At 48.9% G+C, this 67,257-nt stretch overlaps 9 protein-coding genes, 1 long non-coding RNA gene and 1 pseudogene across 13 annotated transcripts; 5 read left to right on the forward strand and 6 right to left on the reverse strand.

Annotated features, from left to right (window-relative positions):
* Positions 1–7,801: 7,801 nt before the first annotated feature.
* LOC120672002 (gamma-glutamyl peptidase 3-like) lies at positions 7,802–9,120 on the reverse strand. Its single transcript, XM_039952319.1, has one exon. The coding sequence runs from the start codon at positions 8,928–8,930 to the stop codon at positions 7,977–7,979; it is 954 nt and encodes a 317-aa protein (XP_039808253.1). The 5' UTR covers positions 8,931–9,120; the 3' UTR covers positions 7,802–7,976.
* Positions 9,121–10,531: 1,411 nt separating this feature from the next.
* Positions 10,532–12,386, reverse strand: LOC120652005 (annotated as a pseudogene).
* Positions 12,387–12,852: 466 nt separating this feature from the next.
* On the reverse strand, positions 12,853–15,498 carry LOC120651115. The gene is made up of 3 exons (XR_005665929.1): positions 15,139–15,498; positions 14,143–14,281; positions 12,853–13,087 (listed from the first exon to the last, which is right to left on the reverse strand). It is a non-coding gene; the product is annotated as an uncharacterized LOC120651115 (long non-coding RNA).
* A 1,901-nt stretch (positions 15,499–17,399) lies between these two features.
* Positions 17,400–20,801, forward strand: LOC120672314 (ubiquitin receptor RAD23b-like). 3 transcript variants are annotated; one of them, XM_039952742.1, is made up of 11 exons: positions 17,400–17,712; positions 17,807–17,874; positions 17,981–18,037; positions 18,567–18,744; positions 18,835–18,966; positions 19,041–19,094; positions 19,820–19,867; positions 19,950–20,059; positions 20,251–20,332; positions 20,428–20,561; positions 20,653–20,801. In XM_039952742.1, exons 1-10 carry the CDS (start codon positions 17,647–17,649, stop codon positions 20,539–20,541), a joined length of 909 nt encoding a protein of 302 aa, XP_039808676.1. In that variant the 5' UTR covers positions 17,400–17,646; the 3' UTR covers positions 20,542–20,561; positions 20,653–20,801. The 3 variants fall into 3 exon arrangements, with proteins under 3 accessions (XP_039808676.1, XP_039808610.1, XP_039808757.1); XM_039952676.1 differs by having other exon boundaries at positions 20,661–20,760; XM_039952823.1 differs by lacking the exon at positions 20,653–20,801 and having other exon boundaries at positions 17,402–17,712; positions 20,251–20,336; positions 20,428–20,567.
* Positions 20,802–22,019: 1,218 nt separating this feature from the next.
* On the forward strand, positions 22,020–26,916 carry LOC120672091 (ubiquitin receptor RAD23b-like). 2 transcript variants are annotated; one of them, XM_039952474.1, is made up of 13 exons: positions 22,020–22,258; positions 23,194–23,355; positions 23,915–23,953; positions 24,028–24,095; positions 24,202–24,246; positions 24,755–24,932; positions 25,024–25,155; positions 25,230–25,283; positions 25,670–25,717; positions 25,800–25,909; positions 26,103–26,184; positions 26,280–26,413; positions 26,516–26,916. In XM_039952474.1, exons 1-12 carry the CDS (start codon positions 22,193–22,195, stop codon positions 26,391–26,393), a joined length of 1,098 nt encoding a protein of 365 aa, XP_039808408.1. In that variant the 5' UTR covers positions 22,020–22,192; the 3' UTR covers positions 26,394–26,413; positions 26,516–26,916. The 2 variants fall into 2 exon arrangements, with proteins under 2 accessions (XP_039808408.1, XP_039808353.1); XM_039952419.1 differs by having other exon boundaries at positions 22,058–22,258; positions 24,202–24,258; positions 26,516–26,902.
* Positions 26,917–26,951: 35 nt separating this feature from the next.
* LOC120672230 (tubby-like protein 4) lies at positions 26,952–29,514 on the reverse strand. Its single transcript, XM_039952577.1, has 9 exons — positions 28,646–29,514; positions 28,457–28,568; positions 28,196–28,372; positions 28,030–28,085; positions 27,838–27,940; positions 27,664–27,753; positions 27,460–27,555; positions 27,286–27,353; positions 26,952–27,195 (listed from the first exon to the last, which is right to left on the reverse strand). The coding sequence occupies exons 1-9, from the start codon at positions 29,065–29,067 to the stop codon at positions 27,120–27,122; spliced, it is 1,200 nt and encodes a 399-aa protein (XP_039808511.1). The 5' UTR covers positions 29,068–29,514; the 3' UTR covers positions 26,952–27,119.
* A 3,327-nt stretch (positions 29,515–32,841) lies between these two features.
* Positions 32,842–33,960, forward strand: LOC120652011 (protein MAIN-LIKE 1-like). Its single transcript, XM_039929699.1, has 3 exons — positions 32,842–32,895; positions 32,979–33,769; positions 33,920–33,960. The coding sequence occupies exons 2-3, from the start codon at positions 33,091–33,093 to the stop codon at positions 33,958–33,960; spliced, it is 720 nt and encodes a 239-aa protein (XP_039785633.1). The 5' UTR covers positions 32,842–32,895; positions 32,979–33,090.
* A 15,290-nt stretch (positions 33,961–49,250) lies between these two features.
* Positions 49,251–53,535, forward strand: LOC120672480 (heptahelical transmembrane protein ADIPOR2-like). The gene is made up of 4 exons (XM_039952929.1): positions 49,251–49,811; positions 49,942–50,031; positions 51,119–51,164; positions 52,598–53,535. Exons 1-4 carry the CDS (start codon positions 49,561–49,563, stop codon positions 53,261–53,263), a joined length of 1,053 nt encoding a protein of 350 aa, XP_039808863.1. The 5' UTR covers positions 49,251–49,560; the 3' UTR covers positions 53,264–53,535.
* Positions 53,536–54,440: 905 nt separating this feature from the next.
* On the forward strand, positions 54,441–57,661 carry LOC120652022. The gene is made up of 3 exons (XM_039929708.1): positions 54,441–54,462; positions 54,578–55,044; positions 57,177–57,661. Exons 1-3 carry the CDS (start codon positions 54,441–54,443, stop codon positions 57,336–57,338), a joined length of 651 nt encoding a protein of 216 aa, XP_039785642.1. The 3' UTR covers positions 57,339–57,661.
* Positions 57,662–58,869: 1,208 nt separating this feature from the next.
* Positions 58,870–61,194, reverse strand: LOC120672538. Its single transcript, XM_039953043.1, has one exon. It carries the CDS (start codon positions 61,050–61,052, stop codon positions 59,067–59,069), a length of 1,986 nt encoding a protein of 661 aa, XP_039808977.1. The 5' UTR covers positions 61,053–61,194; the 3' UTR covers positions 58,870–59,066.
* A 605-nt stretch (positions 61,195–61,799) lies between these two features.
* Positions 61,800–67,106, reverse strand: LOC120672616 (autophagy-related protein 11-like). The gene is made up of 5 exons (XM_039953150.1): positions 65,444–67,106; positions 63,359–65,003; positions 63,039–63,256; positions 62,700–62,913; positions 61,800–62,438 (listed from the first exon to the last, which is right to left on the reverse strand). Exons 1-5 carry the CDS (start codon positions 66,403–66,405, stop codon positions 62,082–62,084), a joined length of 3,396 nt encoding a protein of 1,131 aa, XP_039809084.1. The 5' UTR covers positions 66,406–67,106; the 3' UTR covers positions 61,800–62,081.
* Positions 67,107–67,257: the final 151 nt, after the last annotated feature.

A 67,257-nucleotide genomic window follows, 5' to 3' on the forward strand; every position in this document is an offset into this window, starting at 1 on the left:
GAACACAGAGACAGATATAAATATCCATTTCTGGACCCTTCGTGCCAGCACACACGAACGGCCCCCATGTGTCCTACGCCACACGGGTAACGCATATGCAGTTTCCCACATATTCACACATACATTACCATCCACTATAGAGATGGCACCCAGACGTTCGACGCTGAATGGGCAGCGCTGCATACGTCATAACAACGTATTCACTTCCCGTACACTCGCCTTACGGGACATCCAATGGTAGACGTGTCCCAAGGGTCACGGTCATGGCCAACCGCATGACAGGTTTACATCTCGTAACATTGCCTTACGAAATGGCCGTGATCACAATCACATGGCATGAAATCCGCACTCCATATCAGGCGGCAGATAGCGACAGGCTCGTTTGAATTGAGCCTTATCACCTCCTCGTATGCTCATCATACGGGACCCGCGCACGTATGAAACACGTGGGCTATTCTAAAGGACTACCAAGAATGCTTACCTTGCTTACCTTAACAGAGGTGCGTCATTACAGAAGTAAGGATTAACAAAAAGTAAAAGCTGGAAGTGCTGGAATAAAATAGATACTTAGTTGCCACCTAACTTATAAAACCTAGATAGGGCATACGAGCTATCTATCTTATTCCTTAGCGCAACTAGAGCCAAACTTTTGAAACCGGACATTTTGCAAGCCAAAAAGTTAGTTTTAAAGTTAATTAAGCATACAAGTAATCATCCCTAGTGTGTTTCGGCTCTGATACCAGCTGAAGCAGCACCGCCCAAATTAAACCGGCTTAAGTGCACTAACTATCATCTTAAGCGTTAATCAAGTAAACACGCACTTAAAACGGTGTAATCCGGCAGCCTGTTGGGTTAAGGATCGAAAACACTGGAAGTCTCGCACGAAGACGAGCACAGATGATTACAAGCAGATAAAAGTTCTCAAATTTAATTTACACAGCGGAGTTTTACAAACAAGACTACGCAAAATATCAGAGTTCAAAATGCAGCGGAAATTAAATAGAAGTTTAGTTTAGAAAAACAACGATTACTACGATGACGTGAGGACGTCACATCGAGCCCACCGATGTGAATCCTGGTTAGCTCCAGTCAGCAGTAGTTACCTGAAAACCAGGGTGACAACAAACCCTGAGTATACTAATACTCAGCAAGACTTACCCGACACGGGTATATTTAGCCCACTATCTAGACATGCACAGCTTTTTGGCTCTGGAGTTGGTTTTGCTGAAAGGCTACTAATAATGGATCCTTACTTTCAATATTTTAGCTCAATTTAAGTTTATCAAGTACCAACTAAATTTGCCTGACATCTAAGCAAGCATGGTTGATCACATTAAACCTCTATTTAAACCATTCAAACGTCTTCAACTCATTCTCATTTCATCCTTTACTATGATGTGACAAAGTGACCAAGGTTCTCTTAACCGAGAGAGATGGCAAATCGCTCCGATTTAACCTTGCAAGGTGGACCTAACTCACACGACACGTGCAGCCACGCCGGACCACATATGTCAACCGTTCCCATCATTACCCCGACGTCTGAATCACGCCTGCCAAAACCCGGGTGAAGGGTCCCTCACAGCTAACTCCCAGAGAACTAGGAGGCGACATACACTCCAACACCCGCCATCATTCCACTCCCAGAGTAGCAGGTCGCGATTCAAAGTATCGTTGCAAATCAGGTAATTAGCTTACCGGTTTCGACTACCTCCTACTTCCGGCATATGGTTAGTACTGTTCAAACTCAGTCAGCACTGCCAACAACGGTACGGTCCTCAATCGACACAGGCGGAGGTCCACTTTCCAAACATGCCATATCCATAATCCAATTCCCCTCCGCCCGGTCTCCATTTTTCTTTCCTCACAGATTCATTCTCAAACCACTTTTCCATAAGTAACAAAAACCTATAGCTCGCGAGTGACAGCAATCACTCGACTTCTACCGGATCCTAGTTAAGCATGGCAATACTAACGACACCTGTATACTAGTATAAACTCATAGGTACCTAGGGAGAAACATGCATACTAGGGTTCTATACAACTCCTAAAACGTAAATGCACAAGATAATTAAATAAACATTGAATACTCAAATTAGGGGTTATGCTCCGGGGCTTGCCTGGGATTAACACTGAATTAGTTAGTGTTGGTTAGATGACATTCACTTGGCGGACATTTTCCTTTGGGTAATGCACATCGGGTCCATCCATCCATCTTTTGGGTGCGTCCGCTGTTACACCATCTTCTGGCTCGGCTGCTGCTTCGGCTTGCGGTGTCTACACGTATGAAAGGATGCCATGCTAGAGTCAGAACCACAGCAGTGCATGGATGCTCATGATGCGACGCATTTCAATACAAAGCAATTGAAAGAACCGACAGATCTGACATGCATCGACTGAGTAACCACTACAAAGAAAGTAACAACTAACGATTTGAGTGCTTAGGTGCGGTTCCGAAGTTCAACTCGTTTTAGCCTGAAGTGCTTCCTTCAAAACAACAGCTACTAAACTACTTAGGACGACTAATCGCCCATCTAAAGCACAAGGAAAACATAAAACTACGGACTTAGAATTTACTAACCACAAGAATCGGGGATAAAAACCGAAACTAAAAATTAAATAAAGATCAACACTTAACATGCCAAAAGGATCTAGCAGCATAACTTTTCTATCATGAAAAGCTACTGATGAGGAGTGCATAAATAAATTACTAACCTTTATTGATATAGAAAAGTATTTACTTAACTCTAGGAAAGAAAATCAAACAACAAATTATCCACAAACATGCACATAGGCCATGCACCTGAAAATTTTTCAGTGGACTACACATACAAAGAGTAATCTACTGAATAAATTTCACAATTTTTAGAGCAACGGAACAACCTGGATTAATTAAACTAGCTTAAACACAACCCTAATATTTAGTAGGGGCAAAAGTAACATTTGACCTGTACAGATATTTTTCTCCTGAAGATCACGATTTTAGAAACCTAACAAAATTTGTTTGGCATTTTTTGCATTTTTTTGCGAATTTCTATGGATTTTTAAAATCTGCAGCCAAAATAAAGAAAAAGAAAAACATTAAGGGGGGGCGCTGACAGCCGGGGCCCACCCGTCAGGGAGCCCGGCCCAGCTCCATTCGCCCCCCTCCCCTGCTCTGCTTCGCCCGCTCGGCCGGCGCACACCGGGGCGCGCCTAGCGCTCGCGGCGGCTTGCGGCGGCGGCTTGCGGCGGCCGCGGGATGGGGCGACGCAAGCTCCAGTGAGGCCGCGCGGCTGCGGAGCGTGCGGCGGTGGCCCGCAAGCGGGCGCAGGGAGGCCCGGCGGTGCGCGCGGGCGGCGCTCAGCGCGTCCGCGGCAGCGCGGCGGCGATTCGGCTGCGGCGGCGCCGAAAACAAGTGGGGAAGGGGTCGGGGAGTAGGAATAGGCCGCGGGGAAGCTCACCACGGACTTGTTTTGCGCGAAGGAGGGCCGGAGGAGCTTCGGGGCGAGGTGGCGAGGAACGGCCGGCTCAGAGCTCGACGGCGGCTCGAGTTCGTGCCCTGCGCAGCGGTAGCTCGTGGAAGGGATAGGCACTGGGAGTGGATAAGATGGCTCACGGGGAACGAGGTTCGCCGACGTCCGACGCGTGGCGTCGCTGGCGCGACGCCGATCGCGGCGTGGCCGCGCACAGTGGTGAAACAGAGAAAGAACAGTGGAGTTTAAACGAATTTTGGACCCAACTTTGACCACTCAAATCTCAAATTTTCATATAGAAACATGAAATTTGGCCAAAATAAAAGTTGTAGAAGAAGAGAAGATCTACAACTTTGTTTTTGGGCGAAAGTTGATTTGAAGCTCGGATCAGAGACAAAAACACGATCGAACCCGACTAAACCGATGTTTAACGTGCGGACTCGGTTAACGCTAATGACGGTGATTAACCCCGATTAGCGATTAAACACGATATTAACGCCAAAACTAACACCGGGGTGTTACACCTTCTCCAACACCTTATGACCCTAGTGTGATGTTGAGAAAAAACAGGAAAATTGCCAAAGATCAACTGAGAAATTTGCAGATTATTGGTTCACTCATGTACTTAGCTAGCGCAACGAGACCCGACATATCTTTTGCTGTGAGCAAATTGAGCAGGTTCATGTCAAACCCGGGTACTGATCATTGGCATGCACTTGAAAGGGTTATGCGCTATCTAGCAGGTACTATGAGTTATGGGATTCACTATTCTGGGCACCCTGCCGTGCTTGAGGGATATAGTGATTCAAACTGGATATCTGACGCTGATGAGCTATATGCCACGAGTGGGTATGTGTTTACCCTTGGAGGTGGTGCGATATCATGGAGGTCTTGCAAACAGACTATTTTGACGCGGTCAACCATGGAAGCAGAACTAACTGCTTTGGACACAGCCACTGTTGAGGCAGAGTAGTTGCGTGAGCTCTTAATGGACTTGCCTGTGGTTGAGAAACCAGTGCCGGCCATCCTTATGAACTGTGACAATCAAACAGTGATAGTCAAAGAGAACAGTGCTAAGGATAATGCAAAGTTATTAAGACATGTTAAAAGACGACTGAAGTCTGTCAGGAAGTTGAGAAACTCCGAAGTGATAAGTGTGACTTATATTCAAATAGACAAAAATCTGGCAGATCCCTTTACAAAAAGATTATCACGGAATGTGATAGATAGTGCATCAAGCGAGATGGGTATGAGACCCGTATAAGTTGCCACAGTGGTAACCCAACCTATGTGATCGGAGATCCCGTGAATTAGGACTTGGGGAGAACAAGCTGGTGGTGAACTGAGGAGAGTAATGGTTAAACCCTCTCTAAGAAAAGATGCAATACTCTCAGTTGCTGTAAGGCAGGTTGGCTATTTGCCTTAATGTGTTTCTGTTGGCTCTAATGAGCAAAGGTGCTGTCCTACAGAGCATTCTTGAAAGAACAAACCTATATGAGTCTGACTGTCTAACGTCGCAGTCTGTGAGATTTGGGTGGTCTCTAATAAACTCATGAAGAGACCAGGGAGTATGACGTATATGCTCCACCCGCGGAGAAGGCTACTTGTAGCCATGTACTGGTTATGAATTTGAGTGAAACTTGTTCGCACCAAACTTGCAATTCAAGGCGTAGTCTATTGTTCAAGTTGTGGATAAGTGTAGCTTGGAGCTCTAGGTGAGAGTTCAATTTAACATTCCTCACTAAAACACTGGTATATCAAACAGTAGTGGGAGCAGGCAAAATCTATAAATGGGTATTTGAGATCTGGTGGGGGATTGTTAGATTTATGGGCTTGGCCCATATAAATAATCCTAATAAATCTCAAAGGCTCATTAGCGTTAAGAGGAGATACACCATCTATTAGTCCCGTATTGCTAATGGACGAGGTTGTAGGGGGTTTTTCTCCCTTTAAATACGGACCACCTCCCTCATGAAAAAAGTGCACCATAGATCGTTATACGTGGAGTCCCCAAAGTTTGGGAATTCATAAGAAGATCTAATCTGAGTTAGGGTTTTGCCTCCTCTCGTTGCACCGGCGAACGGGAGAGCAGGTCTCCGGAACCGCTCGCTCTTGTGATCCTGCACCGGGAGAGGGCGAATAAGGTTTTTGGGAAGCGCTAAGCGCGACTGCTCATCTTCTTCGCCACGGCTCGTCCTCCGTCAAAGTCAGGAGCTGCGGCGTACCGTCGTCTGCAACGCCGGTTGCTGCGCTCCGTTCGAAGGACCGTCTTCGTCTCGTGTGCACCTTTCGTCTTCCCGGCGGCTCCCGCACAGTACGTATTTTGTGATCAGATCTGTTTCATAATCTTGTTTTCTGAGATCATGTTTATGATATATGTACTGTCTAGTATGTTAGAGTCATGCATGATAGGTTTAATTCTCATCATGATAAATCTAGTTCAGAATTTAAACTTACAGTTGTCTATTTTTCCAACAATAATAGTATCAACATGCATATATATCTGGTATCTCAAATTTAACCACTTAGTGTATTGTGTCTCGTAGCGCCACTGCGCCAGCAGCAGCGCGTACCGCCTCCTGCCGCCAGTCCCCGCCACCGGCTTCGCCGCCGCCATCGTCGCAGCCGTCATTGCCCGTCGATCGAGAGGAAGCCGCATGTACAGCTAGCTGATCGTTCCAGAGCACCAGCTAGCTATCTAGCTAGTTGTTAACTGAGCTGTGTGTTTCGATCGAGCTCCCAATTGCTCTGATGATCTGCAGACCAATTCTACCGTGGTGCTCCGATTTATGCCGCGTAGTAGCCGTGGATCGGAGATGGGGCTCGATCGGGTCACGATCATGGCTTGCGAAGCACGTGTGCTTTTGTTTAACATATCGGGGCGCCGCCCCGACGAAGTGGGCCGCGTGCGAATTGCGTCTCGCCGCGGCGCACGGGGACCCGCCGGCCGGCCACGACGCGCGCCGGGATGGAAATGGAATGGAATCGTCGGAGTAGCTAGAGGAGCTAGCCGAACATTTCTGTGCCTTTGGCGCGGCCGGAGATTCGGGGAGTTAATTACGGGAAGGAAATTAGGAGCTGATTCGTTCGTTCAGTATGCTGGCGACCAGTGGTGCAGTTATATTGTCGGTAGAGTAACACGAGACCGTCGCAAAGACATGGTTGGCAACATGGCATTGTTACTTACGCGTGATTAGGAGTTGAGGGCATGTCTGCTTCTCAGTAGGGTCACAATCAGTTGCCACATCATATGATGGTGTCGCCAAAAATAAACAACAAAGAGGTCAGATCAGTGTGAAAGTGAAACCTAAGCTTTTTGGCCTGCTTTTGCCAACGGCCGCGCGTCAAATGTCAAAAACCAGGAGACATGTAGGCACGGCATTCCTATTTTCTAGTAGTACAATATCATTCAATGATTCAAGCATGATTAGGCATTCCGTTTGTGGTTATTTTCATTAGAGCAAGTATTATAAGCGGCGTTGAGCGGGCGGGATCCGACATGGGATCCCATTGGTTCACAGTGCACATGGAGCGTTAAAGACGCCGGGACCCACTACCACCACCTCACCTGTCTAGGCTGGTATGGCATTTCTTATCACCGGCAATAGGCTGAAACATAAGCCTTGCTCTTAGGTACGTATATCAACTATATATGACTGTAACTGTTTTATTATTGGCACTAGTGTGTTGATAGCTTGGTAAAAACGACATGAAAGATACGATCTATCCATATGGTTGGGCATTTGGACTGTCAGTTGTTGTTGGCATGAGATCGAGAAGTAGAACAAGAACATCCATCTTCCAGTGGAGATAAATCATGGAGTTGTCAAGGAATAATTGTGTGCCAGTGGCGCAGCTGTTGATTGGTTATTGATTAGCCTATAGATTTTTTTTTTAGGGCGATCATCCTATATAGAATTAGGAGGTTCAGGACATGTCAGCTTGTGAGTAGGGTCTCAATTAGGTTGCTGAATCACGTCAGGGTTATCAGCAAAATATAATTAAACGACAAACAAATCATCAGTGGAAACTTGTCCTGCTTTAATTTGCCTAGTTAATTAAATCCCTGTCATAGAAGTATAGAACCTCCTATATATATAAGATATACTCCTACTATTAGTGGTATGAAACATCTCCAATGATTCCAGCGAAATGGAGGATTTTTTTAAGCGAGTATTACCTTTGTCAGGGTGTATTGTGATTTTGGTGATCAAATGATAACATAGTTAGTGGAACTGCTACCACATTTTCTCAAATATATATGTTCGTAGGTATCATATTGATAAAATATATGAGCAGTCGTCAAAGCAAAGACCAAAGATAGAATTCAATTGGGCAAGATCCGTCCATGGTGATCGTTAACCAAGATAAATTCAAAATTCAAAACAGTAATAAAATCAAGAAAGAACGATGCATTCGGTAATCGGTATGGTGGAGCAAAGCATGATGAAGTTTGTACACACACCAAAGTATCTTGAATTATATTGAAGTCAACGCCTCGCCTACCATGCGGCGAAAAGGCTGCTACGTACGTGCAACTCCAGCAAAGCTAGCGCTGCGAGCCAACAACTGGACCATTGGAGCGGCGGCGGCGCTACCGAAGCAGCCGGTGACGGCGAGGCTGGTCATCATCGTCACCTCCGGCGCCGTGCCACTCTCACGCACCGCCGCAGCAGACCGCGGGCTGCTTCCTCCACCTCCGAGAAACCTCTTGCAGAGGCCCGTCCAGAACGCGCGGTCAGGGCCGCCGGTCTCCGCCACCGTCCGCCGCGCCTCCTCGCCGACGCTCGCCGGGATGGCGCTCTGGCCGGTGAGGCGGTCGACGAGGTTGTGGAGGATGTCGGCGGTGTACTCCGGGTGGCCCTGGATGCCCAGCGCGTGCTCCCCCACCGCGAACGCCTCCACGCGCGTCTTCTCTGAGTAGGCCAGCACCGTCGCCCCAGGAGGGAGCTCCCACACCTCGTCCTGGTGGACCTCGACGAGGGACGCGCTCGACGGGAGCTCCTCGAGATCCCCCAGTAAGCCGAAGCCGTCTCGCACCAAGGTCACCTTCCTCACCCCGACGTCCCATCCGTTCCGCGCCTTGCCGACCCTGCCGCCCAGCGCGCGGCACAGGACCTGGTGGCCGAAGCAGACGCCGAGGACCCGCTTCCCCATGGCGTGGAGCGTCCGGAGGAGCGCGCAGAGGCGGGCGATCCAGGGGTCGTCGGCGTACGCGTCGTGCGGGCTGCCGCTGACCACGAAGCCGTCGTACGACGCCAGGTCCTCCGGCGCCGGGAACTCGCTGGCGATCACGCGGAAGCAGTCCCACCTCTCGCCCGCGTCCTCCTCCCCGAACGCGGCGACGAAGACGTTGCGGTACCCGCCGTACACCTGCTTCGCGTACTCCGAGTCCCACAGCGCCAGCAGCAGCGCGTACCGCCTGATCCGGCCACTCCCGGCTGCCGCGGGCGTCGTCGTCTTCGCCGCCACCGCCATCGTTGTGCCGGGCTTGTTGCGAACAGAAGACAGAAGCTGCTACGCACAGCGGAGAGGGATCGAGTAGCCGACCAGCTACTACTCGATCAGCTAGTACGTACTAGCAGTAGTAGCAGCAGCTAGCTATTCGAGCTTCGATTCACACACTGAGGTGAGCTGTGTGTTTCGACTTCGAGGTTGTGAACTGTGATGGTGCGAAGCCGTCGGATTCGGAGGTCCAATTTAAGGAGCCGCGATGCGCGTGGCCGTGGAGCTGGGCTTCTCGAATCTCCAGTCACGGTCGCTTGTGAAGCACGTGGAGCTTTATTTTTTTTTCAAAAAAAATAACCAGACTTGAGACTTTCCCGCCAAAGCGAGTGGGGATGCTCGATCACACGGTACGTACGCGCGCGCGTGCAAATTGCGCCGAACAGGAACAGAAAGCGGCGGACACGTCACCAGTAGCATCTCTCGATCGAGCCAGCGTGGATTATCTGACGTCACCGCTGCCTTTTTTCCCCTTGTCGGGTGGGGATATGCCATCCATTTTCCATCGGAAGGCTGCTGGATTCCTCAGTTTTATTTGTAGTGCACAGCCTTAGAGCAACTCCAGTAGAGCTGCTAAATTTGAGTGAGCAAATACTCATTTAAAAGCCCACTTCTAAATTTTACTCACCTAAATATGGACCTCCACTCCAGCAGACTGTGTAAATTGGGTTTTTATTTTTCCAACTAACAACTAGGCTCCACCTGTCATTCTCCACTCCCAGTCACACTCGTCCGTGCGCGTATCCCTGCCCCGCGCCGCCCGCTCTGCCGCGCCCGTCGGCTCCTGGCGCGTACCGCATCCGCTCCGCCAGCCTCCCTTGCCGCTTCCACCTATTGCTGCTGCAGCTCGACGACGATGTCGCCGCGCTGCGCCTTGTTACCAGCCAGCCCCCGACCGCGTCCACGGCGGGCACTGAAAATGGTGCACTAAAAACACCCAAGGTGCAGCACCAGCAAACGAAGAAACGTAATCGCTGGATTGGGAGATTTCTACAATCGCAAGCAGCTCTGAAAATGACACCCAATCTGTATAAACCACAATCTGTATGTTCAGAATTACCTTTGCCTTCAGTTTATCATGTTATATTGTGATCCAAATTCGTTGCACAAGAAAAGGCCGACTTCCGATGGAGCGAAGCGGAGGCCCGTCGCCAGAAGGCTTGGGCCGGAGCGAAGCGGGGGGCGGAGCCCCCCGTGGTACGGTACATATACCCTTTTAGGGTTTGCTCCTCGACAGTCTATTCCTCTTGTAAACCGCCGCTAGGCATTGTAAACACACACTCGATATAGTGAAGATTTGCTGGTTGGCGCCTATGGTTTTTCCCTTTCACATTGGAAGGGTTTTCCACGCTAAATCCTCGTGTCTCCTGTGGTTTGATCTTGTTGTTCTTCGCCGTTTCTTTGCCGTCGTTTATAACACATCACCCTGTCAAGAACTCGAACGCCCCACAATGTTCATCACAATTTTCATGTTCAGCGAACAGCTCCTCCTCCTCCGATCGAATCCTAACCTATGCAATTCGAACCCACAGGCCACCGACGGAATGCGCAGCAAGCAACAGGTCTGCTAGCTCTCAGTCGAGCGTGTCGCAGCAGTGCCTGACAACGCCCTGGCGCCCGGTCTTGACGCCGACGGCGCCGAGCCTCTGCATCACGGCGGCGAAGTCCTCGAAGAAGGCGGTGCACTCGGCGAACACCCGGGTGGGCGAGTACTCCCACAGCGCGGCGTCGGAGACGAGCAGCCAAAGCCCGCGGGGCAGGTTCTTGTAGTAGGCCTCGTCGAAGTGCCGGGGCGTGACGACGTCGTTGAAGATGGAGATGGTGGGGTCGCTCCGGTACCCCGCACAGGAGCGCTGCAGCGCGCGCGTGAACTCCGGGTTGAGCCACGGGTCGTGCCCGCCGGCGCCGCGGTAGCCGTAGATGCGGTGCGCGAACTCGCCAAAGTGGGAGAAGCCCACGGTGTGGGCGCCAGCCAGCGCCACCATCTCCCGGGGCGTTAGGCCCATGCCCTCGAACAGCCGCACCATGGCGCGCGCCGACATGTTGGTGCTGGGCAGGTTCCCCTCGACGTCGCGGGCGTCGGAGGGACGGGCGTCGCGCGGCCCGAGCGCGACGGGGAACCACAGCCCGCCGAGGATGCCCATGAGGTCCCGCGCCGCGAGGGCCAGGATGTCGGCGCAGGAGACCACGCCGGGGCAGGCGGCCTCGAGCGCCGCCTTGGTGGCGGCCCACGGCGTCGAAGGCGTCCGCCGGCGGTATCGGGAGCCTGGCGAATGAACGCAGGGAAGAAGGAAAGGAAAAAAAAAGTGGGACCCACAGTTGGCAGCCCAAATAGAGGGCCACCAAATTGAGAGGGAGAAATTTGGAAGGCCTACCAAAATGGCACCCATTTAGAAGGCCTGCTGGAGATCAATTTTTTACATCCACCGAGCAAATATAGAGATGACAGTCCATTTAGCAGCTCTACTGGAGTTGCTCTTAGTCAACTGAAATTCGGAATGGAAATGGGCTGAGCTCAAAATTGAAACTATAAACAGGCACCGAGCAGTTCACAAACATAAAGCAACACCATGTTTTAGTGTATAATTAAATAAGCATATTTTACTTTAATTTTTTGGACAATTTCATGCACTAAATAACCAAAATAATCTCCACCAAATGCCAATATGGATTTTTACGGGCCACTGAAAGTCATCAGTTAGCACAGCTTAGCACCAAGTTTTCACCAAGTCTCAATTTTAAAAGAGTAAATTGCACTCCAAGTCCCCAAACTTGTCTCAAAGTTTCACCTAGGTCCCTAAACTCTCAAATCGTTCATCTGGATCCACAAACTGTGTAAAGGTGTCCACCGCAGGTCCCCGACACCTTTACACAGTTTAGTGCTGATGTGGCATGCCACGGTGGTAAAAATATACAAATGCTCCCTCAATTTCTATCATCTTCTATTTTCTGTCCACTTTTGCCCTCCTCTCTCTCCTCGCTGCCCCTCGCTGCCTGGCCGCCGCCCCTGTACCTAAAAAAATGCGGCCGGGTGGGAAAAGACCGCCCCACCGGTATTAACTTAAGAAGAAGCCTCGGCTTCTCCGACCGAGAAAATCCCCGAACCCTGGCCCCGCCCTGACACTGGGAGACGTAACCCCTGGGAACTGTGCCTGGGTCATGTAAGGGTCCTCAGGCCGACTTGGGCCGTCTCACACCAGTGCTTTAGCACACGGGGCCAGCGAGGAGATTTTTTTACCCTCAGTCTGAAATTCGCTCCCACGGGGAGTCGAACTCAGGACCTGATAGGTGCCGCCGGAGTGACTAACTAACTGGGCTAGCATCCTTTGGCGCCGCCCCTGTACCTACTGCTGCAAAGGCGGCGGTGGTGGCTCTCGCAGTTGCCGGCTTGGGCGCTGGCTCCACGGGCGAGGGCGCTCCAGCCTCCATCCCCTACGGCTGCGCCGCTGCCCAACATGGCCGTGCCAGTCTTCCTGCCGCCGCGCACAAGCCTTGCCCGCGAGGCCTCTGACGCCCAGGCTGGGGTGCCAGATCCGCAAGGCAGCAGCCGCCCAGGCCCGCGAGCCTTGCCCGTGGGGCCGCCGACGCCCCGGCTGACTGGCGTAGTAGTAGGCGGTGCGCGGCACGATGTTGGGGCGGTGGAGGCAGCCCAGCACGGTCATGTCGTGCTCGAACTCCTTCCTGGACGCACCCGCTGTGACGGAACTGTCAAATTAAAATGCAAAATTAAATGTAATTGCCATCATTTGAACATATCAGGCGCATTAGCTTAATCATTTAATTTGACAGTTTTTTCTCAACCCACGTCCCGATCGAAACAACACCGGTAGTCCCACGCGAAGGTGGGCGCAGATGGTACAACATGACAATACTTAGAAAATACTAGCATAGTACATAGTGCGAAATATTAAGGTTTACAAACCGAGTTCAAATACAAAGATAATTTACATGCCATTTTACAAAAGTTGGATAAACATATAATCCGACAGCTACGATAAAAGATTACACACTTTTCCCAAAGGTGTGTAATCAGAAGTCCATCTAAACATCTGGGCCAGCAACCTCCCAACCTTCCGCGTTATGGAGGATGAACTTGGCGCAGCAAGGGCAGAAATCTACATCTGCGTGGCCTGAAATAAGTATGGCAACAAACTCTGAGCAACTGATACTCAGCAAGATTTACCCGTCTCTGGGTATACTTAGCCCATTATCTAGACATGCAAGACTTTTTGGCTGGTGGTTGGTTTTGCAGAAAAATCAACTACAAGTGAATACTTACTTTCAGTATTTTAACTCAATATTCTATATAGATAGCTCATTGACTAAGGTTTGCATATCTAAATCAAACAAGTTAAACATCAAATATTAATTCATAGTAAATATTTCCATCTATCATTCCTGTTCCATCAAGTCTTACTACGATGCGACAAAGAGATCAAGGCTCTCATAACCACGAGATACGGCGAATCGATCCGATTTAACTTTGCAAGGTGTACCTAACCAACACGGCACGCATAAGTCCCGTCGGACCACACGCACCAACCCTTCCTCTCCTCGCCTCGAACTACAGGAACCAGCCCAACGATATATAGTCAGTCGAGCCCTACGGGAGACCACCAAAAGTAAACATATGCAACCCCTTTCTCCGCGGCCACTCGACTACCCTAGGAGTTGGGTGCGGGTTCATGTACTTTCAAAGCAAGGAAGTACTAGGCTTACTGGTTTCGACTACCTCCTACTCCCGGCATGCGGTTAGTACAATTCAATCCCCGATCAGCACTGCCGACAACGACCGGTCCTTAATCGACATAGATGGAGCTAAGACACCCAGGAACCTTGTCCTGCTGCCATACCTATATTTCATCATTATTCCCCGTCTGGTCTCCATTTTCCTTCATTCCATATTTCATTTCATATCTCATATACTAAAAAAATAAAAACATCATATATCTCGCGAGTACCAGAAGATTACTCGACTTTTATCCTATACCTCGCGAGTGGCAGGAAATCACTCGACTTCTACCGGGACCTATTAAGCATAGCAGTGCTATCGACCTACACATACTAATATAAAACTCAGGGAACCTAGGGATCATGCAACCAGAGTTCCAGACAATTCCTAAAAATGTAATACACAAGTAATAAATATATAATAATTCATAATTTAAAATAGTAGATCATGCACCGGGGCTTGCCTTCGGGCTGTTGCTCAGTGCTAGGCTCAACTGGGCCTTGGGTCGAGTTCTCGCGAATCTCCTACTGGGCTTGCCCGGACTGCTCCTTGGCTCCGCGATTACCTCGAACATGACTTCCTCGGCTACGGGCTCTATATGCATGCATACGAAATAATGAGAATGCAGACATGATTTACAACGCATAAAGCAAACGTTGACTGATTACGTATATATAAAAAAACTAATGATTCAGAACATAAATTAATTCACAACAGACTAGACCTGCAAGGAAACTATTAACATATTTTTCATAATTCTTATAGAATTTTATATGTAAAGATGTTCCTTATTCATTGAAAAAGGCACTGATTTACACATATTATATAATGACATATAAACTATATTTTTTAGACACGAGAGTTTTACAGTGAATTACTCATGCATAAAGTGAGCTACTACTTAAGTTTCATACTTTTTGGACTAGCAGATCTATAGAAATTAAATAAACAAGCTTAGGCACAGTTTACATTCTAGCAGGAGCAAAAAGGATATTGTACATGAATGAACATTTTTCCATTGTAGATCTGGAGCTAATGAATCCAACAAAATTGGTTTCACATTTTTACCATTTTTTGTTGATTTGTTATGTATTTTAGAACATTCAGCTGAATTAATCCAAAAATCAACAAATTCACTACTTAACCTCCCCCTGACCAGCCGGCCCCACTGGTCAGGAAAGGGGCTGGCCTTCTTCCCAGGCCACGCACGCACGCCAGCCATGTCTAGGCAAAGCCAGGGCCGGCAGCGTGGCGCGCCGTTCCCGCCCGGCGGCAAGGCCGCCCGCCCGCAGGGCTAGCACCTACACCATCTACGTGATAAGGAGAATCCCACCATGGTGTGCATGAGAAGGATCGGCCTGCCATGGCCAGCGGCGAGGCTCGGGAACGAACGCAAACAACGCAAACGTGGAAGAACGAGGAGAGCAAGAGCATCACCAGGTCACTTACAATCGATTTGATCTGTTGGGCGACGAAAACGGTGGCCGGAGATGAGAGTTCGACGGCGAGGTGGATCTCAGGCACGAAGAAGACCAGCGGCCGGGGAATCCTCGATTCCCGGCGAGGTGAGGGTCGGGGCTGTGATGGGAGGGGATGGGGAGAAAGCTAGGAAGGCAAGAAAGCTTCGGGCGTAGTGGATTTGGAATCCATGGAGGGGCTCGCGGATTTGGTCGATGAACACGAGCTGCTCAAGCTCTATCCATGGTGGAATGGAGGAAGAAGAAACTAAGCGAGGGAGAGAGAGAGTCAAGGCTCGAGCTGGGTTTGGGGAGCCTGAACGAGGACGTCCAGGATGCCGAGGATGGCCGGAAAAGAAGGGAGGCCTCGCCTCTGGGCGGCCGGCGCGTGGCGACGACCGGACTGGCACTCGGTCTCAGCATGGGCGATGGCGCTCCCCCATTGACTGCGCTGTCCCAAGCTCGCACGGACACTGAGGATGGCCGACGCGTGGCCACGGCACAGCATGCCGGCGAGCAAGCGCTCGCCGCGCATCGCGCGTGTATGGGCTCCGGATGGGAGCAGGAGAGGAGTTTGGGAGATTTTTGACTCGTTTTTGACTCAATTTGAAATTCTAACATTGTTTAGCATATGTTTAAATCGACTAATTAAGTAGCTGTTACACCCACCGCCGCCGTGGCATCGCGCATCCGCTTCACGACCACGAGCTCTGCCACGGCGAAATCCCCAGCCACAATTGCCACCACCGCGGCGCGGCTCATCTTCCCCTTGCCGACGCCTAGCGCCTCCGCGCTCGCAAGCCGCCCCACGGCGAGGATGCCACCATGGCGGCAGCCGGAGGGCATTCCTGAGCCTCCTCCGCGGGGCCACCGACGCCCAGGCCGGCCAGCGTGCCTCCCCCGCAGGGTCTTCAATGCCCAAGCCGGTCGGCGAGCCTCCCCAGTGGGGCCGCCGACGCCCAGGCCGACCGGGGAGCTCCACCGCGGGGCCGCCGACGCCCAGGCCGGCCGGCGAGCCTGTCCTGCGGGGCCGCCGACGCCCAGGCCGGCCGGCGAACCTCCCAGTGGGGCCGCCGACGCCCAGTCCGATCGGGAAGCTCCGCCGCGGGGCCGTCGACGCCCAGGCCGGCCGGCGAGCCTGTCCCGCGGGGCCGCCGACGCACAGTCCGGCCGACGAACCTCCCCAGTGGGCCCGCCGATGCCCAGTCTGACCGGGGAGCTCCGCTGCGGGGCCGCCGACGCCCAGGCCGGCCGGCGAGCCTGTCCCGCGGGGCCGCCGATGCACAGGCCGGCCGGCGAGCCTGTCTCGCGGGGCCGCCGACGCACAGGCCGGCCGGCGAACCTCCTCCTCCGGGGCCTCCGCTACCGTGGAATCTGGATGGTTCTTTGTGCCAAGTTTTGGCGTAGCAGCTATATTTCGATTTATCCTTCTTTTCTTCCAAAGATTTCATAATTGGACGTTGAACCCATTTCATATGATGGGAGTTGCCGGAGTATTAGGCGCAGCGTTTCAATGGGACTCTCTGGCAGTACTGTGCTCTTCAAGTGTGCTTCTTCCCCCTTCTCCCCCTTACCATCCTTGGGAAATAACTCCTATGGGCAGAAAAAGGAAAAAAAAGGACCGCCGTCACATGAGAGATGGAGAGAGAGAGATTGGAGAGGGAGAGGGAGAAGGGAGCCAATAAAAGAAGATATAACTATACGAGGGGTTTTTTAAAAATGTTTGCCACTAAGAAGCCACATGGCATGCCACATCAGCACTAAACGCTTGTGTGGCGTGTCTGGGAGACCGATATTGAGAGTTTAGGGACCAGTATTTCGGGACAAGTTTGGAGACCTAGGGTGCAATTTACTCATTTTAAAAGCTTGCACTTCTGAAATCTTCCTTTTTTTAATAATATCATCAAATGGAAGGTTTGTGGCAGGTGAAGAACATGGTTGTATTCAAAGATCAGATCAAGCACACCATAATTTCCTTCATCTCGATCTAATGTAAGATGCATTTGAACATGACAGCATGTTCTTGTTTGAGCTCGGAGATTCTTTGTGACATGTTATTGCGTGGTCGACGGCTCTCCTTGGAACACACATATCTACATGAAGTTTTTTTTTTTCATTATTCTTACTTTCATTGGTGTATCTTTTTCTGACCTCAAAATCTACATGACCACGATGCTCTGCCCAGACTCCACTAACTCACTCTTAGTCGCCTATTGGCTCATAGCTGGGTCTATTATTTGGTCTGCATTGATGCTTTGTAGTTCTGCTGACCGTCTTTCATTTGGCATAGCTTAATACTATTATAACGTTCTATGTTGCATCTATACTACACACTACTCCTTGTATATCACAGTAAAAGAGTACATGATATATGACAATACGCATTCTGATGCTGGCTGTTCCTTGAATAATATGTGTAATGGAGAATATCTATTGGCTATATTACTACATTATTCATCATTTTCCTGCAATGCTTGTACACTTAGTCTGTTTCATATAAATGCTTGATTATCTGCTATCTTTGCAGAGCAAAATATCTGGTTCAAGTGGAGCCTCATCTGCCCAGGTTACTCCCTTTACGCGGGGGGGGGGGGGGGGGGGGGGGGGGGGCGCGGACACAAACTACCAGCCTACGTACTTACTGCCTGAACCTTTGCTAGCCCTCAAGCAGTTCTGAAACCAGTCAGCCACCTCCTGTAGATCCTCTACGACAAGCTCCACAACCCCCGTGAGTGTCTTGCTGGCGTTTTCTTTTCTTTTTATTTTTACCTCTTCATTCATTTACATGGAGTGTTGCTTCAACTATTGGGATGAATCTATTATTCGTTTTGCAGTGTGGCAGAAGCTACAACTTCTCAGCCTGAAAGATCTCCTGCACAGTATGTAATCCGGTCCGCCACTCATATATCTGTGCTTTTGGCTCTTTTGACCACTTAAATCTCTTCCTCTCCCTCCCTCCCTCCCTCCCTCCCTCTTTTCTCAAATAATTTGCAGCATTGAATCATGCAACCATGGAGAAAAAACTTCCATAGCTGTAGCAACACATAAGCGGCGAAATCAGCTAATATTATCATGTGTAATGGGATAACGTAAAATAAAATCTCCCAACTTCTCCATGGAAATGTAAATATGGCCCAGTAGAAGCTGCAAAAACCTAGTTATCAAAACACATAATAAGTACATGCAATGCTACAGCTTTAGAACATAATTGAATGAAATTTTGGATTGGGAAAAAACTGAAAGCCACTCAAAACAGAAAGCTTAGGTCTCTAGTAGGAAGCTAGGCCCCAAACCCCCTGAAACTTGGAAGACACATATGAAGTGTTCTTATGATTCCAGATCATTCATGTCCATTTATTGCATTTAGTGCTTAACTGATTATGCTGATGTATGCTTGTTTTACTTGTTTCTTTTTGTTAGGGCCCCTTCAAACACATATGACAATGCAGCATCAAATCTACTATCAGGAAGCAATATTGACACAATGATTAACCAGCTAATGGAGATGGGTGGAGGCAGTTGGGACAGAGATAAAGTCCAAAGGGCTCTTCGTGCTGCTTACAACAACCCGGAACGTGCTGTTGAATACCTGTACTCTGTATGTATTTGTTTTTGCCCCTTCATGTTTTTTGGATTGATTCCAATGTTCTGCTTGTAAGGGATGAATTTTGTTTATCTCAAACATTAGGGTATTCCAGTAACAGCTGAAGTTGCTGTTCCAGTTGGTGCTCTAGGAGGAAACACAACTGATCAACCTCTTACAGGGGAAGCCAATCTCGCTGGAATTCCAAACAGTGCTCCATTAAATCTTTTTCCGCAGGTTTACTACATTCTTGGTTCATTTATTATCACTGCGTATTGAAGAATGTGTTAACCAATTGCACAATTCAACAGGGGGGTTCCAATGCTGGAGGTGGGCCACTTGAGTTTCTTAGAAACAACCAACAGGTTCTCATAGTTTAAGTTTTGTCATTTATGGTTTTCGCTATTATTTTCCCTAGCTAAAAAATGTAATATATTAGAAATACAATGCACCCATGGCATGTCCTCTTTTCCTTGAATACCGGGCACGTCCTCTTGTGCTCATGCCTATCAATGTAGGTGATGATCTAACATATTGGAAAGTTGTAACTTGTAACACCGTCATCCCGTCCCTTGTGCAACAACAACAACAACAACAACAACATAGCCTTTTTTTCCCAAGCAAGTTGGGGTAGGCTAGAGATGAAACCCGAAAGAAATAAGTTCAAGGTTCAGGCACATTGATAGCTAGTCTCCAAGCGCTCATATCCAAAGCTATCTCTTTAGAGATATTCCAATCCTTAAGGTCTCTCTTAACCGACTCATCCCACATCAGTTTAGGTCTACCTCTACCCCTCTTTACATTATCGACCCGCTCAAGAACCCCATTATGCACCGGCGCCTCAGGAGGCCTTCGTTGGACATGTCCAAACCATGATCCCGTCCCTTGTGCATCAACACTTATTTCCCTAGTAGTGTTAATGTGCCATCTTGTGCTAGGACAGACCTCCAAATATGGTGTGAGCACGAGCTTTGTTGAACTATTCATTAAACCTTCTGTTGTGGAAAGACTAGTACCTGTTTCCTTGTAAGTAAATAAAAAACTTCATTGTTCTAGTTAGGAATTAATAGCATCTCATTTGTTTTTGCAGTTTCAAGCACTTAGGGAAATGGTCCAAACAAATCCACAAATCTTGCAGGTTTTGCGCTCCTACTTTGAATTGCATTCCATAGTTTCTTATGTAGCACCTGCCTAAATGTTGTGCTGGTATCATTTTATAGCCTATGCTCCAGGAATTGAGCAAGCAGAATCCTCAAATTCTAAGGTTGATTCAGGAGAATCATGCTGAGTTCCTTCAGTTAATAAATGAGCCCTTTGAAGATGGCGAGGGGTAAGCATTCTCTTATTTGCTTGATTATTTTTTCCATTCCTTTCACTTGAGTTCTTTGTCTGCCTCATCACCACTTGCCAACTGGAGTAGATTCCTTGTATTTTGTTGTTGTAAATTCCTATTCAATGATTTTCAATGAATAGATATAGTAATGTCTCATTTCATCGATCCCACTTCCTCAAAATCTCTAGGGACTTCTTAGAACAACCTGAGCAGGATGAAATGCCTCTTACTATCAATGTTACACCAGAGGAGCAGGAGGCCATTGGACGGGCAAGTATAACATAGTCAACTCACTATGTGCTTTACTGCATAGATATCTGAAATTGCATATCATCACACTCTGGCTTCATTTTCATATATTTCAGCTTGAATCCATGGGGTTTGAGAGAGCACGTGTCATTGAGGCATTCTTTGCCTGCGACAGGAATGAGGAGCTAGCTGCAAACTATCTTCTTGAGCATGCTGGTGAGGAAGATTGAGCGGGAATAGTTTGCACTCGGTGAGAACTCGGCCATCCTCAGGCTGATTTTCGTTCTCTAAACTGATATGGCATATAGTTCACATCTTAAAGGATGTTTTCTTCCTTTAAGCTTGACAGCCTTTTCTGGACATCTGACCCAAATTGATCGAGAATGCAACGGTAGTTCTGAATTACTAAGCAAGGTTGAGAATGAGCCGGACACTTCGTATTGATCCCTTGTGCGAGACCCCATATTACATGTCGCCCTGTACATTTAAAGTAAATACACGTAATAGAATGCTTCTGTATTGTATTTCCATTGTTGCCTTCTGTCGTTCTCTAGTCCATTGGTGCAGCTCAGGATGCAAGTGGGTCAGCTTTGGATCGACCAGTGCTCAACCCACTCAACACAATTTGAAGAGTCTAACAAATAGGTTGACCCAAAACAAATAAAAGATTAACCAGAAAAACTAGTGGGTTACCCAGAAAACATGTTTATGAAACCAGCGAAGCGGAACTTCTCCTAGCAGCACCCAGAAGAACTCACTTCCAGGTGCGTTATCTTGGCCACGAGCACAGCTTCCGAGCCGCCGTGGCGCAGCCCACCACTGGCAAGATGCCCAGCCCTCAAGCCACCGCCGCCAAGTGTGCAAAGGACCTTGGCCTGCCGCACGTCGTTGATCCTCTTCGCTGGAACTGCGGACACCAAATTGGGGTCCTGCATCGCTTAAATTGAACCATGGAGCCGCTCTGCTCCATGCGGCTGAGGCACCACAAGTTAATTTGTTTGACCGTGTATTGCTAAGCTAATCTCTACACAGAAACTACAATACCTGTTATTTTGGGTTACCCGGTTAACCCACCGGTAAAACGCAATATGAACCAAAAAAATTATTGGGTCGGCTCTGTAGGGTAGCAACACTATTTTCTAGTTTTTGGGTATTGGGTAGTTGGGTCAACCCAACAAAAGCTTGCATCCTGAAGTAAGATGTAGTATGTTAACAATTGAGAAATGCACTATTGAAACATTTATGATATACTATCGGAATAATTAAAACTCCATTCAAAATAAACAAATATGTCAGTTCAAGAGCTGACAACAGAGAAAAGATGAGCAAAAAATCTGTAAAATATTTAATTAACCAAGAATAGAAAAGAATAAAGAAAAAGAAGAAGTAAAACATATAAAAAGAAAAAGGAAGAAGATAAATAAAAACAAGAACAAGGCAACTTATTATCTCTGAGAGTCGGTCCAAATTCCACTAACTCTTTTTTTTAAAATGGACTCTCTTAGCTGGGTCAATGAAAAAGAAAGAAAAAACGAAAAAAAACAAATACGAAATGAGACAAGACACACGAGGCACTTTAGGCCTGTTCAGAGGCAAAAGGCTTCAGCCCATTTTAGATCCAAATCACGTTCACGCCCAACACCCATGATCAGAGTTGGGCGAAACAGGCCTATGCCCCCACGCACGGCCCATCACGGCCTATCCCCCCTCGCGTTTCCGTTTCTCTTCGCCCCTAAACTCCGGAGGAGCCTTCCGCGCGACGCTCCCCAGGGCCCCACCACCCCTAAAACCCTAGACCACCCGCGGGAGCGGAGCGGAGCGGAGGGGGAGCCTCGCCCGTCTCAGATTCCGCCCGGCACCGGCGCGGCCGCACCCGCCGCCATGAAGCTGACGGTGAAGACCCTCAAGGGCACGTACTTCGAGATCCGGGTGCAGCCCAACGACACGGTGAGCCGTCCCGATCCCCATTCCGTTTTGATTTTTTTTTCTTCTCGTGCTTCGGATGAGGGCGCCTTGTGGTTTCGAGTGGTTGTGGAGCCTCAGATTAACGATTCGCGTTGAGCTGTATGGCGTTTCGAGGGATTCTACGGTGCGAGCGTCAGGGCATTGTTGTGGTTGTGGGCAGGGCGAGTGATTTCTGCGGGCGCTCAGAACGGGAAGGATTGCTTGGGGAGCTGACCGTTTCGCCGCAGATGCGTGTTGTGTGCTCTGCTGTTAGGAGCTTTTGATAAAATGCAGCAGGGAACGTGATTTCTGTGATGATGGAGCAGGATTGGTACCGGAGAATAAGGTCCGCAGCTGGTGTTCCTTTTGGTTTAGGATTTGAGGCTTATAGTCGCAATTGCTGCTGTTACGGGGTGTTAATGCTGTCCTTGGCATGGTCTAGGCTTTTAGCTTGGAGCTGGCTGTTTCTCCTTGTATTGTGTTGCTTGCAACTGATTCAGAGGTAGGAGCACGTGATTATTCATTTATGGGACTGGATCTTTGATGCGTGTGCAGACCAAATCATATATTTGGCAAGTGCTGGAGTAAATGGTTTTGGCGGTGCTGTAGGAGTGGTTACGATAAATGCAAAGATTACGATAACCGTTAACCATCTACAATGGAGTTAAAGGGGATTGGGCCCAAAGTTTCACTAAAATAAGGAAGTTTGGCTTAGATGAGGAGAACTGAAATTTGGGACATGAAGGGAAAACATAGGCTCTTGGGCCCAGTTGGGTTTATTCTGCTGCCCTCTGTTGTCTGGAATGCAGGCGCATCAAGGTCTTAGATGTATCATGGTTGCCTGCTTTCTGTGTTTGTGATCATAGACTCCTAGTTGAATGTGTTTTATTGGCATTTGTAATTGTGTCAAGTTATGCTAACTGTTGCCTTTTTATCAGATAATGGCTGTGAAGAAAAACATCGAAGAGAAACAAGGAAAGGATAGCTATCCTTGGGGTCAACAACTGCTGATTTTCAATGGGCAGGTTTTGAAAGATGAAAGTACATTGGAGGAGAACAAAGTCAGTGAAGATGGCTTTCTAGTTGTCATGCTCAGTAAGGTTGTCTTCTAATATTATTATGTGCTATATATCTCATAGGAACCTTTTCAGTGATATATCGCATATTCGAATAAAATTTTAGTGTGATTATTATAACAACTTGATTTAGTAAGGAAAACTTTATTCACAATTTACTAATGCAAAGTTTTCCAGTTCCACATTGACCAAACCCTAGTACTGGTTTAGTATGTAATGTGTGGAGAAAAGGCAAATTTAGATATAAAATATAACAGTAATTCTCTGATAACAAATCTGCCTGTAATATTTTTTTGGTCTGCATTGATGCTTTGTAGTTTCGCTGACATCTTTCATTTGGCATAGTTTAATACCATTATTATGTCCCAAGTTGCATCTATACTACACATTACTCCTTGTATATCACAGTAAAAGAGTACATGATATATGGCAATACACATTCTGATGCTAGCTATTCCTTGAATTATAATATGTAATGGAGAATATCTATTGGTTGTATTAACACATTATTCATCATTTTCCTGTAATGCCTGTATACTTAGTCTGTTTCTTATAAATGCGTGAGTATCTGCTATCTCTGCAGAGCAAAATATCTGGTTCAAGTGGAGCCTCATCTGCCCAGGTAAAGTTATTCACTTTAGGGGCGTGGAAACGCAAACTGCCAGCTTACGTACTGACTGCATGAGCCTTTGCTAGCCCTCAAGCACTCCTGCAACCAGGCAGCCATCTCCTGTAGATCCTCCACGGCAAGCTCCGCAACCCCCGTGAGTCTCTTGCTGGCGTTTTCTTTTCTTTCTACTTTTACCTCTTCATTCATTTACATGGAGTGTTGCTTCAACTAATGGGATGAGTCTATTATTCGTTGTGCAGGGTGGCAGCAGCTACAACTTCTCAGCCTGAAGGCCCTCCTGCACAGTATGTAATCCAGTATGCCACTCATATATCTGTGCTTTTGGCTCTTTTGACCACTTAAATCTCTCCCTCCCCCCCTCTCTCTCAAATTATTTGCAGCATTGAATCGTGCAACCTCGGAGTAAAAACCTCCATAGTGGCAGCAACACATAAGCAGTGAAATCAGCTAATATTATCTTGTGTATAAAGGGGTAACGCAAGATAATATATCCCAACTTCTCCTTGGAAATATAAATATGGCCCAGTAGAAGATGCAAAAACCTAATTATAAATGCTCCAACTGTAGAAATATAATTGATTGAAATTTTGGATTGGGAAAAAAACTGAAAGGCACTCAAAACAGAAAGCTTAGGTCTCTAGTAGGAAGCTAGGCCCCAAACACCCCCTGAAACTTGGAAGACACATATGAAGTGGTCTTATGATTCCAGACCATTCATGTCCATTTATCACATTTAGTAATTAACTGATTATGCTGATGTATGCTTGTTTTACTTTTGTTTCTTTTTGTTAGGGCCCCTTCAAACACATATGACAATGCAGCATCAAATCTACTATCAGGAAGCAATATTGACACAATGATTAACCAGCTAATGGAGATGGGTGGAGGCAGTTGGGACAGAGATAAAGTCCAAAGGGCTCTTCGTGCTGCTTACAACAGCCCGGAACGAGCTGTTGAATACCTGTACTCTGTATGTATTTGTTTTGCCCCTTCATGTTTTTTGGATTGAATCCAATTTCCTGCTTGTAAGGGATGAAAATTTTGTTTATCTCAAACATTAGGGTATTCCAGTAACAGCTGAAGTTGCTGTTCCAGTTGGTGTTCAAGGAGGAAACACAACTGATCAACCTCCTACAGGGGAAGCCGATCTTGCTGGAATTCCAAACAGCGCTCCATTAAATCTTTTCCCGCAGGTTTACTACTTTCTTGGTTCATTTATTATCACTGCGTATTGAAACATGTGTTGACCAATTGCACAATTCAACAGGGGGGTTCCAATGCTGGAGGTGGACCACTTGAGTTTCTTAGAAACAACCAACAGGTTCTCATAGTTTAAGTTTTGTCATTTATGGTTTTAGCTGTTATTTTCCCTAGCTAAAAAATGTAATATATTAGAAATACAATGCACCCATGGGCATGTCCTCTTGGGCTCCTGCCTATCAATGTAGGTGATGATCTAACATATTGGTAAGTTGTAACTTGTAACAACGTCATCCCATCCCTTGTGTGTCAATACTTATTTCCCCAGTAGTGTTACTGTGCCTTCTTGTGCTAGGACAGACCTCGTCCGGATATGGTGTGAGCATGAGCTTTGTCAAACTTCTCATTAACCTTCTGTTGTGGAAAGACTAGTGCGTATTTTCTTGTAAGTAAATAAAAACCTCGTTCTAGTTAGGAATTAATAGCATCTTTTTTTTCTTTTTGCAGTTTCAAGCACTTAGGGAAATGGTCCAAACAAATCCACAAATCTTGCAGGTTTTGCACTCTTACTTTGTGTTGCATTCCATGGTTTCTTGTGTCGCACCTGCCTAAGCGTTGTGCTGGTATCATTTTATAGCCTATGCTCCAGGAATTGAGCAAGCAGAATCCTCAAATTCTAAGGTTGATTCAGGAGAATCATGCTGAGTTCCTTCAGTTAATAAATGAGCCCTTTGAAGATGGTGAGGGGTAAGCATTGTCTTATTTGCTTGATTATTTTTTCCATTCCTTTCGCTTGAGTTCTTTGTCTGCCTCATCACCACTTGCCAACTGGAGCAGATTCCTTGTATTTTTTTTTGTTGTAAATTCCTATTCACTGATTTTCTATGAATAGATATAGTAATGTCTCATTTCATCTATCCCACTTGCTCAAAATCTGTAGGGACTTCTTAGAACAACCTGAGCAGGATGAAATGCCTCATGCTATCAATGTTACACCAGAGGAGCAGGAGGCCATTGGACGGGTAAGTATAACATAGTCAACTCCCTATGTGCTTTACTGCATAGATATCTGAAATTGCATATCATCACACTCTGGCTTCGTTTTCATATATTTCAGCTTGAATCCATGGGGTTTGAGAGAGCACGTGTCATAGAGGCATTCTTTGCCTGCGACAGGAATGAGGAGCTAGCTGCAAACTATCTTCTTGAGCATGCTGGTGAGGAAGATTGAGTGGGATTAGTTTGCACTCGGTGAGAACTCTGCCATCCTCAGCCTGATTTTCCTTCTGTAAACTGATATGGCGAATAGTTCACATCTGAAAGGATGTTTTTTTTCCCCTTCAACCTTGACAGCCTTTACTGTACACCTGACCCAAAGTTATGGAGATTGCCACACTGCGTCGGAAGTGCGTCAGAAGTTCTGAATGACTAAGCAAGGTCGAGAAGGAGCTGACACTTTGAATTGATCCCTTGTGCGAGACCCCATATTACATGTCGCCTTATACATTTAAATTTAATACATGTAGCATTCAACAGAATGCTTCTGTAGTGTATTACCGTCATTCTCTAGTGGTAAACATCAGTTCCGTTCTCTATGCATTAGGGTTCATGGGTAAAAGTACACCACAAAGTTTGGGTCTCGATAGGAGGATGCCACTTTGCGTCGTAGCATAATGGCAAATTGCAAAATACTGCTGTTGCTAGCAATTTCCATGAAGTCTATGGAGTGAAATGATCTAATGCCGTGGTGGTTACCTGTGTTTCAAAGTTGAGCGTTGGACAAATCCGATTCAAAGTATGATGAAATATTAAGCAACAAAGTTGCAGATGGATTAGCGCGTATTAGCTTGCTCTGTTATTTAACCCCCTTCTCAAGATGAGAAGGCTGGAAGTACACAATCACTTGAAACTAGACATAAGCTGCAAAAACGAAAGACTTATTCCACGCATGCCTCTTTCACAGGGTGCAGCACAGCTTGGAGTCGATCGACGCCAGGCAAATGCAGAACGCTTGGTAGCCAGTCAACGGGTATCTGAAAAACACACCTTACAGTGGTGAATTTTTGCTGTAAATGATAAGAGTAGTAGCAGCGAGTGACCAATGAGGCGGACGATGGAGTTACCTGAAGTCCATTATGTACTTGGATTTCCCAACCCTACCAAGCTGCAAGACCGTCTGCCTCCCGTTTTCCTGCCCAATCAAAGTTGTTTATCTCGTCAGTGCAGCGATCCTGATTTTTCATTTTGGTGTGACAGTGATGTGTTCTTCAGATAGCCAACTGGGAATGAAATGCTACCTCTAGGGTCATCTGGAAGTTCTTCACTGAGGTCTGAACCTTGTATCCCATCCTTCCTGCCCTCTCCCTGAAGTCCAGTTCATAGCGCTTTGTCATCTGTTATGAACACAAAACATCAGCTCTGCTCACAGCTATCTCAGAGGATCTGGTTCCCAGCTATTTCTCAAGAGTCTGCATCAAACAAGCTGCTGGAAAAACGCTTACATGGTTGTAGAAAGGGGCTCTTGAGCATAGCTGGTCAGCTCTGCTCTTCTTCTCCTGCCAGTCCTTTGGGAGCCCACTGATGTGCTGAATCTGAAAATTTCGAGGTCACGAATCAGCATCACTCCAAATTAACCCGACAGTCTCCTGCATTCTTATCAGCTGGACTGAACTTACCTGAGCAGAATTGTTGGTCTTGAGCTGCATGGACTGGTTCTTCGGTATCCAAGCCCTCATGCTTCTGTAACTCCCTGTAAGCGTGGTGATGGTGGGGGCAAACCTGCAGAAACAAAAAAAACGGATGAAAACCCATCACAGAGGAAAATCTTTTGGTTCCTGAATCGGTTGCCAATGGAGATCGGATCTTACGCGACAACGCCAAGAAGCCGCTTCGAGTGGCTCTTCATCTCATCCACCCGGTTCCCCTGCGACCACCAACCAGTCATCAATGGCTCAAGCTATACGATCCAATCAATCTTCGATACATTAACATCGATCGAGAACAAGAAGCTTGAGCTGTGCTCTGCGGCTGTACCTGGACCAGGATTTGATATTTGGATCCGACGAGGTTGGCGGCGACCGTGCCGAGGAAGTTCTTATCGGAGGCGCAGAAGATGCCGTCCTGGTTCTGCGCCACGACGAACTCCGACCTCCCCCTCCTCCTCCGGTGCCGCGCCACCGCCAGCTTCCGGTCCTGCCGCCCCTGCCCCTCCTGCGCCATTCCACAAACAAAAATTAAGCCCGGAATCCCTCCGCTATCGCCTTGCAGGTTGGAATCGCAGCTTGGACTCCTCACATTGGTGTAGAGGGAGTAGAGCGCGACTCCCCTGGCTCCGGCGGCGGCCTCCCTGGCGATGACGCAGGTGCACCGCCCGACGTCCTGCGGCAGCGGCCGGCACAGGAGCGCCCTGCAAGAACGGCCGTTACTTAGCTGCTCCGTGCTCCGCGGCGGCGGCGGAGAGAACGGCGGGGCGGCGCGGCGTACCTGTTGGGGAGCGTGGCCCAGGAGGAGGCCGGCGCGGACTCGCTGTCGGAGAGGTCCCACGCCTCGTAGGACGAGGACGGCGGCGGGAGCAGCTCCCGGCTCCTCGGCCCCATGAGCACCGGCGCCTCCGCCGACTCGTCCTTCATGCGAAGCTGCAACGACGACGGCTTCAGTGGCGGCGGCGGCGGCGCTACCGCCGGTGCCGGCCTCGCGGGCTTCGACGGCTCAGTAGCAGCCGCAGCCGCAGCCGCAGCCGCAGTCTTAGCCTTCCCCTTCCCCTTCCCCTTCTCCTCCTCGTTCCCGACGTTCTCCTTCTCCGCGGAGGCCGGCCCGCGCCTCGCCGGAGCCGGAGCCAGAGCCGCGGGGGCGTTGCTGCTCCGGGGACGCAGCGGCTCCCTCCTGGGGTTGGGCGTGGTCGCCATCCGTGGCCTGGCCCTGACGAGGCAGCAGGCAGGGCAGGCTCTGTTGGCGTTGGCGAGTTGGAACGAAGCGGCGGACACTGGACAGTGGAGTCACTACTCGCAGGCGGGTGATTTGTTTAGTTTTTTTGGTGGTGATTTGGAGGGAGGGTTTAAATTTGAAACCGGGGAGAGCGACTCTTTGCGGGCTTTGTGCTGGAAACGGTCGCCGCCTCGGGAACCGGGCTCCGCCGGTTATCTTTTGGACCTTTTCGTGGATTTTTGACGCCTTGCTACTGATGCTGATGATTTGAATGGTGCGGTCGCCGGATGTTTGAAAACAAGAAGCACTTTGAGTACTGGCAGACGGCTCAGGAAAGATTCCCAACGATTTTCGCAAATTTGAAGGAGTCCTTCTATGTAAGCTTGTAGAAATTCTGAGGTTCAAGAACTTGCACGTAATGTTATAGTTTCATTTTAGTTTAACTTTCTATTTGGTTCAGCTAGCAATTTTATTTCAGCTAAACCAGTGTACGTGATGCTGTCATCATTTTTATGTCCACTGAACCTTGTCGATTTTTGTGTTACCTGTCCTATTGTTCTAGTATGAGCTTCTTGGATCTGCAGGTTGCTACTGCTCCCCCCAAACATGAGCTAATCGATATTTGAGGGAGAAATCGGGCGATCGTTCGCTGAGCGCAGAAATTTCAAACGTCGTTTGAACTTTCATGAATCCAAACGGTGTGTTGAACTAGCTCTGCTCAAACTGCAAAAACGCCATGCCGTCTGCTCAAACTGCAAAAACCCAGTATTAGAACAGTGACTGAAAAGCGAACAGTGAATAAATGAAGTGGAGGTGTACGATACGAGGTGGGGCGGGACGCACAGGTAGCGGGGCCGTGACGCTGACGCTTCCGTGTTGGCATCGCTGCCCCCCCTCCCCGGCTTTTGCCTCGAGCTGCTGCTGCTGCAAACTGCAATGGCAAGGTCGCAGCCTCGCAGGTCAGCCTTTCTTTTAGGCCACCCGCAACGGTGCTAGCTAGTGCTAGCGACGTCGCCGGTCCAGGTGGAGGAGAGAGATAAATTCACACATATTACGAGGCTGCATTTATTCTCTAGAGGCCGCGCACTCTCTGGCCATGTTTGGCTAAGGGTCACATCAAAATTTTATAAAAAGACGAATGCCCGCATGTAGTACTAAATGAAGTCTATTTGCAAAACTGTTTTAGGAATGAGTGTAAATTTTCGAGACGAATCTAATGAGCCAAGTTTCATCATGATTGGCTACAGTGATGCTACAGTAACCGCACCCAATCGTCCTCTACTCGTGCGGTCGAAGGCCTCATTAGCTAAAGTAACTGTTACAGTATCATAGTTGTGGAGGTAATTTTGTAATTAGACTTTATTTAATACCTCTAATTAGTTGTCAAAGCATCATTTCTCTCTCATGAAAACATTTTCACTCCTAAACCAAACATGGCCTCTCACATAGCTGCAAATCGACCGGCGACGAGTTCGTCGCTAGCTAATCTTGGCCCCGTTTATATCAAAAACACCCACAAAAACCAAATTTTCCATCACATCAAAATCACATCGACACATTAAATATAGCAAATGACCCATGCATGGAGTACTAAATGTAGATAAATAAAAAATTAATTGCATAGTTTTGATGTACGTTGCGAGATGAATCTTTTGAGCCTAGTTAGGTCATGGTAGGATAATATTTATCACAAACAAACAAAAAGTGTTACAGTGTGCTACAGTGTGCAATGTGACTTTTTCTCCCACCTTTTCAAGGATCTAAACACACCCCTTCTCTCTTCTCTGTTTTTCCCTACCTATCAGCTTCCCATCCGAGCCTACTCCCTCTCTCCCTAAATAAGGGTCGTTTTTTGTTTTCGTGGCACAAATTTGACTAGATTTGTAGAAAATACGTACAACATTTAAACCTCTAAATAAATTTTATAAAAAACTAAATTCAAATATCTATCTAATGATATTTAATTTATACAATAAATATTAATATATTTTTATATATATTTAGTTAAAATTATTTCTCGGGAAGTGAAAGCGACAGTTATTTAGGAACTGAGGGAGTAGTCATTAGCGACATCGCTAGTTGAAATCGCCTTGTTGCGGACGCCCTTAGGCCCTGTTTGGTGCGGCTCCCGCTCCGAGCTGTAGCCGCACCAAACGCCCGTTCGGTGAGCCGAAGTCCTTTTCCATGATGCACAAGCGGAGCCAGCGGAGCCACAAATCGCAGCTTCGCCTGCTCCGGCTCAAGCTCCGCTCTCGCGCGGAGCCCTCCCAAACGATTCCTTAATGTGCAAGGACGAGCGAGACGGCTTTGGAAGCAGTACTAGAAGGAAAAGCCCGTGTTTAAAAATTTGAACGCATCTTGTAGTAAACTTCCAGCTGCGATCCGAGAGAATGAGAGGATGCTTTTGTACTTGGGCTGAAGCTGCATGGGCTTCATATTCCATTTGGGCTTCTCTCGCAGGGTAAATTTATGGGCCAAATTGCCCCCCCCCCCCAAGTAGATGGGCCTAGATAGGCGTCCCGTTTTTCGCGGTTTCTTTATTTTTATATTTTAGATTTTCGTTTTTTACAAAAATATATTTTCGAATTGGAAAATTTACATGAATATACCCTGGCCACCCCGCTGCCGGGCGGCTGGGACCTGGCCGCCCGGCAGCCGGGCGGCAGGGGCCTATCTGCGAAAAAAGTCGACAAAAAATTGCGCCGAGGTCCCTGGAGGACCGGCCGCCCGGCAGCGGGGCGGCCAGCCCTCCAGGCCGTCCGGCAGAGGAGCGGCGGGCCCTTGCCGCCCGCCTGCGGGGCGACCGGCCCCCCAACCCTATATAAGGTGTTGGCTGCCCCTCACCCCCTCATTTGGCTCACTAAAAATCCAGAAAAAAAGAAAAGAGAGGGAGGGAGGGAGAGGAGGGGTGAGGGAGAGACAAAGCGGCGAAGCCCTGCCGGATTTTCAAGCCGGCGACGGTAGGTAACTAAAATTTTCTATATTTTTATAAATCGATTATGTTGTAATTATTTTTTTGAAACAGTAGATTAGCAATCAGTTCAATTATTGTTAGAAGTGATTAGTGGTACATTTAGATGCATTTACTTATAGTGATTAGCATTGATATAGTACATTTATTGTTAGATTTAGTATTAGAAAATACTAGAAAATTGTTAGAGAAGTATTAGAAAATCAAAAAAATTGCAAGATAATATTAGAAAATTGTAGAAAATGTTAGAAAATTGTAGAAAGTGTTAGAAAATGTTAGAAAATTGTAGAGAATGTTAGAAAATTGTAAAAAATTATAGAAACTATTTTGTTGAAACAGTAGATTAGTAATCAGTTTAATTATTATTAGAACTGATTAGTGGTACATTTAGGTGTAGTTACTTGTAGTGATTAGCATTGATATAGTACATTAGCAATCTAATTAATTAATGTTAGTAGTGATTATTGCTAGATTAAATATTAGAAAGTACTAGAAAATTGTTACAGAAGTATTAGAAAGTCTTAAAAATTGCAAGATAATATTAGAAAATTTATAAAATGTTAGAAAATATTAGAAATTATTATAAATTGTTAGAAAATCTTAGAAATTATTTAGGAAATATAAGGAACTATTAGAAATATTTAGATGTGTGTGATTGTATTGTATTGTTTTGATCTTACGTGGTAGGTATGGCCGGGGTTACTCCTGCGTTGCTGGACCCAACAATAGACTCGGGTCACCGGTCCTTCCTTGCGAAGGTTCAGCACCAAGAACTAAACGTGTTGCGTCCACGTCCACCTGCAGAGTTGGTTCCTGTAGACCCACGATGGGTGCCCAGGTGATATGTCGTCTATTTTCTGTTTTTATCCGTTATACATTTCGTTATATAATGTATTAACATTTGTGCACTTTATGATGCAGGCTGAGCGAGACAGGTCTTCTCACTGTGGCTCGTCTTGCTGAGAGTGCTTTGGTGAAGCTAGACAGGTCTCTACTTTCAGCTCTCGTTGACAGATGGAGACCTGAGACACACATGTTCCACCTCCCTTGTGGGGAGATGGCACCGACCCTGCAGGACGTTGCGATGCTGCTTGGTCTTTCTATCACCGGAGACGCTGTCGGGCCCCGCGTGGTACCTTCTACGTGGCTGGAGGATCTTGAGGAACGTTTTGCAGGTGTTGCCACCACGATTGATCCTGAAGATTTCAATGAGCACCCACAGTCGAAAAGACCTTCCAAGTCATGGCTCCTACAGTTTCAGGTACAATTTCATACAAAACGATGTGTTGATATATTTTATGGCTTTGAAATACCTCATGTGTTTCTTATTCTCAATGTTCGTACTTCATTGCAGCCGGATCTGTTGGCAGCCGATGCTGATGAGTACAGTGTGACTAGATCACTCAAGGCATACCTGATGTGGTTGTTTGGGTACATCATGTTCAACAACTCACACGGCCACTGTGTGGATAGGGTGCTTCTGCCCTACGCACAGGAGATCGCCGATGCAGATGAGGATGCCATACCCTTATATAGTTGGGGTTCAGCGGTTCTTGCATGCACATATTGTGGACTCTGCAAGACATCACGGCAGAATGATAGGAATGCTGTCCTAACGGGGTGCCCAATTCTGCTACAGTTTTGGTCTTATGAGAGGATTGCTATCGGTCGTCCCATGATTGACCAGTCACCGTACAAGTCGGATATGTACGGTGACACAGAGGACGACAGACCCACCATGGGGACTCTCTGGTATTCTCGACAGGTATGGACCCGATAAAAATTTATATTCTATGCATACTATGGTCATACATTGTTCCCTCAATACCTTTCTTATGGACACATAATTTTTATTTTTGCAGAAAACATGGGCACATGTACCGACCCGACGGTCTTATCCTGAGTTTGTTGCCGAATTTGATCGATTGACCCCAGAAGACATTGTGTGGGAGCCATACAGTCCTTCGGCTATAGCTGCACGTGCACCGCTTGGGATACCTTTGGTGTGCACACAGGACCAGGGCCTATGGATGACTACTGCAGCTTTGGTGTACGACGTTGCAGTTGAGGCCCACTGCCCGGATAGAGTCATGAGGCAGTTCGGTCGATGCCAGTCTTTCCCTATGTCTTCAGCGTTAGATCGTGTTTAGCGCCACGATCATAGGTAACAAAAATGTATAAGTCCCCATGTACTAATAACGTGAAACTAATTTCTATTTAACGTGCAGTTTATCAAGGGCTGGACATCATTTCTCGACAATGTGGGTCACTAGATTACAACCATGGGTGGCTGCGTGGGATGATGCAGGCGAGCAGTTGGCTGAGGATACCGGTCCACACACTGAGCCTTCGTTTCGGGCGTACCTGACCTGGTACGAACCGAAGACTCATTGTCGTTTGACGTATGTTGACATGCATCCACAGCCGCATGTTGCGACTTCGCAGGATCGCTATGCACGACACAGGGATGAGGCATTAGCTGGGACGGTGAGTAAATGTTGACGGCATTTTCGATCTTTTAAGATTTGTATACTAAGTTTTTTTGGTTGCAGTTCGAGGCCTGTAGGTTGCTTGAATTAGATTGCTCACTGAATGTAATGAGGATTCATGGCGGGTCTACGATGAGCATGCCGGCACAACTCGAGGCCTGGACCACTCAACGTGATAGAGCCTGTGGCATCCTTCAAGCCTTTGATAAGCGGATGGAGTACGAGGATTCCTATGGATCGTCGCAAGCGTCGACGTCGGTTCCTTGTGGTCCCGCATGACAGCAGCCTCCCTTATACCACCGACAGTACGAAGGTATGGTGTGATATTTACCGATCTGTATGTTTATATGCAGTATTTAAATACGACTCCACACAGGGTACGGGTACCCCGGTTCTCAGCCCTATGGAGGGCCAGGTGCCTCGCAAGGGGCTCCATTTCAAGGAACCCAGTTTACCTCTATGCCACCAGCTGGAGGGTCTTTAGGTAAATATGTGGTGCATAATTTTATTTGCTTATGTTTTATGGTTGAAGACTCATACGTTATTATTTATACTCAGGATCACAACAGTTCACCAGAGCGGGGCCATCTTCGTATCACCCTATGTCGCCACCAGGAGGATATTAAGGAGCTTCTTCCTATCCACCACCACCACCTGGAACACAGGGTACGTAGTATAATTTGTACTGAATTGCATTCACCTATTGAATGTTGCTTAAAATTTTTTTTGTGATCTGTAGGGTGGTCTGAAGACAACCACGCGGCCTCCTTGGACGACTTTACACGGTTGTTTGCTACGCCTGCCCAGGACGATGATCCCAGCTTGCATACACCTGTGGCTTTGTTACACCGTCCTACCAGAGGCGCGAGGCCACCGGACCGTCATAGCTACCCTACATATCACGTACACGCACAACGTAAGAGAGGTCGGAATGGTAGGGGTGGTTAGTTGTTGACACTTGTTTCTCTATTGTTATTATGGACTGTTTCGACTGTTCGGATTATGGTTGTTTATGATTGTGGTAGTTGAAATGTCCCCTCATAAGAGAGAACTTAAATGTGATACAAACATCAGTCCCAGGAGGCTGATGCCACATTTATTACATCAGATGGTTCATTACCGTACAAACCTCCGAGGAGGACACTCGATACAGATGATAATAATAAGTAACCAAGCTACGACATAACACCAGAGCGCGACCCACATGGGATCTAGCTCGGGCTCAGAGTACTGTGCCAGCGAAAGCATCTCGAACAGGGCCGGTTCCACAGGCAAGGTTGGGTGTAGAATGATAACCCTACTCAGCGTCGTCTGGTACGAAGTCTGGGTCTTCTTCTGTAAAAAGTAAGAATGGGGTCAGTACAACGTACTCAGCAAGTCCAACCACACCCACGGAGGGGGTTATATCAGAATAACATGCTCAGGTAAAATAAGGATAAGGTTATGGTTTTAATTTGCGGAAAGGTAAATTTTATGCAGGGGTTCGTTTAGCCGAAAACATTTCAGAAACCAGTTTTTGTATTGAGTAACACGGAGTTCAAGTTTTAAACTGCTACCGGATTCCCCGTCCGTCGTAGCACACGGCACAACTGACGGACACAATTCCAAAACAACTCACGCTAGCCCAACCCAAGGTAAACACTAGTTGTGAGACCACACCGTAACTCGCCCAGTACCGTGGGCACGGCTATTCGAATAGATTCTTAACTCTGCAGAGGTGTGCAACTTTACCCACAAGCGGGGTACCGCAACTCGATCACCTTAGTGCCGGTGCAGATCCCAACAAAGCCATTACCCACCTTAGCTAGACATGACTAGCCATCACGGGATGCACCAAGGGGTCATCGACCGTTCACCTAGGTTTAACCGGGGCATAAGTCACTCGGGGCTTATCCCTTCTCCTTAGTCACCCGTCGCTCTCAGCTCTCCTGATGGCTATCGGACTAACTAGTGGGATTTATGCTAAGCCATTGCCCATACAACGGTCGAGTGGTTTGCACGATAGTGGAGTTAGGTGAGATGTAACACCAACTCGGTCGTTAGGGGTGACAAGATGGGTGTCTCCCTTCCTTGCCCTGCCATGCCGGCACGAGCACACCAAATGGCAAATCACACTGAAATGCCATCCATCCCGTCTAGACTTATCTTTCAAAAATCCACTTTTATCCCTTCCCACACACACACACCTTTTTTTTGTAAAACAAGTTGTATAAAGTAGCAGGTCCTAAGCGTTCTAGTATCGATTAACGTCCAAGCAAAATCAGACATTAATCTAGGTGGTCAAGGAATGGTTATCACAAATCCAGGGGTGGCTATCCAACCGTGTTTTCATGCAAGCAAAACATATGCAATTTTGTTAAACAGGCCAATAGGTTGTGTTTATAAAAACTAGGACAAAATCATGCATCAAAGGATGGGATTGAACTTGCCGTCTTCGAAGCCTTCGGAGAGGTCCTGGTCGAAGCACTGTCCTTCGGGCTCGGGGTCGCGGATCTGGTCCTCATTCACAGGCTCACAGTACTGCTCGTCAATGGGCTCCCCTTCGTTCACACCGTGGTCTACGACACGTACAAACAAACACACAATCAAGAAAAAGAAATAAAAGTTTTATCATTGAGCTCGAATCGAAAGTAATTAAGATATGGAGTTCGGAGTAAAATTTTTGGGTGGTTTCTTAATGGCATGGTTAAAACTAAGTTATGAAAGTCCTGGTAAAGTTTCAGGTTGATCAGAGTTCGTTTGGTGCATAAAATGATAGGTTGCACAAAGGTTCAGGGGTTAAATAAGGTCTAGGGACTTGTTTGTAAATATATTTGAGAAGGAAGGGGCTTGGTTTGTAATCTAGAAAGTATTTGGGTTATTCTAGAAAGAGGTAGGGGTCTATTCACAAATATGCTATATAGTGGGAGGGTCTATTTTGAAATATAATAAAAGGGGGGTCTCTTTTTGCAAAATGGTTAAAGAGGGGGGACTCTTAACCAATTAAGAGGGAAAGGAGGGGGCTTGGGGCAAATTTGCCCCCTTCTTCCTCCTCCCTCCATGGAAAACAGAGGAGGAGGCTTAGGGCGCCGGCGGCCTTGGGCCGGCGGCCCTGGGGCTCGGCGGCGGTCTTCGGGAGGGGGAAAAGGGGGTGCGGGCCATGGAGAACCCACTCCCCGCCTTGATTTGGGCCGGGGTGCGATGAGGCGGCGGTGCCACGGGGTCAGAGGGTGGCAGGCGGCGGTGCGGTGGCGGCGACGTCGTGGGGCGTGAGAGAGGCCAGGGAGTGGGGGAGGAGCATCAGAGAGGGCTCTGGCTTGATTGCCCTCGCTCACCTCGGACTGGAGTGGAGCAGAGAGGTGGGTCGACGGGAGGCAGGTGCGGCGGTGGAGTAGCTTTGCGGCGGTGGCGCTGGAGCTTGGGGGGAAGGTGCTGGGGGTGGTGGAGGTGGTCGTGGGGCGAAGGGGTGGTTTTGGGCGTCCTTTTATAGGCGAGCTAAGGCGGTGGAGGTTTGGCGGGGCGCGGGCGGAGGCCGGCGAGCGGTGCGGCCGAGTTAATGGCGTCACGACGCGGTGGTGCTAGCGGCGAGGCAGTGATGCGACGGCACGGGCGCTGTGCGGTACTGGCGGGGCGTCAACGGCGGCGGTGGTGCGGCGAGGCGGGATGGGACGCGACAGGCAGGCGGCGACCGGCACAGGCGGCGCTGTGCGGGCGTCAACGGCGGTGGAGGTGGGAGCAGGGCGACAGCGCGTGCGTGCGTGCGGGCGGCTTGGCACGGCTACGCGCGCGGGCGGCCGGCGTCGTGGCTCGGTGCTCCGCGGCGCGGCGGGCGCGTGCGCACGCGAGCGTGAGCACGGCCCGGGTCAGCTTGGCGCGGTGCGGCGCTCAGCCAGGGAAGGGGAGCCGTGGCAGTGCGCGCGTGTGCGTGCACAGGGCAGCAGCCGGGGGTGGGGCGCGCGCGCAGGAGCGGGGTCCATGGGGCGTGCGTGCGCCCGGGCCGAGGAGAGGCATGCTCGGGTGGGGAGCGTGGCCGGGTGGAGCAGGAGGCGAGGGGGGTCGGGCCAGGCGCACGCGGCAGAGGAGAAAGGAAGGCGTGCGGGCCGGGCCGCACGGCAGAGGAGGGAGAGAAAGGAGGAAGGAGAGAGGAAAAGAAAATAAGAAAAGGAAAAAGGAAAATGGGAGAAAGAAAAAGAAAAGGAGGGGAGAGAGAGAGGAACGAGCGCTCGCCGGCGGGATTCGCGGCGGCCGCGGTGACCCGGTCGGCCACGCGCAACGTTGCGTGCGCGCGCGGATGAGGCCACAGGAAAAAGATCGGGGTCGGGAATCGGACGTTAGGAACGGAGAGAGGGATTTCCGGGAAAAGGTCTCGGGTTTTAAGAGTATTTTGAGCTCAACGATAAGAAGTTTTGCAAATAATTATTTTAGCGTGTGATTTGTTTTTGATGGATTTTCGGGATGTCGTAGTAGTTTACTTGTCATTTGTTTCTATAGATATTATTGATGTAAACTTGTTATATTTGTGGGTTCCATAATGCTCGTGAAATAAGGGAAGTTCTTGCGAATCTTTTCCGTGATTTAATGAAGGACAAGTTAGGTGCGGGAGGAATTAGCAGCCGAGATCCTGCCGACGATGATGACGACTACCGCATACAGAGTAAACTTCGTGACACGCTCGTATAGCTCAAAATAGGGACCATAGTGTATCTAGCTGCGAGTACGAGATCACAGGTTGCCACTGCTCAGCACGGCGATCACGGGTTTCCCATATGTCGCAGTGTTTGCCCAGATAAATGTGACAAAAGACGACAGCCCAATAACAGTGCCCTTTCACCATTTGAAAAAGATGTGACAACACGGCAACCACACCAGCTCACCTTCAAAGTAGTCTCTCGGGCAAGGACGACGGAACTGTCATTTTACAGCGAAGGTCGGTAGCGTGTAGTGGGGAAGGCGGCATCTAGGCATGATCGATCGAGCGGCAACGATGCAGTGCTGTGAGTCTGCATGCACTTAGATGCTCTGCATGCACAGAGATACATCGAGTAGTCAGTTCGAGAATTGAATCTAGCCTTTTCAGTGTTCGGTCAGCTAGCGTCTTCACTGTGTTGTCATGTAGGCTTTTCATGTGCATTTACACTCTACACTCCGGGTATCAGACATTTGTGCGCCTATAAATACTCCGAAGTTTGTGAACTCCCAACAGCACTCAAACACCAAAGCTCATTGTATACCCAATGTCTGGAGGTGGGTCTAGCGGGAAGAATTACTATGGTTTTGGGAAAGGAAAAGGGGGAAGAAAGGGAGACCCCATAATATGGGAGGGGCCTCTTGGACCTGATTTCTTTCCGGAACCAGTGTTTGAGTTTCCGCCACAGCACAAGAGTGAATTTACCAATGAAACTCCTCTTCGACAATACGATAAACGTAGAGAACCGTGGCCAAAATGCAGACATGGTGAGGACTGTTTAGTGCAGATGTGCACCGACAGGATGGATGGCGGTCGGCGTTTCTTCAAATGCCCACACGCATGGGTGATACTCGGTTGTTTTATTTCTTTATCTTCATTGAGACATCTTACATGAAATTTATTTTGCAGTCTTCAGATGCTCCAGAAAACTGTGGTTTTACCAGGTGGGTCGATCCTGCACCAATTGATTATGTTTAGGAGTTCATCGAGTACCTCCAGATAAAGATCTTTGATCTGGAATGCAAGGTGAACCATTACGAGGAAGTGAGCGAGGGTAACAAAGACGACGAAGATGATGATACCAGCAATGCTGCCGCTTCACAGGATGAACCATGCACTATTTCTTACTGCAACCTGCGTGCAATTTTCTCCGCGAATTTTTTTTCAGAAATGCCCCTGCCGCCCCGCTGCTGGGCGGCCAGGTCCCGGCCGCCCGGCAGCGGGGCGGCCGGGGTATATTCCTGTAAATTTCCGGCCGCCCGGCAGCGGGGCGGCCGGGGTATATTCATGTAAATTTCCAAATCGAAAATATATTTTTATAAAAAACGAAAATAAAAAAATAAAAAAACCGCCCCATTTTTCTGTCCCCATAAGATGCAGCAGGAAATTGTTTTGTTTACGAAAAAGAAGGGGGACACGCATGGTGAAGAGCCTAGAATTGTCCTGCCGCCAAGTAAGCAGTGGAGTGACGTCTCCTGCTCTCTCTGCCCGCTGTACGAAGCCACCGTGCGATCCTACCCACGAGGCACTCCGACCATGTCTGAGGTTTCGTCTTCGCCCACCCGGCACAATCCCTTGCGTTCAATTCGGCAGCAGTTTGGTGGTTTGTCAAACGCTGGATGATGACCGGACTGTCTGGTTGAGTTACATGCCAAACGTGTACTCAACTGGCGCCTATGTGTCCCGTTGCCCTTGTGCGGTAAGAACAAAAGCAACCGTTTAAGCAACGGCTCTTTCTTTTTAGGTGAAAAGGAAAATAATGGTGGTAAATAGCAGCAAAAATCTCCGTAGTGGTTGTGTGTTACACCATGACCGAGGCGTGTGAATTTTTATGTTGGTTTCGAATTCACTTCCAGTACACTTTTAGTGGTTTTCTTTTATTGCAAATCGGCTTGTTTTACATGTTTTCTGACTTTAGATACTCAGTTGTGATTAACTCTTGTCGATATCGGAATGAATCGTCCATAGCAATGGGAGCCCTTGCCGGGAATAATCTGGTCGCGCGCGCGACTTCGTTCCAATCCGTAAGGTTTTTGGGGAACAGTATGCAGCCGCGCGCTCGCCGCACCGCTTGGGCTGCTGAGGTAAGGTTTCTAGGGAGCAGACATCGGCAAGGGGGCGGATGGTGGTTGAACCGGCGGTTAGGGTTGGGGTCGGGATTCTGGAGGAGGGGGCTTGAATGGACGGCGGCTATAGAGGGGGAGGTTGGGGATGGCGACGGTGGTGGTGGTTCGGTCGCCGACAGAGGTGAGGCGGTGCGGGAGCGCCGGCGGCCGGCTGGGGGCTCGACCCCGAGTGAGCGGTGGTTGGAGGCGGGGGCAAGAAGAAGGCGTGGCTCGTCGAGAGGAAGAGGATGAGGAGAGGCGGGAGAGGCTTCTATGATGGTCTAGTCGCACCTGTGACTGGGAATGGCCGCCTAACTCCATCCCTCTCATCTCTGCCTATCTGCCCTCGCGCCACCAAAGCAAACATCAATGAGCCGCTGTCGAGCTCAAGCCAAAATACCAATCCAATCTGCATCACCCGGCCCACGCCAGACGACGATGACGCTAGCTGCTAATCGCTCAGCAGTCGGCGTGAGGGTTGGAGGTTGTCATCCTATGGAGATCATGAGCTCATCCTGGTGTCAAAGCCCTTGTCGAGGTGAGGTGACGATGACGGCCCGATGAAGATGTTGTGGAGGAGCTCCAGGTGCTGCCTTGTGCCGCCGCATGGGCATCAACCCAGCCTCTCCTAGTCTTGTTCAGAGGTGCAATGGTCTTTACAGAGAAATGATGTCTACATTTGCACCATATCATCAGAATTTAGAGAAAAAAATAGAATGCAAGGCAAGTATACTTCTGGTTGAAGTAGTACTAATTTTTGCTTCAAATAGGTGGTATATGAAGCTATGAACACATATATTATCAAGTGAATGAATAAGTAGCGTCACTGGAATCTATTCTAGTATGAAGTCTCAGGTACCTTGAGTTCTGATGCGCATCTAGACGTGCTATTTATTTTTCTAAAAGAAGTAGGTTAATCGGCAGAGTGGATTACAGGGGCGAATCCAGCCAAAACATATGAAGAGGGGACTTATCTGACTTCTCTTCTTCTTCCTTCCCCTTCTTCCTTCTTTCTTTCCAAAAATGGAGGGTGGATTAAGATATCCATTAATCTTGGGGAGGTAGGGGCTTGTGGCCCCCTAACCCCCCTAGATCCGCAACCTATGGCTGAAGCTGCAATGTGATAAGCATGAAAACGGTGGTAGCACTTCATGAAGTAGACTATCTAAGGTTGACTTACTGTATTATATTAGGAAAAACTTTGAAATTGAGTTTGAAATTAATGGAAGAAATAACTTTTAACTAAATAGTACCTTGAAGACTACTCAAGACTTGTGCATAGGCGATCGACGGGGCAGCGCCGGAGGCGGGTGGAATGGGGAGCTGGCACCAGAGCTATCTGTAGATGCGGAATTCACAAGTGAACCCCTGTAGTGAAAATGGCCTCTCATGCCTTATTTCAATATAATGTTTTTGTGATTGATATAGACAACACAACACTTGGACTAATATGATTGTTAAGATGACCATTCTCAGGCTTTTAGGTTCAAGTGATGACAAAGAGAAGATAGGCGTAGCTAGGCCCTGAAACCTCTTCGGTCCAAAGGACAAAGAATTGAAGAAACCCTCAAAGAAATCAAGTCAAAGAAATCAAGACAGAGATACTTTAGTATCACCGGTTGAACCGACGCTGAGAAAATCACATACGTCGATGCATTGACTTGGAGCACACCAGGAATTTTGGTTTCACCGGTTGAACCGACTTTAGGGAAGTTGAATACGTCGGTGCAATGGACCCATAAGCTTAGGCAAGGTCTATACACCGGATGAACTGACGATTAGGTCTTGGTGAACGTCGGTGCAGTTGTCCAGAGAGTTGGTTTTTCAAAATTCACAGAACAACTACACTCACCGGTTAAACCGACGCAGCATCGGTTGATTGCAGTACACGTAACGGCTAGTTTTTGAGGCGGGCAGTTCAGTATCACCGGTTGAACCGACGATGGCTATTGGAGGTGCGTCGGATTAACCGGCGTTAAGTATTTCTCTGGCAGCTTTTCTCCAACGGCTATATTTGCTTGTGCTGCCTATATATACCCCCAAGGCCAGGTCATTTGAGGTTGTTGGAGACTCTGGAAGTTCTATTGAAGATCAACATCAACTCCATCCACCATATTGAGCTTAGTGCCACATTCAAGCTTAGAATAGCTTAGTGCAAGTGTGAGCTTGTAAAGCTTAGTGCTTGGGAGGACTTGATCTTGCGAGATCAACCTTGAGCAAAGTCTTGCTGCGGCAAGCAATTATTGTACTCGTCGTGTGACCCTCCGACTTGGTGTGGAGAGGCAACGACACTTTGTGCGGGGAAGGAGACCCCTCTTGGTGAGAAGCTCCGATAGTGAAGACGGTGCCGTTGGTGACGCTTCGAGAGAGACGGTGGCGGTGGCCTTGTCTTGGTGGTTTGGGGTCACTTAGCCTTTGCTTGCAGGGAGCCTTGGTGGCGAACGCAAGATGGTGATCAAACGAAGAGACTCGGCATCACACTTGTTCTTGTTGGACAAGTGGCCGTGGACGTAGGGAGGGACTTGGTGTCCTAACCGAACCACGTTAAATCGTGTGCCTTGGTGTCTTCACGGGAGTTTGCATATTCTCTCCCTCACCTCTTTACTTACCGTATTATATTTCCGCATTTACTCTATCTTGCGTGCCTTTACTTTCCTAGTTAGTTTGATTAGGATTGGCTATAGGTTGCAAGTCTTTTAGGGGTAAGTAGAGAGTAGCATAGATAAACCTTAGTCATAACTAGCATGTGTATGACGTGTTAGGTTTATCTCATGCAAATAGATTGAGCCCTAGGATAGAATGCAATTAGCGACCCTATTCACCCCCTCCCCCTCTAGGGTCGGACACCCCGCTGATCCTTACAACCCCGCGTCAAGGTGGGACCGCAGGTAGGGCAGTGGCCCGTCTGACGTGCGCAGGCCTGCAATTCATCTCTTGTATCTCATCCTCGTCAGTGGAAGTCCACGGGTTCTGGTTCTCCTCCTCCATCTCCATGCACTCCGGAGACACGGGCGCTGTGTTGTATGGTGTAAAGTGGCTAGAGTTATGAGTGACTAGGCTTAGGATGATATCTATTGATCTTGAGGAGGTAGGGGGGCTTGAGCCCCCCTAGCTCCCCTTAAATCCACCACTTAGAGCCAACCATCACGTCAGCACTCAGCAAGCGCCCCTTAAATCCACCACTTAGAGCCTTCTATCACGTCAGAAGTCAGCAGTGTGCTGCTCCTATTGCTCCTCCTCCTCCTGCTGCTGCCAAATTGGCATCCGACGTACTCGTGGTGGTCCCGATCCAAATTGGCAAAACCCAGAGTGACAGAAAGATGGCGACGACCACAATACCCGTTAACATATAAACTAAAGGTCTAACTAGTTCTTGATTTATTTACTACGGTTCTACAACACCAGGAAGTGACGCATGGCACTGCATGGTAATGCACAAATCAAAGACTTATAATAATATGATGATCAATATATCCATCACTAAGTGCGCACCACCATCAGCAGCAGATGTTGTTTATTTTATTATGAACACCTTCCATTTTCAAATGCTATACCCACACCCAGGTGTATTCTTGGTGTAAATTCTTCGTGAAAATAGAATTTGAAATTAATGGAAGGAATAGCTTTTACGTACCTTGTAGGCTATTCTAGGCTTGTACGTAGGAGATCTACGGGCAGCACCGGTGGCGGGGGGAATGAGGAGCTGACACCAGAGCTACTCGTCGAAGTCGCAGGTGAACCCCGCATCAAGCTGTGGCCGCAGGCAGGCAAGTGGCTCGTCTGACGTGCGTAGGCTTGCAATTCAATCGATTTCATATTCACGCTAAGACGACATTGTATGTGTGTGTGTGCGCACACACAAAGGGCGATTTACCTCAAGAAAGGGCGGTGGAGGTGTCGACACCACGGATTCTCGTGCTCTATCTCGTCCTCGTCGGCGGATGCCCACAGGTTCTGGTCCTCCTCCTCCTTCGCCATCCACTCTGGAGACACGAGCGTTGTGCTTTATGATGTAGCAGCTAGAGCAAGGACGGGCAGGCTTAGGGAGGTATCTATTGATCTAGGGGAGGTAGGGGGGCTTGAGCCCCCCTAGCTCTGGGCATTCGGTTCTAACCAAACCTATCAGTTCGGTTCTTCGGTTTCCAGAAAAGTTAGGTTCTTCAAAAATAGAAACCGTTCGGTTCTTTTTAGGATCAAGAACAGAGCAACTTCAGTTCGGTTAGTTCAGTTCGGTTCCGATTCTAACAAACTAACCGAGCTTCACCTTGCCTGCAGTGTAGGGGACGGCCGTCGCGGCGCGCCTGGCTTGCCAGGGACCGCCGCCGTTGTGCGCCACCAGCGACTTGCCTGTAGGGGACGGCCGTGCCGCCGCCTGGCCTGTCGAGGACCGCCGTCGTCGTGCGCCTGGCCTGCCGAGGAGGCGGGGAGCAACGTCCCCGTACGCTTGGTCAGCGGGTCTGCCGGAGACCACCACTGCGGCACGCCGCCCGCCCGTGTGCTCCGCTGGTGGCCGCCGGAGAGGGCGGGGTGGCTGCCGGGGAGGGGTCGCGGCGGCATCCAGGGAGTGGCCGGGGTTTCGTTTGGGCCTTGGGCCACCTAACAAGTTCATTGGCTGAATGTAGGATGAGGCTAGTTCCTCGGTTAACCGGCTTAGGAACTGAAACTGAATCGAGTACTTCGGTTTTGACATCCAGGAACCGAAATTCTAGATTTCGGTTCGGCTCGACTCCAATTCTCAGTTTTTTTTGGTTCGGTCCTCTGTTTTCAGTTATTTTTGCCCAGGGCTACCCCCCTAAATCCACCATTTAGAGCCTGCTATCATGTCAGCAGTCTACTGCTCCTACTGTTGCCAAATTGGCATCTGATGTACTTGTAGTGGTTCCGGTGTGGTCCTCGTGCGTTCCAGAGGGTACCAGCAATGGGTGAAAAAGTAGTAAGTAAGCAATAAATGCACACCTATTACCCGGTAGCAAACATTGTGAAAGCAGGCAATAACTAATACCCGGTAGTAGCCCTATGACCTGGTAGTAAGAATAAAAAAAAACAAATTAACCCCTCTCCTCTCATGCTCTCACTTGCCACTTGGGCATGGAGAATCAAAGATACACAGTAACATGGGAGCCATCTTATTTACTGGTTGGTAAAGATACACTGTGAAATTTTGAACAACTGTTAACTGCTTTTATTGGGTCCCACCTTACTTACTGGTAAGTATAAATACATTGCTGGTGCTTAGCGCTGCAAAACCCACAATGCCAGAAAGATGGCGACGACCACAATGCACACGATCCACGTATAAGCCAAAGGCCTAATTGGTTCTTCAATTTTTCTACCACGGTTCTATATTAGTAGAACTCTCCTCTGCTAACAAGCAAGTGAATCATGGCGTTGCATGGTACATGCACAAATCAAAGACTTATATTAATACGATGATCAATCTACCCATCACTAAGAGCGCACCACCGGATGTTGTTTATTTTATTATGAACAGCTTCCATTTTCAAATTAATTAATCAATAATAAGAATAAGCCTGCGAATAGCTCGCATTTTGTGTCTTCTCTGCTTAATTAGCTCCCAATTAATTAATAATAATTGGTTAAGTCTTCCTATACCAATTGAAAGTTGGATGAGAGAGGTGGTAAAGTGCCTTAAAATTTAACATAAATAATCTAAGAGTTGAGCTCTAATCTTATATAATTTTAAGTTAAAAATATAGAGTCGAGTTCGATTGCGAAGAGACCACTAGAGCCATGATTCGTTACCACCCCTCGAACACCTTCTGACCAGCTTAATTGGGCAGTTCCATCATGCCGTCGGCACGGGTAAAGCAAATCAGCGCGGGTTACAGTGGCTGCAAGTTTTTTTTTGAGATTATACAGTACAACTTAGATAATCACAACGTACGCATGCTCACACCCCTATGAATACACGTACGCAAACCCTACCCTTATCAGCATCTTCGAAGACTGAGCCGGCAAATCCTCGAGATTGACGAAGTCACCACAGGCATCTCGCTGTCGATGGGAACGTCGCCTACTACTTAATGCACAATGCCGTTAATTTCTAGAATATTCGCTCCCATGAAGAGTCGAACCTAGAATCTCAAATGCTGCCGAGGCTCTTGTAACTACTAGGCTACAGACCACCCTTTCGCCAGTGGCTGCAACTATTGATAACCGTCGGCAGGGGTAAAGCAAATCAGGGCTGGTTACAGTGGCTGCAAGTATTGATAATGAAAACACAAACCACCCGGGGAGATAAGAGGACAAAGTCCTCGGCGGCCTTGTGCTGTGCGCGATCCTAATTGAAAAGCCGGTGTCCTCTGTGGCATCTAATCCCTCCATTCACTCCGGTAGCAGCCGAGCAGCTGTAATCACCACTGTTGGGCGCTCCGGCGCTGCAGGCTTGTGAAGGAATGGGCGTTCTGGATGTTGATCCGATGATTCATATTGAAGTTTTTATAGTTTGCATCTAATATGTTCCCTAAAAATATATCATGCTACGTGGAAACGAAACGCAAACCATGCAGGGAGATCAGAAGATAGGTCCTTGGCAGCCTCATGCTGTGCGCGATCCTAACTGAAAAGCTGATGTCCGTTGTGGAATCTGATCCCTCCGTTCACTCCGGCAGCGGCAGAGCAGCTGTAATCACCACGGTTGGGTGCGCGCTGTAGGCTTGTGGCACAGCCGGGGTGACAGGCTGACACGCTCGTCCTCGCGGCCGAGGAACCTTGCGCGCGTCGTCCCCGCACCTGCGATTGGGAATAGACCCCGCGCTGGCAGCCTCATGTTTGATGATGTGTATGCAACGAAATTCTGTGTGTAAATTAGCAAAAGGTTCTAATTTCCTATTTCCTTCTTGCAAATATTTGGACGTTGCTATTTTGCTCATCATACAATGAAACATCCCACGTAATCAACGAATGGCACACACATACCATGCCATAAATAAGATGGCAACGGGTAAAATTCGGGCAGATATCAACTTCTCAAATTCGTACCCGTATGCTAAAATCTGTGCCCGCGCCCGCAACCCGCTACGGGTAGAAAACCGTGCTCGTACCCGCTATCCGCGGATTCGCGAATACCCGCGGGCACGACCGTATACCCGCAAGTTTTAGAAAATCAAGCACATAAGCATATTTTAATAGCATGTAAATATTAATAGATCAATAAATGCATCTCTATATCTCAACACTAATAAATTATAACCCAACAAATAACATGTCAATGCCATTTATTTGTGGAAACAAATAAATCTTTGCAAATAAATGAACTAGTCTCATACATAATACATCACAAGAGTCATCGTTTGCGGATTTGGATATTAATTTTTCAAACCCGTTAGAAGATATCCGTTGGGTTTAGAGTTGTACCTGCATCTGTGCCCGCGGGCACAAACTCAAACACATATCCACGCATGTCGGGTTTGCTATCCGCGTGTACGCGGATATTTCGTACTCGTGGCCATCCCTCCATACATACCCTGCCTGCATTAATTATCACAAGCAGGTGCCCCCATGTTGCTTATTTAAGCATAATATATACCGGGAGGGCACTTGAATCATGTCACCCCGAGAGCACATACAAAAGTAAACGCTTTTCTTTCAAAAAAAAAAGTACATGCTTGCCTTTGATCTACCCAAATCACCTCATGAGAATATGTAGAACGTAAACCGTCCCTAACTCCCTATTAACTTCTGCATTTGCCAAGGGATGATGCCTGGCTTTCATTTGGGATGATACATGAAAAGAATTGTTGCTAAATAAATATAGTTAGTTCTGACTTCTGAACCAGCCAAAGAGAACGAAGCTAACTCGGTAGATGCTAGTATTTGTCAACAATAGAACCTCACAAGGAGCAAGGAGTTGGCCAACAACAACCAAGAGTGTACGTGTTTTTGACCTTGTACAATCAATATATCTCCCCACGCCTTACGAACAAAAGCTAAGTAACCCCCGCGATCCAACAAGAGCGCGCGACAGAGAAGATCCATGTGCCCGGGCCGGCGCTGCTGCCACGCCCCCGCAAGCGCAACCCCACCCGCGCCGCGCGCGAGCGCGAGCCCCCCGCCAGGATTTGCCACCACCACCACCAACCAGTAAGTAACCCCCGCGTCCTCGCTCGCCCTCCCCCTCGCCGCGCGCTCCGCTCCGGCCTTCCCTCGCCCAGCGCGAACGCCGGACGACGCAGCGCGCGCCCAGATTACACCCGCCCGCACCGCGCGCGCGCACAGGTCGGATGGGAGCGACGACCGCGACGAAGCGGAACCGCGGCGGCCCGGGCAGCAGCGCGAGGCAGGACGCGGCGGCGGCCATGGCGCGCCCGGAGGCGGCGGCGCGGCGGCGGCCGCGGCTGGTCGGGTACGAGGAGCTTCCGGAGTTCCTCAAGGACAACGAGTTCATCCGCGGCCACTACCGCGCCGAGTGGCCCATCCGCGACGCGCTCCTCAGCGCCTTCGCCTGGCACAACGAGACCCTCAACGTCTGGACGTGCGCCCCTCTCCCTCTCCCACCTCTGACCGATTCGATTCCTCCTCCCCCCACGCCTGCCTGCCTGTCGTGGTCAATGGTGGCCGACCGATCGATTCATTCCCTCGCGCCGGGTTGTCTTCCTTTGCAGGCATCTGGGAGGGTTCCTGCTGTTCCTGGCGCTCGCCGTCGCCGGAGGGGCGAGGGGGGCCGCCGACGTGGCCGCGCCGGGGATCATGAGGTGCGTCCGTGAACACGCGCCGGCAAATGACTCGTTTCCTTTTCTGAGCTTCTTAAATGAACTGCTGCCATGGTCTTGTTCGATCCTTGGAAAAAGTCCCGAGTTTTCAATCCATTCCTGCGTGATTACCGGGCGGTAGTAGAACCTTTGAAAGGGTCTGCCACTCTCTCTGATCCTCCACTGTCATGTGACGAATTTGCTGGGTGCCCCCTAGGATTGTTTTTTTATTTACAGTCACCGTGTCTTACGCAAAAAGCCTCCACTTTACGACAAATTTGTTCACGCATAGCTGGTATAATGCCGCTGCGGAAGCGGCTCTTATGACGCCACTAGAGCTGTAAAGGTGAACGGTATACGAACATATTATGTGCAGGCACAACATGCTTTAGCATTGTAGTAAATAGAGCATTGATCATTACTATGTCGGCATGTTACATGTAATAGTTGTCAAAATTCAATGTAGTTGTTATCTTCCTTTTGCATGAGCACCATGGAAGTAATTCCTCTAACGTAATTGTGCACCATGATGTGGTTACTGACAGAAGACTGCCGATCGCATGGTTATGCTGGAGTTATGTTAGAGAATCTCTCCCCGAGCATCATATGCTTAAACATCGAAATGATTTTATTGCCGGTCCTTTTTTATGTAATGAGGGTGACACACGTGGTCCAGATATAGCGAGGACTAGGTGTAAATCAAAAGTTTTGGGTTGATTACTACGTGCTTGAAAGATGAAATAGTCCATTTTACCTTTTTACTAATGTCATAGTTTATAGAAAGAAGAATAGCTTGCGCCTTCCACCATCCATGTGTTTCTATGGTTGCACTTGAGATATTAGAGTCCCACATATAGTGTTAGGATTGCGAATTATTGGACATGTGACAAGACATTGGGAAATCTGAAGGAGTTGGAGTTGCAAATCCGCAAATCCAACAGCTTTGGATGCAAATTTGAAATTTATCAGGGGCGCTGGCGCAACAAGAAATATGCTAGGATTCTGTTTCACCAAAGCGCCGACCTAGTTGCTTTGCTCTTTTCTTTACGCAAGGCCCACATTAATTCTACACCGTCCATTTGTCTCGCAGGTTTGTGGTGAGATCGACCAATGCTTCATGGGACAGCGACCATTCGGTAAGCAACTCATCAACAACCCTTATCGCTCTATTTTTTTTGGATCATTCTGGGTACTTCTTCATCCTTTTTAATTCCCTGTTTTCCCTTGGCAAATTGCTGTTGATTCTGCTCCATCATCACCGGTTTAAAAACTTTTAGGACCTGAAGTTTAGGTTTCTTGTGCAAATTAAAGTATGCAAGACACCGGTTACAGATAGCAGTAGCTGAGCGAACAAGGTAGATTAAGGAATTGTTACGTGTGCAATTATGCAAAGATGCCAGGAAAGCTTATTAGTTGACTCGGATTATAGTTTCTAATGAATGGTTCTTGTTGCATTTTTAATATTTTTTGGTTGCATCAGCAGAATGCTTACTCAGAACTAGTAGATTACATTTGTAGTAAGTAATTTAGTTGGGACCTGTGCCATATTGCCACCACCGGTAGGAAAGAGACATGGACAGCCGTCGAGCTGTTCATTAGCAGTAGACTGTAAGCCAAGGACTTTGCAGGGGGGCACGCCCACATGGCCATCCTTGTCCGTGCTCTCTGAATCCTGCGTTTCTGCACGAGCACACGGACAGAAACACAGATGGAGATGCCCTGCGATTCACGCACAATTTGTACTCTCATTGGGCATCAGAATTCAGAATTGTCCTGTTTCTTGGTTAGTAACAAATAATAGCCCGGGAAAAAAAGCGCCGTCCTTTCCCGAAAAACCTATTCGAATCCTTATCCTGAATTGAAGCTTCACTATCCAACCGCCCACCGTAATTCATGAGATGACTGAATGTTCTAGCATCATCGACCGACCTTAACAACTCTGAACTGCAATGCAATGCAATCCAAGTTCTTCGTCAATTGCAACCGACCAGTGGATCAACCAGAGACGGTGAAAAACAGGCAACTCATCCTGCTTGACCTCGTCTTTATATCGATTTAGGTCTATCTTTTGTCATTGTTCGCTTCACATTGCAAACCGTAGAAGTAGGGGTTAAAGGGTAATCCTTTTGCAACATGTTTACGTTTTCTCCCAGTGATGCCATGATACGATACTCCCGAATGACAGTGACACTGGCGGAAAAGCAGCGCTTTTATTGCTTAATTTCTCCTCCACTTGGATGGTCAGTACTCACTTGTGATGGGCAGACAAAACCAAAGTGACTATTGACATCCTAGTGGATAAAAGTCCTTTTATTCGTGATCCTGCTGGATTATAATCCACAAAGAATGTATACCTTTGATAGTATAATCAATCAGAATTTTCTGATCTGTTCACACACAGAGAATCTGTAGCAATTTTGTAGGATTTCATTGAAACAGTTTTTGACTCCAGAACAAATCTAGTAAAGAAAAAAAATAAAAAATTGTTTGGAGCATTATTAGCTAGTCGCAGTTTAGCTCTGGTGTGATCATGAGCTGACGCTGCTTGCTCTGATTGATTTGCCTGCAGGGCCTGCCGAGCCATGGCGCCGGGGCGGCGGCGGCGGCGCTCTCCGGCGTGCCGCAGTGGCCGCGGATGGTGTTCCTGGTGGGCGCCATGTCGTGCCTCGCCATCAGCGCGACGGCGCACCTGCTGGCGTGCCACTCGCGCCGCGCCAGCGTGGTGTTCTGGCAGCTCGACTACGCCGGCATCTCCGTCATGATCGTGGCCTCCTTCGTGCCCCCCGTCTACTACGCCTTCCTCTGCCACCCGCGGGCGCGGGCCCTCTACCTCTCCGGCATCACGGCGCTGGGGGCGCTGGTGGTCGGCGCGCTGCTCTCGCCGTCGTGCTCGTCGCCGCGCTACCGCCGCCTCCGCGCGACGCTGTTCCTTGCCATGGGCCTGTCGGGCGTGTTCCCGGCGCTGCACGCGCTGTGGGTGAACTGGGGCCACGCCGCGTGCTACCTCGCGCTGGGGCTCGAGGTCGCCATGGGGCTCGCCTACGCCGCGGGCGCCTGGGTCTACGTCAGCCGCGTGCCGGAGAAGTGGCGTCCCGGGGTGTTCGACGTCGTCGGCCACAGCCACCAGATCTTCCACGTGCTCGTGCTCGTCGGCGCCGCCACGCACTACGTGGCCGTCGCCGTGATGATCCACTGGCGGGAGAAGGTGGACGCCGCCTGCGGCGCCGCGTCGTAGGCGTGCCTGCATGCTGCAGGGCCTGCAGTGAAGCTAGAGGGGTTGATGCGATCCACCATAGGCAGCCAGAGCTTCCCGGAACCATTGGAGTTGATTCAAGATTGAACCACCGTTCGAATGGACGAATGGAGTAGTGCGGCATAGGTCAAGCTCTAGAGTTTGAGTGTGATCCTGTGAACTGGTTCGATGGTTTTTAATTTGATTGATGGATGATTATGGAGGTTGATTTATGAGATTGCTCTCTCTAGAGGTCATGGATTTGCTGGTCTAAATTTGCGGTTTGGCCTCTGGTAGTTCAACTGAAAATGTCGCCCGCGCAAGAGGGCAGTTTGGCCTCGTCAGCACGGTCAGATGGACAAGACTAGCATTCCCCTTCGCCGCCGGAAACATGGCAACCGGCAAGCACCTCCGCTGCACAGATGGCACGGTCCCGACCACCGCGTGCCGTCTTGCCGGCGTCGCCGTGAAGACGACACAATCCGGGTTAACGTGAACTCTGATTCCCACAATTTGATACCAGTAATCAAAGTTAGGGTATGTTTAGATGTTTAGGGGTAAAATTTTTGTCGTCTGCAAGTGGCCACCACGGACCATCCGGAGCATCGTCGGCTCAACTCTACCTTGGCCAATGCAACCTAAATCGTTGTCAAAATAGAGTGGTTGCCTGAGAATAAAATCACTTGAGTGGATGTTGGGAACATATTAGGTATAAACCAACCTCCCATGTGAACTATAGAAATTTTAATCTGGGTCATCGGATCAACATCCAAGGGGAGGAGCACAGGAGGGTGAGAGGGGGATTTACAAAAGTGTGATTACCCAATCCAAGAGCGGGTCCAAATTGGAAAATTACGCAATCTCCCATACCCCTTGAATGTTGATCCGATAGTCCAGATTGAAGTTTTTATAGTTTGCACGGAAAAATTAGTTTGCACGGGGAATTTTTATATTAAGGCTATCATGTCCGAGAATAAAACTATTTATTACCGTCATGTTTTTTAGAATAAAACTATGCAAGTCACAATGCATCTCCACTACTACAGTCTACAGATATGGTCATTACAAACAGTCTATCATTGCTGGTTAGATAGTTTATTACTGTCCGTGATACGCACTCATTATCGTCGGCTTGCAGTACGAACTGACGGTGATAAGTTTATGGGTATCAACCCACGTGATGTGTGGATATCACCGTGATGGTGATGAGGTTATTTCCACATTCTTATCCTCTCGCTGTTTGGTGTGATATTTTTTTCTCAAATTTTTTATCTGTATACCATCACAAAAGATAATATGGTTTTGCTCGTGTACTAGTAAAAAGTTTGACTCCTGCCCATCCCAATCTCTCTCCGTTCCACACCGCCTCCGCACAGCTGTACCGCCTCCCTTCCCTTACAGATCGGCGGGGACGGGAGAGCGCAGCGGGAGCTCGGGGCCGCGGTGGTGCGCACGGCGGCCGCCCTGCCCTTGCCCCTCTCTACCGCCCCGACCCCGGTGCCGCCTCCCCGACCCGACCCCAGGCGCCGCCACCCCGCCTTGTGCAGAGGCGCCGCCCCCGCCCCGATCCCCCGAGGAGCTGCCCCGCCGACGACCTCTCGGCCCTACGCGCCGCCGTCCCCGCTCGGAACCCTCAACACCCGGCGCTGACGCCTGGACCTCGGGACCCCCACGCTGCCCTCGACCCCGGCTCCAATCGGTGGCTCCACTGCTCTCGTCTTCTCGCTTCCTCCGGCGTCCTCACCTCTGCTGGGCTGGCGTCAAGCGGAGCTCATCTTTCGTCGGTAAGAAATCCTCTAGCTTGGATCATTTCTTTGCTGCAAGTGATCTAGTCCAAACTTCCTTGATGAGCTGTGTAGATACTCCATTCCATCAGTACACTATTGCGTATTTGCTTGATAAATGTGAGCAGCCCTGCAAAAAACTGAAATAATTGGCTCTTATCTTTTTACCCAAACCAATAATATCAATTCTAGATTTTCTTGTCAATTCTAGATATGCGATCCCAATGTTCAGCCTTTTGCAAATTGTGGTTGCAGAGCGCAGCACATTGCAAATTCTAGATAGAAGTTTCAGTATTGCAAATTCATTATCTGAGTACCCTGCAACTGCTATGCATTTTTATGAAACATTAGCTTGCTCAGTGTCCTGGAGCCTGTATGTTCTTACTGGAGCATCCCCCAAAACCAAACGGCGATGGAAAGTTCTATCACTGCTGTTGTCCAGAAATATGCTCATCACATTGGTAAAACTTCTAGTGCTGATAACGGTGACACTGTAAATGGCTGATTTCCTTGTCTGCCTACTTTTGTGTCGCAAACTTGATATAGGATGATACTTTTCTGTTTGTGGATATGCACCCTTTCTTATTGCAGTTTCAGGCTTTTGACTTTCGGACGATGACCCGAAGCGAACCATTTTCCCAACTTTACATTGCCTCTATGTGTACCCGTTGACTGTTAGCTTGAGCCGCAAATGAAACCTATTTATAAGAGTGGAACTAAGAAAGGATGATTCTGACATCCGTAAGCCTCCATTGGAGGTTTGTTCTCAATCAGTACTTCGCTCTCGACACATTCAGTATGCATCATCTTTTTTTAATGTAAAACAATAATATCATCTTAGTCCTAGTCTGTTGCTTCATGTACTAGATCACATCCGATTCCCAACCAATGCTGTTTTAGTTTTCTAACTTAGTCAATTTATGTGATCCATAGCTGATATCATGTAATAGGATGCAGCTAGTCTTGTAGCTGAAGAAGTGTTCATCACTTGAAATTATGAACAATAGCTTGTATGATGCACTCCTTGCATTTTTTAATAAAATTATTCGAAACACTTCTTGTGGTTTCTGACCTCAAGTGTTCTATGATACTGTTCTTGTACCATTTGCCTTGATGTATGTCTGTTGCATGCTTGTTTGAATAATAATTCAGTGCCAAGTTCCTACATATAGTATCATTGTTGTCATTGTGCCTTGCTTGCTTTCAGGCTTCAAAGCAGTGTAATCCTACGCACGCATTCCCCTTCGCCGCCGGCACCATGGCAACCAGCAAGCACCTCCGCTGCACAGATGGCACGGTCCCGACCACCGCGTGCCGTCCTGCTGGCGTCGCCGTGAAGACGACACAATCCGGGTTAACATGAACTCTGATTCCCACAATTTGACAACAGTAGTCAAAGTTATTGTGCGTACAGGGATACACACAGAAGCCGCGGAAGAGAGCCGTATACGGCAAGAGAAATCAAAATTGGAAAGGTTATTTATTTCCTTTCTAGACACTAGCGCATGTAGCCCTATAAAACCCGGCCCCAAGCGGTCATCATCTCTACAATACAAGCTAGGACTATTTTATTGTGCGTTGCCAATTCTTGCTTATTAGCTAGCTTGATAACCTGATACGCCGCGCGCTGTTCAGAGGATCCGAGATATGAGGGTCAGGATGGGCTGCCGAGGCCCCGTGCATGTGTTGGCCGTGTTCTTTTTCATCGCGCTCTTTGCATCGCCAGCACAATGTAAGTGTACTAAATTACAATCACATGCCTGCCTGCCATTATTAATTGTGTTCTTATGTGCTGAACTGCTGATAATCGATAGCATATTGTAGCTAGGAGTGGTAATGGGCCATGGTCCTAGTGGCATCTTTACAGCCCAACAAGGGCCTTAAATTATTTAGTCCAAAATTATATAAGATTAAAGCCCGGCCCTTTTAAGGCTCTGCCCTTAGATTTTCTAGTTCAAAATCTTGAGCCCTTTACCACCCCTAATTGTAGCTCTCTCTGTGTGTGTATCTTGCATAATCAGATCAGTACGTGTATCTTACAATTATGTATCGATCGTATTCACCGATTTTTTGCGACCGACACACCGTATATACATACACGTGTGTGCTAATTATGTCTATGAATTCTGCAGGTCATCGATGGCTTCTTGAGGTTGGAAGTGGTGCAGGTGATAATGCTACGGCGGCTGTCACCAACTCCACGGCATCAGATGGGGACAAGGTTGAACTCATATTTTGTATCGATAGATCATGTCCTCCCGATGGTCGAATCTGTTATTGTTGCGGCACTATAAAGCCGTATTACTGCTACGACACGAGGAGCGAGTAGTGCAAGACCAAGTGCAACGTCTGCAACCCCAAATGCCCACCGCATGCGGCTCTTCCACAAGCACCCGCCGCTCGTCTGCAAGTGCCCGCCACGGACCATCCGGAGCATCATCGGCTCAACTCTACCTTGGCCAATGCAACCTAAATCGTTGTCAAAATAGAGTGGGTGCCTGAGAATAAAATCACTTGAGTGAATGTTATGGCTATCATGTCCGAGAATAAAACTATTTATTACCGTCGTGTCTTTGAGAATAAAACTATGCAAGTCACAATGCATCTTGAACAGATACACCAATGTTACCACAGTTTTGCTCCAATGACCCCTTCCATGAAATTTTGCACGCATAAAGCAGCAGGAAATTGATTACTTTTTTTCACGTATGGGTCTTGTTTGGGCCTGGCCCTACCCATGTCCGAGCAGTGCCCATCCCGGCAGCAGCGGCAATTCTTCCTGATCCAGTCTGGTTAGGGCTTAGTTTGGAAGCCCACTTCCCCATCTCCGAGTTGGTAGCCCATGCAGAATTGGCCTACACGGAATCTAGCATGCACCTTTGGAAGCCCGCTGCGTGGGGATTTTCTGGCTTGGGTGAGCCCAATTTCCCGCAGAATTGCGCCCGGCCTACAGACATCGGGCAGAACTCCCCATCCCACATCGCCTCGCTCGATTCGATCCACGTCCCTCTCGTGCCTCATGTCATGTGGAGCCTTAGATTTCTAGATACGATTGGCACATTCTCTTTAATACTTCTAAATAGATTCTCTTTAATGTGACGGGGTGTAAAATTTTTGGAAAGAGAACTAAACACCCCTGCCGGCTCCCTCTCTGCCTGGAAGTTTCATCGATCGCCATCTTTCTCTGCCCCTCCCCCTCATGGTTTAATTAGGCTTATCCACATTTTACACCCCGCTGCAGTAAACATTTATTAATGACGGGGTGCACCCTAATTGCACCAAAACTATCTTAATCTCCCGCTACAGTAAAAATTTGCTAATGATGGATTAATTAGGCTTAATGAATTTATCTTGCTGTTTACAAGCGAAATCCATAATTTATTTTGTTATTAATCTACGCTTAATAATTATTGTGACGGCGTTCCATGGCACCTGCGCCATTCAGGTCTCTATCTGTCGTCCTTATTCCATTTTGCTCTGATCCATGCAGAATCTGTTAAGACTTACTCCGTAAGAGTGTTGTACTGATTAATGAACGTTGCTTCAGCCATTATAGGTGGATTAGTTTGTTTAAAATTTTTTAATTTCTTAGAGAGGATCCTAGTTCTGACGCATTAGTTTCAACCATGAATTTATTCCTATCCTACGGTGTACTCCTTCAGATTTGCTCTGTGTATGAAAAGCATGTTTGATAACAATATTGATTGCAACCAATTTATTTGAGATAAATGATGCTAATGCAATAAAGCCTGATCTCTTGTCGTTTTAACTGTTGTGTTGACTATTGTCATTGCACTCTTCATTTGGCTAGTTCTACAATGATAGTGCAAAGCTCAGTAATTTGTTGCTTTAAATTTTTCAGGCAACATGAACTATATTAGAAAGAGATTAACAAATTCCCCCAAACTCGAGTTATGGATCAAACCAACAGAAGTGGTGGTGTGGGGGACTCATTTCAGAAAGTCTCGCGCTCATTTCCTGATGCGCAACGCATTGCCGTCTCTTCACGTGCTTCTTCAGCTTCAGTCAAAGACGGCGAGCTTGTCGTACTCCGGCCCGGCGATGGCCTTTTCCATGACGGCCCGGGGGCTGATGACGCCGCCGCCGTCGAGGAACAGCTTAAGCAGGTTCTTGGAGAAGCCGCTGACGAGCGCCACCCCCTTCTGCCCGGCCTCCACCGGCACGGCCTTGGAGTCCCTCAGGTTCCAGAACACCACCTCCGGCACCGCCGCGCCGTACCCGGCCTCCGTGAACTTGCGCACGATCGCCTCGTAGTCCGTCTCCCACGGCTGCGCCGACGCCTGGTCGAACTCCATGTCGCTGAACACGAACACGCGCCGCACCATCCGCTCCGGCGCCAGCTGGGCGCCGACGGCCACCTCGAGGATCTTGTCGAACACCGCCTGGAAGTCGGTGTTCATGCCCCAGTCCATGGTGCGGATGAAGCTTATCTTCTCGGGGAGGGTGTCGCCGGTGATCCGGTGGAGCTGGGGCCGCTCGCTGAAGGTGATCACGTGGCCGCGCCAGGGGTCGTCGCTGAGCTCGGACACGAGGAGGCCGAGCGCCACGCACACGTCCATGGGGATGCCGGACATGCTGCCGGACACGTCGCACACGGCGACGCAGTTGGTGAGCCTGCCGAGCGCGCGCATGTCGTCGACGACGCGCTGCCACTGCAGGTCGGCCACGCCGCCGTCGTTCTCGCCGCCGTCGCCGAGCGAGGCGATGATCTCGTGCGGGAGCAGCGCGCCCGCGGCGATCCGCTTCTTGCCGGACTTGACGTCGGCGAGGTAGGCGTTGAAACGGTCGGCGTCGTGCTTGAGGAAGAGGTCCTTGTAGTTCTTCATGGCCACGGACGCCACGCGCGTGTACGCCACCGAGTCCCACGCGCGCGCCGAGATGAAGACCTCGGGGAGCTTGAGCGCGCGGCGGAGCGGCACGAGCGCCGCCTTCCGGAGCCGCTCGCGCGCGCGGTACGCGTAGTGCTCGTCCGGGAGGTCGGCGGCGAGCTCGGGCGAGGAGCCCCTGGGGAAGAGGCGCCGCGCCACGGCCTCGCAGAGCAGCGTGGAGCGGTCGTAGGACGAGTCCAGCGACGGGCACCACTTGGCGGCGAGCGAGAACTCCCAGACCTTGCCGTCGGCGAGCTTGCGCATGTCCTCCGCGAGCAGGCCGGCGAAGAGGTCCGCCGTGCGGTCGTGCAGGAACCGGTAGGCCGGGTCGTTGCTGTACATCTCCACCGCCCTCGCCGCGGCCTCCGCTCTCCTGGCCCGCCGCACCGCCGCGGCCGCGGCCGCGAGCCCGCGGTCGCGCTCCAAGCTGGCCGCGACGCGTTCCTCGGTTGAGCCGGCGCGCGGGGTGTTGGGGCTGGCCCCGCGGCGCGGCCTGCAGCGGCTGCCGGCGCAGCCCCGGCCGCGGCGGCCGACGAAGCCGCCCCGAGCAGCGAGGCGCGCCTTCCTGCCGGGCGTCCTGGTGGACGCCCCGCCGTGCACGACGCGGTGAAGCAGCTCGGGGAGGTCCTTGAGGTACCCGAAGGCGGCGACGGGGCCGGCGTTGAGGGCCAGCGTGCGCGGGTGGCGCGCGTGGAGCCAGAGCGCGGCGGCGTAGAAGCCCTCGCGGTCGGACTTGCCGCTGCCGCGCACGCCGCGGAGGTTGGCCACGAGGCGGAGCGCGGTGGCCGGGTCGACCTCCCATGCCGCCGCCAGGAGCGACGCCACGGAGGCGCCCGGCGTGCCGGGCACCACGTGGAAGAAGAAGTCGAGGCAGGGGTCCCCCGAGGACGCGAACGTCGGGGAGAGGTTCTCCGTGAGCGCCTTCCCGCCCGGCCCCGCCGCCGGTGCCGGCGCCGCGGGCTTGTTGAAGCCGGCGTCCATCAGGTCCAGGAACTCCTCCCCCGTCGACGCTGCCGCAGCAGCAGCCGGCGCGGCATCCGTGGTGGCCCGCGCCGCTGCGTGGCGGGCCTCGGGTGGGCCGACGAGGATGTAGGCGGCATCGGCCGCGGCTGCTGCCATCTGCTGCAGGGCGGAGGATCCGGGCCTCAAGGGCCTCACTTGAGCCTGGGCTCAAGACAACTGACACGCTTTGACTGCGAGTGAGGAGTGTATGATCTCTGGGCTTGAGGGCTTTGGGCTTGGGCTTTATGAGGGTTTTAGGGTCGAAGGCTTGTGATGGAGATGGAACCCGAGACAGGAGGGGATATATATGGGGCAAGGTTTCGTGGCAGGCAAGGATGTTTGGGTCGGTGAGATCGAAGAACCGACTTGAAAGACCTGGGTATCGTGTCCATCGACACTGCATTTGTTTTTGTCCGGCTCGTTCAGACTGGCTTCCACGTCGTGTGATCCAAGGATCGCGGCGTTGACATTTGCTCGCCGAGGAGGGCACCTCGCCTTCCCAGGGAAGCCAGCATCGCCCATTCGCTCGTGGACATCTGTAGAAATTCTTTCAATCTTGAAGGTGATTATGCTGGGTTTTGCAGCCTCGTGATTCGAACATGTAACGCCCGCATGATTTGAATATAATTGTAGGCTATTTGGAAGTTGGAACTACTTAATGACAGCGAGCAAATGGGCAGTATTCAGTTCGAGTTAACCATTAGCAGTTCTTCATTTTTCTTATCGTTTACCATTTTTCTTGCAGCCCATTCTGGTTAATGACAGCGAGCAAATGGCAATCAGAACCAGTAGTTCCAGTGTAGCACTGTAGCATAACGGACTTACAAACTGAACTAAATACTAGCATACCCCACTGATAATCACTAGTAATTGAAGGTTTTTTTATTAAAAGTTAACTCAAACTGAAACAGCAAACGGATGCTAGCTGAAAGAATATCCAGTCTGCTTGAACGAGGATGATGCCTAGCATCAGTAGCTGAGTCTATTTACACCAGCGAAGCTGATCATATATACAGGCATGACGTAAACAAGCAACTGCAAATCAAGAGTCTATGACAATAAATTTCAGTATATGTACACTTGAGAGTTTTTCTCCCTTCATTTCTGCAGCCAATTGTCAGGCAGGATCAGGAAGCTCTTTCGTTTTTAACGGACGGGGTCGGGCAGCATGGCAACAGTCACCACGAAGTACTCGCAGCCCGGGGACAGGTTGTAGGGGTTCAGCGCGGAGGCGGGCGACCGGCGGCCGCCGCTGCTATCAGGGCGTGGAGCTCCTCCCATCTGGTCCGGGCGCGCTACGCGCCGCTCAATGTGAACAATCTGACCGATTATGTAGGCTGGGTGCCGCGGGTGCTGCTGGGTGAAGAGGGCGACAGATTCCTCAGACAGGTAGTAGTTTGAGCAGTTCCGGTTAATCGCTTCATAGTGCCCAGCAGGATTCTGGAAGAAGATGGCGAGCTCATGGACTTCGAAACGGCCAAAGGATATCTTCTCCTTGCTGGCCTGTTAAACAGTTTTCCAGGAAACACCACAGCAAATTGTTTGTTAGCGCAATTAGCAAAAATGTAAGAGGTTCAATCCATCAGCCATGGGAATTCATTGCTAGATGCAGGACTTCAGTTAAAAAAAATAAGTATCTCATGAAGTCAGATTTGATGAATTCATTCTTCTACCATATTCAAGATGAATTTTTCTTTGTGAATTCATCATGTGTAAAATAGTAAAAGACATGAATTTTGTAACTGTATAAGCTACAAGACAAACCTGTTTTTCATGTTGAAGTCTATTATAGAGATTCTTAATCTGCTCTTTCTTCTCATCCAAGTCTTTTGCGATAGCTCCATGTGCTGCCTGCACAGCTGAGTAGCGGTCTAGCATCTCACCACTCTGTCGAGTCAGGAAAGCAACTTTTTCCGCCAGGATCTTGATGCATAGTTGAAACTGAACAGTGGTATCAGCTTCATCCTTCTTTACAGAGCTGGAACAAAAGAACAAGACAATTTAAACATCAGAACTGCAATAGTCTACCATAGTTATTCCCTCGGAAAAATTCACGACTTACTATGATGAACAGTAAATATGCAGATAACAGCAACACAATACCTGCCTAAGGAGACAGCCAAAGAATGCAGTGACTCTGCAAAGCTAGTCACGCCTGGTGCAGTGACGCAACTATTTAGTCTCTCAAACAGACCATGTATCCTCAGAGCAGATGACCGCAGAGCATCATACTCAACAGCCCTTCTGTCAGCTGAACATTTGTTGGTACGTGCCTCTTCTCTTGCCTCATGTAAGCAATTTTCAAGATGTGCACAATTCATCTACACAAAAATATGTAGAAGATGCAACAGAAAAAATAAGAATACAAAAGACAATCAACTTGCACGAAGTAGTAAAATCAGCTTAGATTTTGTATGACTAACCTGAGATTCATCAAGAAGACCCCGAGCGTGTTCAAGTTCTTCCTTCAGAGAGTTAACCTCATCTGTCATAGCACTAAGTTTACTTTCAGTTTCACCCAACTGTTTTGATTTTTCATCGAGGGCATTTTGCAGCTCTGACACAAGGAGCTCCTTATTCCTCAACTCTAAGGAATGATGATCTTCTACAGGAACATCAGAAGTGTCAGCCATAGTAAGTTGTGTCAACATTCGTCCTTCCTTATCGATGCTAACAATCGTATGTTCATTATCAGTGTCACGCGGCAATTCTGTCATGAAAGCATCCAGATTAGTACATGCGACTGAATCGAGCAACTGCAAATTCAGTGCACCAGAAATATCGGTCATATTCTCATCGCCACCTTCTGTTTGTTTTGATGGCTGTTCAGATGTTGAAGATGCCTCATCCATGGCCACACTTGATTCATCCCGTATCTGGGTTTGCCTGCCTCCAGACACATCCAGGTTGCAGTTATTACTTTTAAATGCAGAAAGAAGGGAATCAGATGTGCCTTTGCTTCCTGAAACCATGTGGCTTTGCATGTACTGGTTAGCTAGCCGTTCCTCAAGATCCTGGATTCGCTTCTCATATGACAAGCATTTTTCCTTATTTGCAGTGAGCAATGACTTAAGCTGGTTAGCAAACTCATCCTTTGCAACAAGTGCCTCAGCAGTTTTTTCCCTTGCCTTTTTCAGTACAGAATCAATCTGCCCTTCATCAATGGATTCATACCCATATTCAACACCAAGATGGCAGAGAGTTGCAATTGCAGAAGCAAGCTCTGCTTTTAACCTGGCATTCTCCACTTCTAACTTACTAGTTCCTGCGATATCGATAGTGTCATGGTCCCCCAGGAAATCTTGGAAATCCATCTTATCATCAGCTCTCAGAGGATTTTGCTCAGATTTATTCAAATTTCCGCTGGTACTAGAATTGCTCAGTGAGGACTTGGGTAACTGTGATCTCTCAGATTTCAGAAAAGACCCCACTAGAGACTGGGGAGCAAGCTTTTCGACATCATCAACATCAATGGGAAGTAGATCACGATCAAAAGGAGCGACTTTTATGTCACACTGGCTTGGAGAATCGAAGAGTCCCATGGAACCCATGATATCATCTGGAATGTACTTGACCCATGTCCTATAGAAATCCTCGCGTCTTGCTTTCTCAGTTTCACACTCCGTTGCCAACTTTTCGGCATATGTTCCAGCCAATCCAGTATACAGCTTAAAATAAGAGTGCCTACGTGCTACCTCAGCAAGGCAAGCTCTATATGCATGACCCAGGCCACTGACTATTTTCAGGTTAGCGAAATCATCTTGATGACTCATCCCCTCCTCGAATGCAATGACCTCATTCATAATGTCTCTGATACTCATCTGAGTAGATTTTACTCTTTGCATGGAAACATGGACCAATGTAATCATTTCATTCTTTTTGTCTCTGCATTTCTCAAGTAATTTTGTAAGCATGTGATCAAAATTCCGTATTCTGGGCAAGTTATCCTTTTCATGTACTTCATAGATGCGACCAACTGCTGAGACTGCGTCATGAGGACGGAGAGAAGCAGATAATTGGCAGCTTGAACAATCATCAACAAGTTTCTTTGAAGTATCAACATCTTTGCTGCAAGACAAAAGAGTTTTCAGCATACAGTGTGGTCTAACCATAATCACGGGGAATGGCTGAAGAAATGGGTAATTAAGAAAGAAGCAAGCCCTTTGATAAGCTATTTGTAGCAACAGCCGAAAGCCATAAATAATCATCGCTAGCATATCCTCATAAGTCGTAACCATCTTGTAACACAGAACATTAAGTTCATATGCATTTGTTAAACTGCTATCACTAAACCAAAATATACATATATATAAAAGGATGGCGCTGATAGTTTTAAGCCAACCTGTTATCTCAATGATAAAATGACTAATCATTTATCCAATCTAACCCATTTTCCATTTTTTTTTAAATAGTAAGAAGTCATTTAGATGATTCAGACCAATCTCTCACAGTAGAAATGAACAGTTCCTAGTGCTTCTCAGATAACAGCAACATAAACAAAGGCTAACCTTAGAGATTGCATGATACTCTTCTGCTCACTAATGACTCCCTGATGCTCTTTTATCATCTTCTCAAGATCCTTGCACCCACTTGAGCTCATAACATTTAATAAGTTATCCACCCTCTTCTTTATCTCCAAGAAGTTTGCCTTCAGCTGGGACACCTTCATCTCAAACTGCTTCTGTGAGCTGAAGCACCCATCCGCCAATTTCCTCATGTCATTCTCCTTGAGAAGGTCCAGCAAGCACTGCCTCCCCTCGCATTGCAGAGCTGGGTGCAGCCTAACAGCGTGCAGCCTCTGCAAATCTCTCTCAAAATTGTTGAGCAGCTCCATGTGTGCGCGGTGCTGCTGCGAGAAGCACCGGATAAACTCTGAATACCGCTGTGAGAGCTTCCTGAATGTGTGCTCCAGGCTGCTCCGGGCTGTGCCCAGTGCTCGCTCCTGGACCTGCTGCTCCCGCAGCAGCCGCTTGCACCGCTCAAACTTCGCATCACTACATCGGTACACTGCATTGGCAACCTGAAAGTGGTACCTGAACCTGATTTCGTAAGACACCAGCGCCTTCAGTGCAGGGTCGGCAGACACCTCCACCGGCGGTGAGTCCTGTGGCCGAGGCGGCGGCGGAATCTCTGGCTCCGGGATGTCAATGGACTCGGGTGGCGGGGGGCGGGAGTCAGCCAGGAGGCGAACCTTGTTGTAGAGGAAGACCTCGCGGTCGTCGCGCGGGAGGCTGTAGTAGGCGAGAGTGTGGGCGCTGTCGAGGGGGGTGTTGCCGTAGAGGAGGCGTTGGTCGCCGGACGGGATGCCGCACCATTGCTCGATGCACTTCTGGATGGTATCGACGAGCGTGTTGCCGAAGCACTCGATCTCCAAGGTGTGGCCGTTCTCCGCCACGTGCACCAGCAGCTTCTGCCCCAGCGGCACCGCCTCCTCCGCGCCGCCGCCCGTCACCGCCGACCCGGAGCTCATCTTCCCCGCAATTCAACTCCAACAATTTGACCTTTCCTGTTCCCTTCCTTGTTTAGCTTCACGCAGTTCGGATTAAATCTACAGTACCACCATACCACCAAACGAAGCAACAACCGGACGGGCACAGTTCAACACGAAACACCAAACTCTTTAACCTCTCCGGCAGGACAGCCTCCGCCCGTCCAAGAAGAACACGAGCCAACCCCCGCCCGCCCAATCGCCGGAAGCTGCGGCCTTTCCTCCCACGCCTCCGAACAGACGCGCCCAATCCTTATCTCCCAACAGGAGCAGCCGGAAGGCGGCGGATTTCTTGGAATTCCGGCGAGGGACGGGTATTCCGCGGGCGGGATCGACGCCTCCTGGCCCAATTAACCCCGGTTCACCACGCCCGCACGGATTCGGGCGAGGAGAAGTTTGGGATTTCTTGATTAACAGACGGAGGCGACCTCCGGGGAGCAACCCAACTCTCCTCCGATCACGTCTGGGTTTGATTCGGTCGCGGAGGGGGTGGAGCGGAAACCAAGGAACCGGGGTGGGATTTATCTACTACTCCGTGTGGGAGGGGAGATTGACGAGCAGTAGCGTTAGCATCAGGGAGACGAGGAGATGAGGGAGAGGAAGACGAGGACGGCGAGGGGAGAAAGAACAAAAAGGAAAATAAAGGGGGCGAATAGAAAAGTGGACCAAGCCACCGTCTGGACTCCGGAGATGGAGTATAATAATATTATTATTGCGAGAAGTTTTCAGGGTGGTCCTTCTAGATTCCGGAATTGACGTGTGCGTGAATTATTGGAGAAGGGTTGGCTTTGCTTCCTCCGGAAGGGTGGCGGTGAAGGCGCCTGTAGCCTGTAG

The sequence above is a fragment of the Panicum virgatum genome, chromosome 1K, assembly GCF_016808335.1.
Source record: "Panicum virgatum strain AP13 chromosome 1K, P.virgatum_v5, whole genome shotgun sequence".
Lineage (NCBI taxonomy): Eukaryota > Viridiplantae > Streptophyta > Magnoliopsida > Poales > Poaceae > Panicum > Panicum virgatum.

Bases quoted from the DNA above. Each gene is read 5' to 3' on its own strand.
- LOC120672230 (XM_039952577.1), bottom strand. From the start codon at position 29,067: ATGGCGACCACGCCCAACCCCAGGAGGGAGCCGCTGCGTCCCCGGAGC. The intron at 28,569-28,645 runs GTACGCCGCGCC...CCGTTCTTGCAG, and splicing joins TGGGCCACGCTCCCCAACAG to GGCGCTCCTGTGCCGGCCGC. The intron at 28,086-28,195 runs GTACAGCCGCAG...TGGTGGTCGCAG, and splicing joins AATATCAAATCCTGGTCCAG to GGGAACCGGGTGGATGAGAT.
- LOC120672314 (XM_039952742.1), top strand. From the start codon at position 17,647: ATGCTTGATTATCTGCTATCTTTGCAGAGCAAAATATCTGGTTCAAGT. The intron at 17,875-17,980 runs GTGAGTGTCTTG...TTCGTTTTGCAG, and splicing joins CGACAAGCTCCACAACCCCC to TGTGGCAGAAGCTACAACTT. The intron at 18,745-18,834 runs GTATGTATTTGT...CTCAAACATTAG, and splicing joins CTGTTGAATACCTGTACTCT to GGTATTCCAGTAACAGCTGA.
- LOC120672616 (XM_039953150.1), bottom strand. From the start codon at position 66,405: ATGAGCTCCGGGTCGGCGGTGACGGGCGGCGGCGCGGAGGAGGCGGTG. The intron at 63,257-63,358 runs GTTAGTCATACA...ATTTTTGTGTAG, and splicing joins GTCTTCTTGATGAATCTCAG to ATGAATTGTGCACATCTTGA. The intron at 62,439-62,699 runs GTTTGTCTTGTA...ACTGTTTAACAG, and splicing joins GACTTCAACATGAAAAACAG to GCCAGCAAGGAGAAGATATC.
- LOC120672538 (XM_039953043.1), bottom strand. From the start codon at position 61,052: ATGGCAGCAGCCGCGGCCGATGCCGCCTACATCCTCGTCGGCCCACCC.
- LOC120672091 (XM_039952419.1), top strand. From the start codon at position 22,193: ATGAAGCTGACGGTGAAGACCCTCAAGGGCACGTACTTCGAGATCCGG. The intron at 22,259-23,193 runs GTGAGCCGTCCC...CCTTTTTATCAG, and splicing joins GGGTGCAGCCCAACGACACG to ATAATGGCTGTGAAGAAAAA. The intron at 25,910-26,102 runs GTAAGCATTGTC...CAAAATCTGTAG, and splicing joins CCCTTTGAAGATGGTGAGGG to GGACTTCTTAGAACAACCTG.
- LOC120672002 (XM_039952319.1), bottom strand. From the start codon at position 8,930: ATGGCGGTGGCGGCGAAGACGACGACGCCCGCGGCAGCCGGGAGTGGC.
- LOC120652022 (XM_039929708.1), top strand. From the start codon at position 54,441: ATGTGTGGATATCACCGTGATG. The intron at 54,463-54,577 runs GTGATGAGGTTA...CTCGTGTACTAG, and splicing joins GTGTGGATATCACCGTGATG to TAAAAAGTTTGACTCCTGCC. The intron at 55,045-57,176 runs GTAAGAAATCCT...TGAATTCTGCAG, and splicing joins GCGGAGCTCATCTTTCGTCG to GTCATCGATGGCTTCTTGAG.
- LOC120652011 (XM_039929699.1), top strand. From the start codon at position 33,091: ATGTTCCACCTCCCTTGTGGGGAGATGGCACCGACCCTGCAGGACGTT. The intron at 33,770-33,919 runs GTGACACAGAGG...TTATTTTTGCAG, and splicing joins GTACAAGTCGGATATGTACG to AAAACATGGGCACATGTACC.
- LOC120672480 (XM_039952929.1), top strand. From the start codon at position 49,561: ATGGGAGCGACGACCGCGACGAAGCGGAACCGCGGCGGCCCGGGCAGC. The intron at 49,812-49,941 runs GTGCGCCCCTCT...CTTCCTTTGCAG, and splicing joins GAGACCCTCAACGTCTGGAC to GCATCTGGGAGGGTTCCTGC. The intron at 50,032-51,118 runs GTGCGTCCGTGA...TTTGTCTCGCAG, and splicing joins GCCGCGCCGGGGATCATGAG to GTTTGTGGTGAGATCGACCA.